The sequence below is a fragment of the Vicia villosa genome, linkage group LG6 (genome assembly GCF_029867415.1).
Source record: "Vicia villosa cultivar HV-30 ecotype Madison, WI linkage group LG6, Vvil1.0, whole genome shotgun sequence".
Taxonomy (NCBI): domain Eukaryota; kingdom Viridiplantae; phylum Streptophyta; class Magnoliopsida; order Fabales; family Fabaceae; genus Vicia; species Vicia villosa.
In genome coordinates, this window is record NC_081185.1 from 90,626,118 (window position 1) to 90,698,206 (window position 72,089).

Here is a 72,089-nt window from a genome sequence, read left to right on the forward strand (position 1 = left end):
TCCAAATTAGGGAAAGTTACCACATGTCTGGGTTTTACTGCCAGCTCATGCCTTTCAAAATCCTAAATGGGAGACTTGATTAAAATGAAATGTAATGTTTGTTTGTTTGAATGTGGTGAGATAGAAGAAATATCTCTCTATAGAGATAAGCTATGTCTATCTACTGTATAAAAGATTTTGATTTTTTTAACTGGCTTGTATGAGGCCCAAGCTTGAGGCTTTTTTGATTGATTGATTATTATTATGACTCTGGGAGAAAATTCCACTGGGGATTAATTACAAGGAATTTTTATGTTCTGTACAAAGCCCAGAATTGAGGCTGACTCTACTTAGGGAAAATCTATTTTGATGGGTTTTATTTGGTGTTCTGTACAAAGCCCAGAATTGAGGCTGACTCTAACTAGGGGAAATATTATTTTCTGCCTTGTATGAAGCCCAAGGTTGTGGCGGACTTTTAAATAAACTGAGTATGGATGACTCTATTGGAAAAGATCCTAGATGTTAGGAATCTTTGAACATGAAGTATGGTTTATCTGCCTTGTACAAAGCCCAAGGTTGTGGCTACTGAAAAATGAAGGACTCACTAGGGAAGACTCTATTATCTGCCTTGTACAATGCCCAAGGTTGAGGCTGACTATTAACAGGGGAGTTTTATTGTTTTGGTGCCTTGTATGAAGCCCAAGGTTGAGGCTAACTGTTTTTGTTGGATTTTTGACTTTACTGAAGGATTTATTTATTAAAAGACTGATTTTTTGGAAGCTAACCCTTTCCAGGGATTTTGACTCAGCTGGTAAAATTGTCCGTTAAAAGACTGATTTTTTGTCATGTTTTTGGAGGCTGACCCTTTCCAGGGGTTTTGACTCTTTTGGGGAAATTATCTCCTAAGAGAAATGAATCTTTGGTTTTTGAAGAAGTGATTTTGGAGGCTAACCCTTTCCAGGGGTTTTTGTTAAAATGAAAGAATGATTTTGGAGGCTAACCCTTTCCAGGGGTTTTTGTTAAAATGAAAGAATGATTTTGGAGGCTAACCCTTTCCAGGGGTTTTTGTTAAAATGATGGCAGAAAGATTATCTACTGAGACTTCTTGTTTAAAGCCCAAGATGAAGGCTGACACTGACTGAGGATAAACAAAACATGGATCCTAGACTCTGCTAAGGAAGATTAATGAAGATAAAGGTGACAGAGACTGTCCATGCCTCTCTTTCCAAAAGGTGTACTCAATGTAAAATTGAGACAAACTTAGCTTGTTTAAAGTCTGGTTTAAATTGTAAGAAACTCACCAGGGTATGTTAAAAGGTGACTAAAGACATGTTCCTATGTTTATAAGAAACCTGATGGGTCCTTGTATACAAGCTCAAGAGGAAGCTGGAAATGCTTTTAAGAAGCCTGTGGGTCCTTGTACAAAGCCCAAGAGGAGGCTAATCGAGGGTCATCGAGGGTCCTTGTTATAGCACAAGAGAAAGCTATGTGGTTTTGAACTTATTTTGGCTCTAATCAAATGGGTAAGAGGTTTCACCGGGAATAATTCCTCTTTGGGTGGATGTGTCCTATTTTTTTGGATTCTAAGGTTTTTGCCAAGATGTTTCACCGGGAATAATTCATCTTGGGGGTTTGAACTACAGATCTCTAATTAGGAAAGAGCCTTCACCGGGGAAGACATTCTCAATCCTAGGTCATATTCCTATAATATATATATAGTTTAACTGTCCTAGGGTTTATACTCAAACGTAGTTCTAAACTAATATATATGCACAGTTTATATTTGACAGTAAATTAAATAAAGACTGTAAATTGAAAGCTTGTAAAGCCTAACCTGGATGGAGTGGAGGCCATTGAAGAAGTATGTACAGAGCCTCAACAATAATTGGTGGATAACAGTTGAATATATATATGATAAACAGTTAATGTTTTTTTGAAAATAGAAGAAGTGAAGATGGACAAAGGTCACATAGGTATCTGAAGAGTTTCACCGGGAATAATGCCCTTCAAATACCAGAAGAATGTTTTGAAAACAGAAAGAAGATTTTGAAAATACAGTTTTGAAAACAAGCTAAGAAGAGAAGAAGGTGTTGGGACTTATACTCTATTAGAGGCCCAATTGAAAATGATTTACTGTTTATGAGAAACAGTTGAAAATGATTGAAATGATATAAGGTTTTGTTGTTTGAAAACCTTAATCGTCTGTTTAATCGGAGATTGAAAACAATTTTGCAAATTGACAAAAGTCAACTTAATTAAGGCAAAGATGAAATCTATACCTAATTAAGACCTAAATAAATAGGGTTTTATCATAAAATTATTCACAAAGTAATTAGGTTAAAACAAAATGAATATATATATTTTAAAGTATTTAAGAAAACATTTAAAACATACTATTTTAAACCTAATTAAAATACATGAAATAAATAATATTTTTATGATTTTTTTGGTTATTCATAAAATAGGTATATTAAATAACAAGTGTGTGAAAAATGAAGTGAAAATGAATTAATTTGATAAGTGAATTAATTGTGTGAAGTTTGTGAGAAAAATGAAAGAAAATGGGTGTTAAAAAAATAGTTTGGCCCTTGGAGGATTTGAACCCACGCCCTCTAGGTCACACACTCAAAACAAACACCACTGAGCCAACGCGCGTGTGGTGATAGCAAACTGGCTTTAATGCAATTCATATATTGCTCAAGTGTATAGGAGCAAAAAGAAAATAAAATCAAAAGGTCTGAGGCGAGGGGGATTCGAACCCCAGACCTTGGGCATGAGGAGACTAAGAGCGCATGTGAGGCCACTAGGGCAAACGATGAATTCGTTTGTAAAACACAAACCATTCAAAATAAAATAAACTTGGCCCTCAGATTTGAAATTTGCGCGCCACCACCATTGTCATCTTCTTCCTCAAGCTCCAACAATTTGAATTTCTGAACTCTCTCACTTCTCAACCATTTGCAACGATATAAAGACCAAACTTGCTCTAAATTCACTCACGATCCTAGATATGTAACTATTATAAATTTATATTAACTACATCTACTGATTTATCTAAAATACGTGAAGAACCCTAAAATTTGGAATTCAAATTAAATGACTATACTGAAGCATAAATGACTGATGATAGAGGGTTTTTAATCCTCTTATGATGCTGAATAGAATGGTGTTGAGTTTTAGCCAAAAGATACACGAATTAAAGAGGTGGAGTTGAGAAACTTACCTCTGAAAATGAAGGTCGTGAGGATGTTAGAGAGCACCTGGGCTTGTATGAATGATCCCAAAAGCTTCCTTGGGACTCAGTGATGCTAACTGAATGCCTATTGTAACTTCAATTCTCCTGAATTGCTCTATGGACCTCCCTCGATTTGAGCTTCAAGTGAACATGGGGGATGATGAATCTGCAGTTATAGATGAGCTGCGACCATTTGGATAGCTCCACTACCTCCTATGGAACGTGCCTGGATGCTTAACCTTGCTTGGAGCCTTCTGAATTGCTCTGTGGACCTCCAACTGCAACAGCTCCAAAGTGAGAGCAACAATGGCGTTCCCTCACTTACAGAAGTGATCCAGGTGCTTGGATCACCTCAAATGATCCCCCTAGAGATGTTAGAATGCTTACTTTCCAAAGATAAGCTATGGTTTGAAGAAAACGATTCTTCTTGCCAAAGAACTTTGAAAAACAATAAGCATGAGAAGAGAAAACGATTCTTCTTGCCAAAGAACTCTGAATTTGGAGAAGGTTGAACATAATTTGGAAATCCCTAAACATCTACTTCAAATCATTAGTTTGGAGTTTCTTCAGAATCCTTTGGCAAATTTGTGAAAAATGAGGCCAAAGTTGGAAGAAAACTAGGTTAAAACACTTAGAAAATTTTCTAAGTGTTTATGACCTAAAACTTCAAAATTTCCAAAACTCTTAAATGATTGATCTTTTGAAAAAAGTTCCATTGTAAGATGTTGTTTTATTTTGCAAGATTTAAACTTTCATGTTGGAAGTTTTTTGAGTTGTGTAGGTGAAATTTTGAGTTCCCACAATGCCCTCAAAAACCCTAATTCCCGACTTTTTGCTCCTTGAAGATTCTTCTTGAATTTCTTTGGTCAAATGACTTTAATATCCATATATTGATGATATTGATCCTTGAAAGTCATGGTTTGACCAAAAATCTTAAAAGTCAAAGGTGATCCCATACAGTTGACTTTTTCCAAATAAAGTGAGATTTGGACTTTTGTGTAGAATCAAGATCTTCTCCTCAAATGAGTGATGTAAATGGGTTATATTGAGGTGTTAAAAGTTCTTGAATCATGTCTTGAGTTTTGGATCCATGCCCTGATTAAAAGTCAACTATCCTGGTGATTTAGGTTAAAAAACCCTAATTGTCAACCAGATGAAAATGATGACTGTAGACTTTGAATTAGGGTGTAATGTCCAGTGGATCTTGTTATATGAGCTATTTGAAGATGGTTGATGTCTTTGAATGATCCCCTGGGGCTTTTTAGGGTTTCCCAAAGGTGATCCCTGATTTTAGTCCTTGATAGGCTTAAAAACCCTAGTCTGGTGACCTGAGTAAATCTGTATTCAGAGGACTGGGTGTCTAATCAATCATAGGTGAGAAAATGAAGCTCTTGAGTCCTATGATTATGTTAGAGACTAATCCTTCTACTGATTGATCCTTTGCCTGAGTTTTCTTGTCTTTGAACATCCTCGATTAAATGCCAGATGAAGAAGTGACTGCTCTGGGTACTTGCTTTGACCTGATGAAAATCCTGAAGATATGTCATCTCAGGGGGGTCAAAAATTAGGGTATGACACACGCCTTGGTATTCCTCGAAGTTACAGAACCCTTCTGTACAGGGGCTTCCTTGATTTGTCTCTTTCGAGTAACAATTGTGAACAAAATATAAATCAGTATTTCAATGAAAAAGGAAAAGTTAGTCAAAAGATTGTCTAAACCCCAACCTTCGGGTATTGGAGTCAAGACGCGAACGTGCTCAAGACCTATATGAAGATGTCCTTTGAAAGTATCCAAGGTATGCTTATTCGGGACCACTCGTTCAACGCGTTTTTTAGATTCTTCCTGAAGAATTTTTATGAGATTCCCACACACAAACCAGTCTGGAAAAGGAGGGATTAAGGCCACCCCAAAATCATCACTAGGAAGTGGAGGAAATTTTGGAGGATGAAGTTCGAAAGCCACTTTATAAAGTAGTTCAGGTCGAACAGACGTAGGCAATTTCAACTTATCCAGTTTAGCAGAAAACTTTTCACGTAAAGTGACTGCAGCTTCACGAACGGTCTGACTAAGGTCATCAGGCCTGTAGATAGTTTCAACGAACTTTTGGAATGCTTGGATTTCTTTAATATGAGTCGAAGTACCTTTATGGAAATTCTCCTGCACATCAGCAAAAGCTTCAGTTAGTTCCCGAGTAAGGCTTTCAGCATCGAAGATTTGCGTGGAATAATATTCTGTCCACCATTGATGAAAATCTATGGTAGAGTAAAAAGCAGGTTCGAAAGAAACGGGAGACAAAGTGGTGATGCCAACATATTTGGAGATTTTTTACTCATATTCATCTTCTGCCAGATGCGAAATGTGTAGACACATGTGATTCCTTTTGTCATACGAGCACTTTGGTTTGAGTTGAACCAACCCAAATTGTCTCAAAACCAGATTTGGTTGATAACAAAGGAGGCAGCAGTGACTTTTGGAAGATCGAAGTCGATGATATAACAACTTTGGTGTGAGGAAGGCTTCCTAGATAGCCATGGATTCAGCTTGTTGATCAGCAGAAGTTGCTGGAAATTCTCGAGTAAACCATTTGGGACCTACCTTACGTTGTACGAATGGAGCCATCGAGGGAGTGAATTGATAACGTTTGGAAAACATCATTATGTATGCCAGGAAGGTTTCACGAAGTTTGCCAGTTTCTTCCTTTGGAGTTAGGTAAGCTAATCTGGTTCCTTCTACGGCTCAATTCTTTATAGCTGCACTTTCTTCATCCACAACACCTTTATATGGGAGGTGAGCCTCAAAAGTGGCATTAAGCCATAGTTGCAACAACCAGAAAGGACCAGCAAAAAGAAGAGATCCTGTTTTGTAGTTCTTAACAAGGTCTATTGCTTCACCAAGATTCTCATAGAGAAATCCTAGAATTAACTGGCTTAGGTTTAACTTTTTCCCAGCATTTAGCTGGTTAGCCATGCAAAGGTATCTCTTTGCTACTTGTATGGACCTAGAGCAAAAGACGCATCTCGAAAGCCAGAGTGCTAGAAATGCTATATGTTCTTCATTTGAGACGTCTGGGTTCGTTTCGTTGTGGTATTGTTGAATGAAGGAAGTATAGGTGATTGTTGCTTCATTAAAATTGTTGGTGTCAGTATCCATGAAATTGGGGTTGAAGGTTTCCCCAGTTGGTCGAAGCCCTGTAATGGCAGCTACATCGAAGAGGGTAGGGGTAACCATTCCACATGGAAGGTGGAAAGTATTATGAGAAGCATCCCAGAAATAAACTGACGCTACTAACATGGTTTGGTTATATTCTAGGCCTGTTTTGGATAACTGTATTAGGTCATAAATCCCTAATTGTTTCTAGAAAGAAGCCTTTTGTTTTTCCACCTTCGCTAGCTAAGAGTAATACAGTTCAGGATCTTTTGCTAAAGGGATTGACCTAAAGACTTTCACAAAGTTGGTTACATAGTTTAACCTAATTTTCTCCAAAACCAAAGAAGTTTCAGTTGAGGTTTCTGTTGTGTTATCAGGATTAGCTAAGACTGGACGACCTTCTTCATCTATCTTAATTTTGCTAACTAAAGGTCTAGTCTTATAATAAGCAGGGAAGAATTTACTCAAAGTGGGGTTGTTTCCTCCTGGTAAAGGACCCATGAAAGCATGAGTTTTTGCAGAAAGTTCAAAAGGGATGATTACCTGAGAAGCGTAGATAGCGCGCGCCTCTACGTCATTTGGGTCTGGAATATGTGCTTGATTCTTTATCTGTGTAGGATTTTGAAGTTTCTGAATGGGTTGAAGAGCATTTGAAGAAGACGCCATGAGTGAATTTGATTTGAGGAATAGGTTAAACGAGGCCAAAGAGAATTTTTCTTTTCTGTGTTGAGGGTAAAGAAAATAAAAGTGGAAGTTATGCGAGGGTAGAAGTTCAGGTATTTAAAGGTTTAACGGAAACCCTTTCAAATCTTTTGGGTAAAAGTCAAAAGACACGCGGCAGGCGTTGATTTAATCCAACGGCGGTCGAATAATTATTAGCCTTATTCCTAGTATGTAGGGGTAATGATCATGAACTAATGCCAGAATGTGGGAATGTAAGTTCTGAGAAGACATCTTTGAAAATGACAAGACGTTTTGAAAGTGGAGTCAAAAATGATTATGACGTTAGTCAGTTATCTTGGAACTCTAAGAAGTGAGTAAAATGAAATCTCATCATGACAAGAAACGCCTATTTCTCTTGTTTTTGAAACAGGCATTTATTGGGGGCAATTTGTTAGCTGAAGATTTCGTTTAGAAAGAATATCCTTTGAAGAGTTACAATTTGAAGGAAGATGGTTACTGATGATCATTTCTGAGTTTAAAAAATGGCTACTGATGGCCATGTTTCGTGAATGTTTGTTTGAGTTTGAGTAAATATGGTTATACTTGGAGCTAATTCGAAGAAGATTATCTTTAAAGACTTAAACGTTTTTTGCGAAATACGTAATGTACTGAAGCTTAACGTGTTTTTGTGGCACTCTCAATTCTGATCACGTTGCCACGCGTCGAAAGAGGATTCAGGCGGGAGGATTTGAATTTCGAAGTAGTTTGTGTAACTGCACAAAGACAGATGGCATCCCAGGGATTCTTGTGGGCAACGTGGCATCAGATTAGTGTAGGACCGTTAGGATCGAATTTAGTATAAATAAGGGTCTTAATGTTAGGATTCCGTGTGTTCATTTTGTACAAATCACTCACAAACCACTCAATATCAAGTGTTTAGAGAACGAGTTCGCTGAGAAATGTATGTATGACACCAACACCAGTTTAATACATTTGTATTGTTCTTTATTCAAGCATCTCTTCATTATTACTGCTTTCGTTTACTTCCTGTTATTTACATTCCTGCACTTCTTTATTTCGTCTAACTTTCATTTCGAAGCACTATATGTTTTTGCATTTTAGATTCTTGCACGTTACATTCTTGCACTTTACATTTCTGCAGTTTATACGCTTTTATTTATATTTCTTTGTCGAAAGACATACTTATGTATATAACAAGTGTTGTTTTTAAGTAAACATTCACATGATCATATCATAAACAAGTTTTCTTGAAGCCAGAACAAACAAGCATGAATCAAATCATATCGAAAGACAATTGTTTGACTATGTCCTCGGATCAATCTAGTCGATCCTGCGAGTAACCAAAGTATACTTTATAGTTTGGAGGACTAGCGGTTGTTTACCGGAAATCACCGTAAACACCTCTTCGCCTTACTTTCCCGGATTTGTATGATTTATCTACCATGAAAAATTATTAGATGGCGGAGATTTTGATTTGGCTCGACGGAAGACATACGTGGGATGTTCAAGCTTTATTTTCCAGTGGAGACAGTCACGGTTCAGCTTTGGGGGCAGCAGCGGCTGCCTTGCCGAGTTGGCACCGTTTTCGTGAGTTCGTGGTTGAAAGCGATACCTTCGGATGGCTCTTCAATTCGGCAAAGGAATTTACGGTAGCGGGCATTTCTTGGATAGTCAACAACTCTAAATCCTTTGCTTGGGATCATCATGTGATTTTTTCATTGAAAGTCATGTGGAGCATTAGAATACCGCCTAAGATAAAGTTGTTTTCTTGGAGATTTTTCATTGATCGTCTTCCGTCTAAAGATCTTTTATTGAAAAGAGGAGTAGCCAATGTTTCAAATCCGGATTGTGAGTTTTGTGGTGTCCATGTAGAAACTTCTTTTCATCTCTTTTTCCATTGTCATAGGGCGAAAGAGATTTGGAATCATATTTTCGCTTGACTTGGCATTCCGGAGGTGACCAACATCGAGGAGTTTCTTGTTTTTGGGGCTTTACAAGACAAGGTGCTTAATCGCCAAAGAAAGGTTAAGATTAACGTTGCGTGGATAACTACGATTTGTTGTCTTTGGATTATGCGGAATGCAATTATTTTCGAGGGGAAAGAGTTTTGTTTTGATGTTGTTTGTTCTAATATTATTTTCCTTTCTTGGAGATGGTTATCTCGCGGATATCCTAAGTTTAGATCCAGTTACTACGATTGGTTTAAACTTCCTTTATCCGATTCAATCATTCTCTAGTGTCCTATGTTTGTAAGGGTTGCACCCCTAGTGCGAGCTTTATCAATCAATTGCCTATTAAAAAAATGATAAACAACAAACATATCTCATAATTTAATTTTATGGTTTCTATCAAAATCTCCATAGTTAGGGTTTCACAAAATCAACATATAAACACCAATTCACATGCTATTCTTTGACTTACTCATAGAATCATCAATACAAGTTAGAACGTATACATCATTCATGACATCCAAAACACATAACAACTCAAATCCTTCGCACATTCATGGATTGACCATTATGAAATCTATCCTTACCATACCCATCATCATTCTAACCCTTAGAGAGTAAGAACCCCACCCTTACCTTAGCAAAAGCTTCATCTTCTCCAATGGAGTTCTTCCCCTTTATGCCCTAGCTTTCCACTCTTCTTCTCTTCTTTCTCTTCTTACACCAAATGAGTTATGAGACTAAACCTCTAAAACCCTAACTCTTACCATCTCACTTCCCACTATTGAATTTAATCCATAATCCATCTATTGTGTCATATTTCTACCACTTAGGCTCAATACTACTGACTTCATTATATTATATCAAATAAATCACAAAACACACTATAAATAATCAAATAGTCACATTACATAAACAAATATTATTCTCAATAATATTCCACAACTTACAATCGATTCATAACTTAAATATACTAGCTCGCGATTGTATTACTCCAACTAATTAATTCGACCATAAACTTAACTGCTCATATCCATATTAATCCAATTGCGCCTTTAGAATAATACCGATAACTCCCGACTTCAACTAATTCCAACAAATAAATCTTTGATCAATTTAATTAAACAATTAATTAAATTCGGAGCGTTGTAGAATATTTATCCTCTGTTTTTTATTAGAAAAAGGAAGGGATAATATGCATTGCAAAGACTAGAGAAAACTAAAATATTACTCTAAACCTAAGGATGCATATTACCTAATCTTTACCCAATATTTTAAATGATTCATATGTTAAAAAATTAAAGTTATCAAGCAATTTTCAGGATACTGCATTGGTGTTAAGGAAAAGGTAATCTGTATTCCAAGGTTTAAATACAATGGATATATTGCTCTAAACCTTAGGATGCAGATTATCTTATCTCCACCCAATTATAACTACATAGTAATAAGCTAAAGAGAGTAGAAAAAGTGCATGGGCAAATAATCTATGGAAAGAATGTTTGTTATGGTTTGGAATTTAAGTGAGAGATATATAGGAGTGATAGTTATTTATACTATTCCTCAAATATATTCTATACAACTGATTTCGACAAACTAACAAATCATTTGTTATCATCTTTCCTTTTGGAAGTAGATAGTGATGTTTTGTTGACAGCTTTAGCATAAGTTTGAATAACGTTAACACTTGTTCTTGATCATTAAGTATGTCGATAATAGTGATATTTTATAAAATAAGAACATTTTTACGAGTTTTTTTCTGTTACAATCACATATTAAATTCCAGCATATGCAGAGCCTTGAGGACTACAATGCCTTGCATATAGCTTGCTAGAAACACTTCACTCCATATAGGACCATTAAGAGTGTTATTCTTTAAGTTTATTTGAATGGTATAGAATATATTTTTTAGGACACACCCATCATTGTTTTAGCATATAGAAGGGACCATGTTGTTCAGATTATTACTGGTCCACGACAAAATTATATATATTTTACTGTGTTGTTTAAATTAATTTTTAAAAATAAAATAACATTTAAAAAGTTAATATAAATTAGTTGTTAATGATTTGATGTTTGACTACATCATATCATTTCTTTGTATTTTTCACAATGTATTAATATAAATAACTTTTGAAACAAAAATCTGTAACAAATGCCATGTAATATATTTTCTCATGCTCAATATAGGATAGTTTAATCTTACGCTGATTTTTAGGATAGTTTAATCGAGATATATCTTAAAAGTTCACAAATATTTTCTCATGTAAAAATTCTATTATATTTAATTTCGGAAATACGTATTCAAATAAATCTTATTTTTAATGAAAAAATATTTTTTTAATATATATATATATATATATATATATATATATATATATATATATATATATATATATATATATATATATATATATATATATATATATATATATATATACATATATATATACATATACATATATATATATATACATATATATATATATATATATATATATATATATATATATATATCCTAAAAGTTTCTTCTTGTGTTTTTTTCTAAATTTAATATTGGAGTATCCAGATAGGTATACCAAGTAGTTATGCATCAGCAATTCAACAAATATGTAAATACCAATAATTTTTTTATTGAAGAAAACAATTGGAAAAAAATAAAACGATTAAAATAACTGAATTTAGAAATATTAATTGTTTGTGTTTTATTTATAAAATAATGGCATCAGTGTTTCAACTTAGAAATAATAGTTGCTTTTGTTATTGTGTCGGGTAATGGTTAATGTTGTTGTCGTTGTTATTCAAATTTAAGGTGGAAAAAATATATAGATTTTGTTGATGTTATTGTTGTTGAAGTTTTTATTTTTGTTGTAGTTATGTTGTTGTTCTTTTTCTTCTTCATCTTCTTGTTGCTCTTCTTGTTGAGTTGTTCTTGTTGTTGTTGGAATGACTCAACTCCTTATATTTGATGGTGATATAACACCGTCTTTAGGGTTTATTGTTCTTCCTTTTTATTCTCTTGTTGTTGTTGTTGTTGAGATGACTCAACTCTTTACATTTTGTGAGATATTGGGTTGAATTTTAGTATGATCGAAGGGTGGTTTCTTGATTCGACAATTCCATAGGATCTTAGCAAGTCGTCAAAGTCTGTTCACATGCTGTAGTCGAAGGCCTGCAATGTTGTAGTCGAAGTATGCTCAAGTATGTGGTAGTCAAAGTATGTTAGGCTTGTTAGCATGTCGAAGTAGGCACACTGTTTGTTAAGCCCAATTGATTAAGTTAGCTTGTGTAATGGGTTTGAGTGAAAAAACCCATTAGTTTAGTGTGTTAGTTTTCTTATAAATAGCATACTAGTCTCTCATCAGTGCATACTACAAATCCTAATTGGGGTAAGAGAGGTTATTTGTTATTATGTAACACTTGCAATCTTGTTTCAAAGAGAGTAAAGAATAATAGTTTATATACAATTTCATTGTGTTCTTCTTTCTTCCCTCTTCCCTACCCTTGTGGGTTTATTGACAAGAAAAGAAACCTATTATACTTTGTTCTTGGCATTGATTTCACAAATTTGATGATGATATAACATATCCTCGACAGGGAGAAAACTAATGTTCATATAAGATAATGGCATCAAGGGATGGTTTTGCGTCACAAAACACAGGGGATTGTTTTTTTCTCACGATCATTGAAATGAAAAAGTATAATGTTAAAATTGTGTATTCGTCATGTTAATGGTGACTTTTCAAATTTTGTATTTTCTCTCACTTTACTGTGTTCTTGATATTATTGACGGAATGAAATGAAATTCATTTTGAAGCATATGCATATGTTCATTTTATTAATTTATCTATTTAAAAAATAGTATAACCATTTATTTAAAAAATAAGAAATTGCATCATGTAGTGAGACAATTGCAACCTAAAAAAAATAGTGAAAGATAAGAAGTTGAAAATGAAGCAACATTATTATTTTGCTTCCTTTTCAAATTCTTACCATTTATCATTTTCTTATTTGGTTTCAATTCTTTTATAGATGATGCAATTTCTATTTTGTTGAAAAAATGATTATATTTTTTAAATACCTTTATTAATAAATAAAAAATACTTATACTTTAAAATATGTTTCATTCAGCCAACATGTAAAGAACACAATTAAATTGACATAAGATACCTTAGATTTCTCCTCAGTTAAAAAATCAAGTCGAGGATAAAAGTTATCCCCAAACATATACCCCTTCGATTAATTTAAAGTCTCAACCGAGGGCAAAATGGACACTATATTTTACCTTTTTTGTAACTCCCAACCGAGGGGAAAACATATATGCCATTTTGAAAATTTTATTGTTAGGAATCGAGTTCATGACCAAAGCCACTTCTTACTTTGGTTGTTAGTAACTCTTTCCCTCTCAATCGAGTTAACTGACTTATTGTAACCGAGGTAAAATCTCATATTCAAAATAGTGAATATTTATAATAAATCACTATAAAAAATGTTCTTACAACTATGGAAATCTTATTGAATCACACTACTACAAACGATTCGGACAATGTTTTAATAATTTTTTTTGAAAAATACCATCTATTATCTTGGTTGGTATAAATAACTGAGGGAAAAACTAATTAAGGGATACTCCTCAATTTTCAATAAATGCATATTTTGTTTTTATTTCTTTATAATAAGTGTAGCGGTGAAATTGGTGAGACTAAAGCCATTGAAAAGACTTAGCTCATTTATTTTAAACAGAGTCGCCACCGCGCTTTATTGTTTCCAAAAGGAATGGGAGAAAGAGTGAATAAAACTCAAAAAAGTTTTTAAAATCAAAACTAATAAGCTTCTCAGAGATTTGGGTAAGGGGGTTTGTTATACAAGGGGAAGGTTTTAAGCACCCCTCATATCCATGGTACTCCATAGGAACCTCTTTGAGAATAATATTATTGTCTTTGTTTGTACATACATTTTTTAAAATCATAAGTGAAACTTGTTTAAAAAGAGGGTGGGGATGAGAAAAGAAGTTTTTGAAAGTGAGCTCGATAAGACATCACATCTTAGGCCTACATACCCCTTTAGCAATAGGAAAGTCAGAGCTTTTGTAGTTCCTCTTAAAAGGAAAATAAAAGGGGGACCAAAGTGGCCAAAATATTTTTGGGTGTGAGCTTTAAAATACTCACAAATTTTTTCTTTTTTAAAAAAGGGTTAAGCTTTAAAATACTTAACAATTTTAAAAGGGTTAAGCTTTAACAATACTTAACAATTTTAAAATAAAAGGAACCAAGCTTTAAAATACAAGGTCAACGGGTTAGGATAAGTTTCACCGGGAATAATTCTTCTCTTAACACCAAGGTTTTAAAACAAAAGACCTAGCTTTAACAATACAAAGGTCAATGGACTCAGAGTAGTTTCACCGGGAATAATTCTTCTCATAGTACCAAGGTTTAAAAAACAAAAGGGTTTGGTTAAACTTTAACAATACTAAACCATTTTAAAAGACAAGGTAAAATCTTTAACAATACTTTTAAACACAAGATAAAAGAGATTGGAAATGGAGTTTGAGTACCTTGACAATTTTAGTCAATATCATTCTCATCCTTTTGGACAAAAACAACAAACTTAAGCAATCAACAATGGATACCTCAAGTGTGTGTGTGGGATATCATGTGACACAAGAACAAACAAGTGAGTGTGATAATCAACAAATAAGAGAGATGGATGTATCTAAACCCTTGGATTCAAACTCATGTATGAATGATGAATGTTGATATGATGAATAATCATAGGGTTAGATAAACAACACATAAGATAAATTAACAAGATAATGGTTAAAATAATAATTAAGTACAAAACAAGGGTTAAATTAACAAGTATGTATAAGATAACAAACTTAATTAATCAGGGAAAAACAAAGATCAACATGTTTCTTTTTTCTTTTTGAGTTAGGGTTTGAAACCTAAGGTTTTTGAATTAGGGTTTTTAAATTACGGTTTTCACATAAACACCTAAACCTAATTGATTTTAATTGTTAAATACTAATTTCTTTAAGAGAAATGGTCTAAGGTGTGAATACAAGATTACTCTCTAAGATGTTTTTGATTTATGGCAAACTCAAATGAGCGTCAAAACAAGAAGCAGGAATCGGAAAAGCAAAGCATTTAATCACTCATGAAAGCACAGGATGATCTACTATGCATAAAGGACGACTCAACACAAGCTGAACAAGAAAAATGCAGAAAATCAGCAGTTAGGTCGACCTACTGTCAACCCAGGTCGACCTAAAATGAAGAAAAAGCCATATACTGCTGCTAGGTCGACTCACAGACCATTTAGGTCGACGTAAAATGAAGAAATCTTCATATCAGTCTGCTAGGTCGACCTACATAACAACTAGGTCGACCTAATCTGAGAAAATGTTCCCAGAACGCATCAGAAGAGGATTCTGGTCGACCTACTCCTTCAACAGGTCGACCTAACTGGGAGCAAACTTCAGCAAGCACTGCTAGGTCGACCTAACCCCTACAAGAGGTCGACCTAACTGATCAAGAAAGTCCAAAATTCAGTTATTCTTGGCTCCAACTGTTATGCAATCATATATATTGTGCAAGGGTTAATTATTCAACAACACCAACGACTGAAAGATACACAAACGCTTCTCATCTTCGTTCTTCATCATCTCCAACACAATTACACATAATCATTCTTGCGTTGCGGGTTAGTGATGAGTTCGATAACGTCCATGGAACGGAATTGAAGATTCCTAGTGGGTGAAGGTCTGTGGGGTTTGTTGGTGAATAAAATCTGCGGGTTTTGTCCTCCACGACGGGTGGTTCTTGGGGGTTTTTATCAAGAGGCGTTCATTGAGGATTCGGCTGAGTGTAACGATTGAGGAACGGGGAGTTCAAGGAATCAAGACACTGCAGAAGGGAATCAAAGTGAAGCTCTTGGATAACCTTGATCTGACTCAAGATTAAGGGGGAAGAAGATTCAAAGGATCGACATAATTGGTTTATCGTTTATCGCTTTGTTATCTTCTTTGTATATACTACTTTCAACATTAATTAAAGATTACCCAATTTCAATTTGGAATTGGGGGCAGACGTAGTCGTAGCGAGGACGATCGACGAACTGCCTAAACAAATATCGTGTTCTTGTCGCTTTTACCTTTTCATTTACATTCTGTTCATATTTGGTTATAATAGCAAATTGATCAACGATTCGAGTGTTAAGATTGTGAATTAAGTACTTACATAAACATCACAATCCACCACACATTGAATTACCTTCAATTTGATCATTATCACCAAGTGTTTGTATATTTGTTTCTATCACTCTTACTGCATTGCAAACATTGTCCATCATACAAAAAGTTAATCTGATTTTCAATAAGAGAAACGCTTTGATTCTTCAACATATACTCTTATCATTCAACTCAAGTCTTTGACTGGTTTTTTAAACACATATATAATCGTTTCGATAGTGGTTCGGAATAGACGCGAGTCGATTCAGAATCACTTCCGCTGAAAAGTCGTTTAAATCCGTAAAACTGTGAACGATCTATTCACCCCCCCTCTAGATCCTAAGGCCAGCGTCTAACAAGTGGCATCAAGAGCTCTGGTTTATTCCGTGCTACGTGAAACACTTATTGGAAAAATGGCCTCCGGACCTAAAGGGGCTCATAATAGAGCTCCAGTTTTCAACGGCGAAAACTACGGCTATTGGAAGGATTGTATGTGTGTCCATATCAATGCAATTGATCGGAACATCTGGACAGCTATTGTCAATGGTCCATTTCAGATCACCATGACAAATGCAGCTGGTGCAGTTGTTCCAAAACCAGAAAATACTTGGGATGCCGAAGATGAAAAGAGATATGGATACGATTGGAAAGCGAGAAATATTCTAATCTCAGCTCTAGGAGTTGATGAATACTATCGCGTTTCCCATTGTAGAACAGCTAAAGCTATGTGGGACACATTGCAAGTTGCCCACGAGGGAACGGATGATGTCAAACTAGCTAGGATCAATACGTTAACTCAAGAGTTCGAACTCTTCCACATGGAAGATGGTGAATCCATCGAAAACATGCAGAAGAGATTCGTTCATCTGAAAAATCGGTTAAATTCTCTTGATAGACCTGTTTCCAATGCAGTTGCTACTAACAAAATCTTAAGATGTTTGAACAGGGAATGGCAACCCAAAGTTACAGCAATAAAGGAAGCAAATGATCTAAACACTTTAGACATCACAACTCTATTTGGTAAACTAGAGGAACATGAACAACACCTTAAATGCCTTGACATGCATGAGAAAAGGACAAAGAAAGAAAAGAACATGGAGAAAGAGGTAGAGAAGAAGTCAATAGCTCTAAAAGCTTCGAGCTCCAAGACCTCAAAACGAGAGCCAAAGGATAGTGACACAAGTGATGACGAAGACTCCGATAATGAGGAAATGGGACTGTTTGTGCGAAGATACAACAAATATCTAAAGAAAAATGGAGCAAAAAATTCCGACAAAGGCTTGATCAACTATAGAAAGCAATCAAACATGTTCAAACAAGATGACGACAACAAAGGAAAGATCAAAGGTCTTTGCTTCAACTGTGGCAAAGCCGGTCACTACAAACCGGATTGTCCATACCTTAAGAAAGAAAAGGAGAAGAACCAAAGCAAAGGTCATAACAAATCTAAAAGAGCCTACATAGCATGGGAAAGTGATTCATCTAGTGAAAGCTCATCAAGCGATGAAGAAGAATCAGCAAACCTATGTTTCATGGCTCATCAACACAAGAAAAAGAAAGCTGTAAGTTATCTTAAACCTGAACTCGTAGATAAGGTATCTCATTCTCAACTAAAACTTGCTTTTGAAGAATTACATAGAGATGCAATTAAAGCTTTCAAACTTTTGGCCTCAAATAAGAAAATATTTTCATATCTTGAATCAAAAGTTGAGAAAACCGAAAAGGATATGGAAGCTTTAAAACAATCTATGCTAGACATTCAAAAGGATAAAGTTGAAATAGATCCTACATCATGGTTTGGTTGTGAGACATGTCACATTTGGCAAAAAGAAGTAAGAGATCTAAAAGCCAAGTTAGACAAGGCTCTACAACCAAAAGTGACTTTTGCGGTTGATCCAAATAAGTTCAAAAGATCGTATACTCCTTTATATAGTAAATACACTTTTGTACCAAAAGTATCAACTAGCAAAACTCCATATTCTCATCATATTACCTGTCATTATTGTTGCAAAAAGGGACATACCATTGAAAAATGCAAATTTAGGAGAATTTTAGTTCCTAAAGGAGTATTTCAATGGTTGCCTAAGTGCAACAATGTCTGTGCTCACCATCCAGGACCCAATGAAGATTGGGGACCTTCCACTCTAAATTAATTTTGCAGGAAAAGTGTCTTGACATCGCCGAAAGGTGGTGGTTCCTTGACAGCTGGTGCTCAAGACACATAAAGGAAGACATACCACTATTGGTATGTCACCTATAAAGACAGACTGAAGAACCATACTTGGCAAAGGAGATGTAGGCGACCTGGCCATCACAAATGTATAGGATACATCACAAATACAAGTTAACCCGAAAAACACAAAAGACTCATTACTCGATGTGCAATTGGCAAATTGCATCACAAGAAGATTTAAACCTATTCTAAGCAGAATAATGTTTGGGACCTTGTCCCGCATCCGGGAGAACATCAAGTAATCGAGACTAGATGAGTTTTTCGCAAAATCAAGCAATCAGTTATGAAACATTCTATTAAGACAAAGCATCATCAAATCTAGGAGTGTGGCACAATGACAAGGGGATTCCACACAATGATGACAAAACACCTACATATTGAGAAAGCGGTAACATGCCTATTGTTCACTTCCAAAAATTCTATTGATACTATAATATGCTATCAATTAACATGCTTACAGTGACTTCATGTGTTCTTATCTACTCTTCTCAATTACATGTGTATATGTGTTCATCATTTTCATTCATAACATACAATGTTTGAGCATTCAAGCAAATGACAAAGCAAAAATACATCATATAGAAACATTTCTAAGGCATTTTCATCATTTAAGGGAACTTAGGTCGACCTACTCTGTATTTGGGTCGACCTACAGAAGAATCTTATTTTCAGAAACTAAAAAGGCCCAGTTGCGTCGACCTACTCATGATTTAGGTCGACCTAAATTGGTCGGTTTTCATGTTACTTCTGTTAGGTCGACCCAGCCACACTTTAGGTCGACCTACTGCGTTAAGTTTTCCAAATTTGGGTCTGTTAGGTCGACCCGACCCATTCTCACTCATTCAAAACATTCCATTCATTCATTCCCTCTCATTCTCATCACATTTGGTACGGCTAACCCTAATTTCTCAAACTCAAAGTCGTCCAAAAATCATCCCGCTCACACAAATCATCTCCAACCATGCCTCCAAAATCAAGAAAAGGAAAGGAAATTGCTTCTAGTTCATCATCTCAACCGGTAAGTGCTCTTGTTCATCCTGATTGTAGGGAAAATTTTGAGAAGTGGCAGATGAAGAGAAAAATTGTTAAGCAGTATACCTATGATCCAAATCTTGTCGAAAACATGCATATTCCTGATGTCGCTGCTTTGATTGAACATCAAAATATTCATCCCTTAGTGCAATGCGATACTCCGTACTGTGAAAATACCGTTAGGGCTTTCTATGCAGGATTTACAAAAGGGGATGGTTGTAATTTCTGTTTCAAAATGGGCTCTAGGTCACATGTTGTTGACAAACGGGTTTGGATTAGTATCTTTGGTCTGAAAATTGTAGGTGATGAATTCTGTATGATAGACGGGGATATACCGGGAAATTATGACCATGAGGCCTACATGAAGACTATCCTCAAAGACCCTTCCGTATTTGACAGACCTAATGAAACAATAACAGCCGGTCATCTGAAGCGAGATCCTAGGCTCTTAAATTGGGTAATCTCAAGAATCATTCGACCAAGGGCAGGAGGGTATTCAAGAATTGAAAGGAATGAAGTGGTGCTCATGTATCTGCTGCAAAATAGAACGCGTTTACATTGGCCTCACTTCCTAGCTGCTAAGTTTCATGAGGTCAAACAGAAAACTACAGCTCTGTGTTATGGATCAATCATTCAAACAATTGTCAATCACTTCGGTATGCGACTCGATCACTTACACTACACTCGCATACATCAATCTCAAGAATTCTCACAAACCACCTTGACTCTTATGGGATACCATTGGAATCCTGTTAGGAAAACCTATTATCTCATTCAAAAGGGAACAGGGAAGATTATCTATAACTATGATGATCCCACGGAGTTTGGAAACAATGTAGGAAATGAGGAAGAGGGAAATGATCAAGAAATACCAAATGATGAGGATCAAACCATGAAAGACATAGCTCATGACACGGATCCAAATTGGCAATATGTTCCGTCTCAAGAGGAAGAAATTCCTTGGGGATACACTGCTCCACCTCCTCCTGATCAATCCAACATAGTGTCTATGCTTGAAGCTATGCAACTTCAACAACAGCAGAACTTTGAAACACAGCAGCTTCAGTTCCAAACCATGCAGCAGCTTCAACAAGATAGGTATGATGAACAACAACGTCAATATCAATCGCTATATAGTTTGGTTCAAGACCACAAAAACGATTTTGAGACCTTTGCCTCCAACTCTACTCTAAGACAGAATCAGTTTGAGGAAACGGCATCGCATCGTCATGCAAACATAAGTCAAAGCTTCAATACTCTTAACATGTCTGTGCTGGATCTGTTGGAACAAGTTGAAGAAGACCGGCCTCACACATTTCAAAGAGGAAGAGGAAGAAGGGGCAGGCGTTAGGATGGATCCTTCATCATATCATCATTTCATTGCATTGCATTTTATTAAGCATTATGTTAAAATTCTATATGATGCAGTACCTTGTTGTGTTATTTTCTGTAATTCTCTTGGACTACTATGTATGCTGTGGTGTTTCTTTAAAACATGATTGGTTCTTAATTGATTCAATATTTACATATTATCTCTTTATATTTCTCTTGTTACTCTCTACTTTGTCTCTCTGTTTCTCTTTTTGATGTTGTCAAAGGGGGAGATATATGCAATAGATGCTGAGTGTACGGGGGAGCTTTGTGAAGAGATTGCTTGGTTAAGAAATAGATGCTGGATGTACGGGGGAGCCTTGTTGAGTCTGTGTCACGTACTACCAAAGCTTTTGACTGTTGGTTTGCCATCATCAAAAAGGGGGAGTATGTGAATACAAGAATACTCTCTAAGATGTTTTTGATTTATGGCAAACTCAAATGAGCGTCAAAACAAGAAGCAGGAATCGGAAAAGCAAAGCATTTAATCACTCATGAAAGCACATGATGATCTACTATGCATAAAGGACGACTCAACACAAGCTTAACAAGAAAAATGCAGAAAATCAGCAGTTAGGTCGACCTACTGTCAACCCAGGTCGACCTAAAATGAAGAAAAAGCCATATACTGCTGCTAGGTCGACTCACAGACCATTTAGGTCGACGTAAAATGAAGAAATCTTCATATCAGTCTGTTAGGTCGACCTACATAACAACTAGGTCGACCTAATCTGAGAAAATGTTCCCAGAACGCATCAGAAGAGGATTCTGGTCGACCTACTCCTTCAACAGGTCGACCTAACTGGGAGCAAACTTCAGCAAGCACTGCTAGGTCGACCTAACCCCTACAAGAGGTCGACCTAACTGATCAAGAAAGTCCAAAATTCAGTTATTCTTGGCTCCAACTGTTATGCAATCATATATATTGTGCAAGGGTTAATTATTCAACAACACCAACGACTGAAAGATACACAAACGCTTCTCATATTCGTTCTTCATCATCTCCAACACAATTACACATAATCATTCTTGCATTGCGGGTTAGTGATGAGTTCGATAACGTCCATGGAACGGAATTGAAGATTCCTAGTGGGTGAAGGTCTGTGGGGTTTGTTGGTGAATAAAATCTGCGGGTTTTGTCCTCCACGACGGGTGGTTCTTGGGGGTTTTTATCAAGAGGCGTTCATTGAGGATTCGGCTGAGTGTAACGATTGAGGAACGGGGAGTTCAAGGAATCAAGACACTGCAGAAGGGAATCAAAGTGAAGCTCTTGGATAACCTTGATCTGACTCAAGATTAAGGGGGAAGAAGATTCAAAGGATCGACATAATTGGTTTATCGTTTATCGCTTTGTTATCTTCTTTGTATATACTACTTTCAACATTAATGAAAGATTACCAAATTTCAATTTGGAATTGGGGGCAGACGTAGTCGTAGCGAGGACGATCGACGAACTGCCTAAACAAATATCGTGTTCTTGTCGCTTTTACCTTTTCATTTACATTCTGTTCATATTTGGTTATAATAGCAAATTGATCAACGATTCGAGTGTTAAGATTGTGAATTAAGTACTTACATAAACATCACAATCCACCACACATTGAATTACCTTCAATTTGATCAATATCACCAAGTGTTTGTATATTTGTTTCTATCACTCTTACGGCATTGCAAACATTGTCCATCATACAAAAAGTTAATCTGATTTTCAATAAGAGAAACGCTTTGATTCTGCAACATATACTCTTATCATTCAACTCAAGTCTTTGACTGGTTTTTTAAACACATATATAATCGTTTCGATAGTGGTTCGGAATAGACGCGAGTCGATTCAGAATCACTTCCGCTGAAAAGTCGTTTAAATCCGTAAAACTGTGAACGATCTATTCACCCCCCCTCTAGATCCTAAGGCCAGCGTCTAACATAAGGGTACATGAAGAAGTCAAAGACATCCTATTCTAACCCTAAACAAATATTTACAAACATTCATAAAGTTCTTATAAAAGAAATAATCAAAACAAAAGATTTTTTAGTTGATTTTTTAATATAAAAGACATGTTTTTGATTTAATTTTTTAATGATAATATATTAAATATTTTTGAGATTTTTTAACATGGCATAGAAATACACAAAGTAAATAAATCACACAAAAAAAATGGATTAAAAATATTAATTTTACTATTTTTAATGATTTTTTGAAGTTTAATAAAAACTAATAAAAATAAGTGATAAAAAAGAAAGGTTTTGTCTTTGGAAGGGTTTGAACCCATGCCCTTCACATCACCACTCAAAACCTTCGCCACTGGGCCAGGCGCGTGTACTGATCATAAGGCCCATCCCATTTCAATATATATTAAAACAAGTTGGAAATGTTAAAAATAAAAAAGGAACAAAAGGTCTGGGGCGAGGGGGATTCGAACCACAAACCTAGAGGTTACAAGCGCTTTAACACAAACACACAAACCAACTCTGCTAGAACGGTGTAGTCGTTTACAAAACAACTCCAACACAATATATTTTAAAAACGCGTGCTAAAATGGAATTCAAATTTCCCAGCAAACTTCATCTTCTTCGTGAAGAACACAACAAAACAACCATGGCCAAAAACTCAAATTCTTCAATTCTTAACCAATTTCAACAAAGTAAAGGTGCATTTTAATCAGTTTTCAACCATGAACTCAACCACATAATTATCAAAAATTAAAACAAACTCAAACTCATGAATTTCTTGATTTCACTCAAGAACCCTAAAATTTGAAATTAAAATTAAATGCTTGAATCAAACAATTAAGCCTCAAAAGTTTAGGGCTATTATTCCTTACATGTTTCTGAACAAAATGGTATCAAGATTTGCAAGGAACAATGCTTAAACAAGTATGCTCGATTTCAAGAAAAATACCTCTGAAAATGGACTTCTGATCCTATGTTAGAGGTGTTGCAGAGATGTTTTAAGGATCTGTAAAGCTTCGGGGACCTTCAAGGAAGCTTTTGAAATGCTCAGCAAGCTTTGATCACCACTTCTTCTTCAAACTCGATACCACCTACAAACACAAAAAGTTATGCTTAGAACTCAATGTTCTAGGTGTTACAGATCTGAAACTGGTGTTTGAATAGCTTCTATATGTGATATAGAAGGTATCTAACACAAAAAATCCAAGAACGCATGAGCCAATTTCAAAATTCAAACTTTGGTTCAAAGTGACACCCAAATTGCTTGAAATCAAAATGACCTATAAAATGCAAATATAGGAAAATGAGAATTTCAAGTGAGGTAGGGACTTGGAGAATTCTTGTGTAAGGGATGCAATGAGCAATGTCCTCTATTTATAGGCATAAATTAGGGTTTATGGAGGGAAAAATCACAGAAGTTTGAGTTCACATGTGAAGGATGTACCATCTTGCTTCTTTATGAAGTTATGTGAAAATTGGAGTTCCAATGGAAAAGTACATCTTCAAGCATGCTTGTGTGACTTTGTTCTGAACATTAGAAGCTTGCTTGTGGTGTTAGTAATGCTTTTGGTGCAGAAGAAACATTGTAGTGGCTCAAGGAGAGTGGACTTTATGATTAAAGTAGCTTTACAAGAATGGAAGTCATGGATTTTTGCTTGAAATGGAATGAAACTTTGGACAATGTTTAAAATACATGGATCATAGCTCAAAAGCAAGTGAAATCTTCTGAGTTTGGCCTCTTAAACAAGTTGGAGAGGCTGTCCTGTGAAGTTATTTCGGATTTGAAACAAATCTCAACTTGGTTCTTCATGTTCTTCACCATTTCCAAGTGTTCATGGTGCCTTCTTCACAAAATCATATCTCATTGATCAAGCCATGGATTTTCATGCTAGTGATCTCTTTGGAAAGCCCTTTCTACATACTTCAATTCACTTGTTAAAAGTTTCCTCAAACTCCTTTTGGATCATGGAGAAAAAAGGGCTTAAATTTAAGAAAAAACTACGTGAAAACACTTAGAATTTTTCTAAGTTTTTTAGACATAAACCTTCTTAATCCAAAATCTCTCAAAATAATCACTTTTAGCCAAAAGTTGCATTGTGATAAGTTGTTTGTTTTGTCAAGATCTACAACTTTCATGTTTGGAGATTTTTGAGTTTGTAGGCGAAATTTGAAGTTGCCAAAATTAGGTCAAAATTCACTTAAAACCTAAATTTTGACTTTTGTTGACATTTTGATTTATGATGAATTCTTTGAATTTTCTTTGATCAAATGTCTTCAATATCTATATGATGATGATTTGGATCCTTAAAAGTCCATGGTTGACCATTTTCCTTAAAAGTCAAAGGTTGACTTGCATAGTTGACTTTTTCCGAATGAATTGCAATTTTGTGATTTCCAAAGGAATCAAGGTCTCCTCTTCAAATGAATGATATGAATGGACTATAATGTTGATTTGGATTCCCTTGAATCATAGTTTAGGCCTTGGAGCCATGTCCTGATTAAAAGTCAACCCTCTATTGGAACTAGGTCAAAAACCCTAATTGGAGCCTCTGGTGAATTTGAAGTTGATTGGTCTTGCATTGAACCATCCTTGGGCTTTTATATTGATTAGAGAATCCTTTGAATCATAGATAAATTTTGAAATCCCTTGTGGGCCTAAAAACCCTAATTTGCTCAGCCTCCTCTTGATCAATCTCCTATCTTGAGGCATAAGCAACAAACAACAACTTTTTTTTGTATTTTTGTTAGCAAATGATAAACGCATGATGATAATGATGATCCTAATATTTAAGATATGGTGGGATATCAGTGGTAAAAAATTGGGGTACAACAATAAGTCATCTACTCCTTCGCTTAGGCTATCAACCGAGGGGGAAAATTATTCAATTTTATCTATAAAAGCATTTGTTCATTCATCTTTTCCTTTAACCTAACTCTTCTGTTACCACTCCAAAGTCACAAACATCATTCTCTAGGATGGATTGAAAGACAGAAAAAATCTTTCAATGACCCTTAATTAGTTATGAAATCTTTCAAGATTGTGTATTGTTGTTGTTGTTACATCAACGCATAGAAACTAATTTTACCAACCTTGAACAAAATATTTTTCCGAATGACATTGTTGTTGATTCCACCTCTTGCAATCCATTGTTATATATATATATATATATATATATATATATATATATATATATATATATATATATATCTTTGCAAATAATTTTTCAATATTGTCATTGAAGGAAAAAATTCAATGATTTATTGCTTTCCTTGACTGACAACATTGAGAAATTTATTCTTAATCATATTGAGAAGATATTTCAATGCAAAAAAGAAATGGTGATTGGTAAGAAGTTGCAAGTGAAATTCCTTACGATTTACCGTATTCATTTTGGGTCTGCAATAGAAGTCATTTATTATCTCGGGTGGGCTAACAACCGGAGGAAAATTCTACGTAACCTAGTTTTGTATACAAAAGTACTATGTTCATTAACTTTTCTTAAAACCTAACTCATCTCCAAGATATCGTTTGTCGGATCAAGTAATGTTGTTTTTGTTCATTCACTTTCCCCAAAACAAGATCTTGAAAATTTTAATTAATATTAACGTCAAGTTTCACTTTACCTAGTAAATGGATTTGCTTTTAATTTGACATTAATATTCAAAATCAAAATTTTCAAGATAGTTAAAAATTGAAAAGATATTACAATCCAAAAAGAAAATGGTGAAGCTTAAATGAAAAAACAAAAACAAAAAAAACAATGCATATAGGGAAACAACCCAAAAAGATACTGCTTTCTTTTCAATTTATTACTTCGGCTGGTTTATCCACATAGGAAAACAATCCTTATTGTATTTTATTTCTTATTTAAAAAATAAATAATCTATTACCCTCGGTGTTTATATAAATCTGAGGAAAAAGTAACTCAATTTTATCTATAGACAAAATTTTTCGTTCATTATAAAGTAACAAAACTCAAAACATCGCCAATAAAATAATCCATCAGAAACAACATTGATTTGCACCAGTCCTTATTTTAACTGAAATGCTATTCTTACACCAATCCATACACCTACACCGTATGTACGGACGTATTGTTCATGTACGAACGTCAGTGTTCATATATGGATGGCTACTATTCATGTAAGGGCGGAACTGTTCACGTTACTATTCATTAACAATACTTTACAGTACTCACCAAATTTGGTTAATGCAGTGTAAAAACTTGGTTAATGTAGTAACGAAGTTGGTTAATGCAACATCCAGGTATCAAAAATAATTTTTAGCAGTCACCAAACTTGGTTAATGCAGTCTAAAACTTGGTTAATGCAGTAATAAAGTTGGTTAATGCAACATCCAGTTATTAAATATAATTTTTAGCAGTCAACAAACTTGGTTAATGCAATGTAAAAACTTGGTTAATGCAGTAAAGAAGTTGGTTAATGCACGTTCAGGTATTAAAAATAAACGGCCGTACATGAATAGTATTCACCCGTACATGAATAGTATTTGTCCCTACATGTGCAGTGTCGTCCGTACATGAACAGTATCGTCGGTATATATGGTGTATGACTTGATGTAAGAATAGCATTTCTGTTATTTCAATTAGACACTCTATTGATTACTAAAAGGCCACAATAGTAAACTTAATAGTCACAACTAGTCTTCTTAAGATCACCTTCTCATCTTGTCTTTATTGAAAAAAATCTCATTGAGGTCCTAGATAATTTTAGAAATTAGTCTCTGCGATTATGCTCAACGAATATTTGATCTACACCTTAAAAAAAAATAATGAATTTATTCCTTTTGGTTGTGACTTAGAAATGACAGGAAAATGGTCCTCCTATATGCTAAGATAATCATGGGCTTGTTCTCTACAAATTGAAATATTCTAGACCATTCAAGTTAACTTCAAGAATGTAACTCTTAGTGGTCCTCATGTATTGGACATATGCAGAAAGTATAGGTGGTGCAGCTCTGTGGCTCGGAATTTCAGTATAAACCTATATTTTGAATGTGATCTTTTGCAAAGAACAAATGATCTAAATACTTTTCAAGAAAGCAGTCAAGTTAAGAATCTTAGAAAATATGATTGGAAAATCCAATCTTAATTATATTTCAAGGACATTATAAATTCCTATGACCATGATACAGATTACTCATTCCAACATAATTCAAGCTATTTTTCTCTTAAGAGTATTTGCACTTGCTCTTTCAACAACTCCCATTTGCTTAATACTATTTGCAATGGGAGTCTGTTTACTGGGTGAGTATATAGAGAGTAATCTGCACCTTGATGTTTAGAATTTAGAGCAATATTTGTATCTGGCCCTTGGAGTATATTGGGTGAGGATGTGATAATCTGCATCCTGAGGTTTAGAATATCGGTTGTGTAATTGTATCTAAGCCTTGGAATGTGGATTACCTCTTTTTTATCACCAATTCATAACTTTGAAGTCAACTTGATTGTTTTCATTTTCTACTCGTGGAATGTTGCTACATGGTGGAGTTGCTATAATTATTGGGTAAGGATTAGATAATCTGCATTCTGTTAGATGTGAGATAGAAATTTCTCATTAAATAGAAGAATGGTTTTTGAACAATTTATAAATGGGAAGACTAATATCTTAAGATTTTAAATAAAAATGTAGTGTTAAAATAACAAATGTTCCTAATTCACTTCATACACATATATGATTGCTTATCACATATATACTTACTATAATTTCTAGCGCCAATGAAGGACTATAACTTAACCCTATATTATTTTATTTTCTCATCTTAGATATGTTTTATTTGGATTTTTTCGAATAAAATGAATGATGAAAAGAACATACGATTGTCGTTGATGTAATATCTATGCGGGACAATGTAAGAAAATAGATTATAGATACTAATTTTGAAGAATTTGAATGGAACACTTTATACTTTATGCTATATTCTTATTTGCATTTTTTATTTATAAAAGAGATCAAAAATTAGAAGTGATAAAAGATGACATATCAATTAGATTACTACAAACACATCAGGTATCCCATACAACTCTTATCATTTATGTTAGGATGCTAGTTCAAGAACCCTAACAAAGCTACTAAAAATTCTAAAACTACAAGACAAATAAAACTAGGCTAAGAAAATAAAGATAAAACATAACTTTTGATTTCATTGATTGATTTTCTAATCTCTCAAAGAGTACATATATAATATTAGTGGATAGTACCTAAAGACCCAATAACTACTTAAAGCCCAAATTGTCCTAAGAATATTTTAGAAAACATCATAATATAAAATAACTCCTAATACATCAAAATACTAATAAAACTCATTTAATTAATAATAGATTATTCTATTAATCTCCCTATCATTGCCGCGGGGTTCACTTGAACCTTGTCCTCAAGGTTCTAAAATTACTCTCGAATCCTATTATGTAACTTATAACAATCTGCTCAAATATTTTTGAAGCACTCCATCTACTTGGTTTCTATATGCTCTTTCAATAGGATGGTAGCTATCCCAAAACACATATTCAGAAGCATTTGAACAAGTAGTATCGAAAGGCTTGCATGACACTGCAACTTCTAGTTTCCCTGTGCCATAACAACTTTGAACCCATATATTTGATAGTGGAGAATGATATCAAGTTAAGGGGTGTAAACATCAATGTAAATATAACTTTGCAGCATCATTATATTTCTCTGCACATTCTCTTACTATCCTTCCTCCAAGAGTTCTTTGTGATGGCACACATCCAATTAGTGGTGCATCTAGTATAGAAATTCTTCTAGCTCCAAGATTATATATTTCCTTAACAAAATTAGTGGCTGAAGTAAGATCAGTAAGCAGGAATGTCAAATTGTAATCTTGCATGAGCAAAAAAATTATCACAAATTTAGCAGGAATTCCACCATCCTCAAAACTATGTAATCCTTCTTTCACATTCTCTAAAGTTGCATTAGTATAGAAAACATCCTCGGCATTTTGAACAACTTGAGCTTCAACATTTTCCTCTGGAACCGAGTTATCATCCATTGGAATTTCTCTGCAAAAATCATCATTATCATCATTGTTCACATCATTCACTTGTTCACCAACTACAACATTACAGGGACTTTCCACCTTTTCATCCTCAGAATTTCTCACACCATCTACATCACTTTGTGACTGTTGACCTCCCAAACTATTCCCCAGGGAATCAAAACCTAATTTCAATTTCTTCACCGGTGACTCACCCAAATCAGAAATTACCCTTTCGGAACCCCTAAATTCATCTTCCGGGGCAAAATCAACATCAACTTCATTCTTCAACCGACTGTCCAAAAAACCTAATTCAGAATCCTTTCCAAAATCCAAATCTACAAACAACTGGGAGCCAGATTCAACATCAACGACCTGATTAACCGGACAGTGAGGAACATCAACGTCGGAAGAAGGAAGCGAATACTCCTCGGGTGGGGTGTGAAAAACGTCTTGGGGACCGTCTTGGGTATCGGGGGGAGAGAGAATGAGAAAGGGGGCGGAGGAGATTGGGATTTCGGGTTCAAACAGGGATGGCATATCTTGTGAGGTGCGAGTGTCTCCGATGAAGGGCGTGTGTTGTAAGAGGTGTTCCTGGGAAATGGAAACACGAGAGGTTTTTGAAATATTTTCCATTGTTGTCATCAGATTTGTTTGCGACACTTGTTTTGTGTACAAATATGATGCTTCTTCTACATCCTCCTCAACAGGTTCTGAAATTGGATCAGGTTCTGAAATTGGATCTATAGACTCCGTTGATTCCTGTATTGGTACCTCTTCTTCCTCATCTGTAGCCACACTCTGATCAAGTGGTTTTGGCGGCGATAGAGCTCGTGAAGATGAAATTGAAAATCTGTTCGGTGGTGAATGTGAGAATGTTAAAACTGTATCCGGTAAACATGGTGGTGGAGGCAAAATCGAAATCAGAGATGGTGTTTGTAACGGTGGTTTCCATGGAAGATCTGGCGGTTTTGAAGGAGGTCGCGACAAAGTTGTTGTTACTGAAAGCAACGGTGGAGTTACCAAAGGTTGATTAGGTATAGATGTTAGTGGTAATAGACTAGAAATCGATAACTTGAAAACCAGATCGATATCATTATTTCCCTTTCTTATTTGTTTGAAGATGCAAGAATCAAATGGCTTCAGAATTAGATCTGGAAAAATGATTTCTCCTAAAACATCTTTTTCACCTCTTTGTTCTTCAACAATAACTTGCTCTGGAAAAGGGAAGATCGACTGCTGCTTCAAATTTGGAGAAGGATTTGGAACCTTTTCACAAACAAAAGGAGTCTCTGGTTCGACAACACAATCTTCACGAAGGGAGGGTTTCACAATGAATTTCATCGACTCAAGATGTGGCTTTTCATCCTCAACAAACTTTGACAAATCTGCATCTTCTGTATCCCTTTTCTCCGTCAAGCATGACAACTCTTCATTCAGTTCCTCTTCCTCATTCTCCTCAACAGAATCATTGGTCGAATAAAAACACTCCGTTGATTCATATGGTGGTTCCTCTTCTTCATCATCCAGCGGTAAAATGGGTCTCCACTACGGCTTGAAACGCCATAATAGTGCTGTTGTAAATGTATCCCAACTATATCTACGATGAACACGAGACCACCATATCCACCATGTGAAAGAAGAGCCTCTTAATGCTCCAACAGCTTTTAAAACTTTCAATGATTTGGGTGTTTCATGCTCCTTGAAAAATTTCTCCAAACATAGAATCCACCAATATGCATCTTCTTCCCCATCAAACAATAATATTGTCATGACTTTAAGCGGAAGTGAGATCGAAAATGAAAGCACCAATTGTTAGGATGCTAGTTCAAGAACCCTAACAAAGCTACTAAAAACTCTAAAACTACAAGACAAATAAAACTAGGCTAAGAAAATAAAGATAAAACATAACTTTTGATTTCATTGATTGATTTTCTAATCTCTCAAAGAGTACATATATAATATTAGTGGATAGTACCTAAAGACCCAATAACTACTTAAAGCCCAAATTGTCCTAAGAATATTTTAGAAAACATCATAATATAAAATAACTCCTAATACATCAAAATACTAATAAAACTCATTTAATTAATAATAGATTATTCTATTAATCTCCCTATCAATTTATTAAAAGATAAAAATAAAAGGACAATTAGAGAAGACTAGTGATGATAAAAATCGTTATACTATATATTTATTACCTCAAATTGTTGTTAGCGAGTACCTTTATTATAAATGTTTTTTTATTTTATAGGTTTTAATAAAAAAATTCAAAGAGTAGTAGAAAAGACAAAATTATGTGAAAATCAATTTAACAAGATAAATTTCATAGTATTTTATTGTAAATGTTAAGACGGAGAAAAAAGAAGAGGAATGAAACACGAATAATTTAGAAAAATTATATATGACTACAAAGAGCATATAAATCATAATGCGCCTATGGCGTATGGCGGCAGAAATCAAAAGGACAATGGGGCGCATAGAAGGCGCGATGACGCGTTCTTAACTTTCTGCTAGGACATGAAAGCATTTTAAGTTATGAAGCTTAAGGGAACAATGTGACGTGATTTCATGATATGATACTTTAACTTTAATTATAAATCTATTTTTGTGTACTATCTATCATTCTATAAGATCCCAAAGGTGGTGATGGCGGAGATGATTAAGTTGCAACAAGAATTTTTGTGGGGAGGGGGAGTAAATAAGAGATGCATATCGTGGGTAAACTGGGAAGAAGTTTGTAGTGATAAAGCTGCAGGAGGTTTGGGGGTAAGAAACATAGAGATGTTTAATGAATCCTTGTTGAATAAATGGAGGTGGTGATTCCTCGTTGACAAAGAGGCGGTATGGAGACCGTTGCTTGTTTATAGATATGGTCCATTGGAGGCGGAAATTCTCAATGGGAAGGAGTATTCTAGGAGTTGTAAGAATTTGTTATGGTGGAAGGAAATTAGGATTTTATGTTGTCCGATGGAGGCGTCGGTGGATTGGTTTCTAAAAGGTATATCATGTAGGGTGGGGGCGGGAACGAGGGCGTTGTTATGGAAAAGTAAGTGGTGCGGACACGATATATTTCAGAATGTTTTTCCTAATCTGTTCAGTGCATCGTCTCAGCAAAATGCAACAGTATCAGAGATGGGTATGTACATGGGTGACTGGTGAAGGTGGAGTTTCCAACAGGAGTTTGATGGACAGAATAGACAGATTCAGGAGGAACTGTTAGAACTGTCAAATATTTTGATGCGGGTGCGTCAGGACTGTGCGGTGATCGATGATGGATTCAGATGGTTTACAAATGGTGAAGGGAAATACGTGGTTAGCGAGGGGTATAAGGCTATGGATAACACACGGGAAAGGGTGATACATAACAAAAATATGGTGAATGCCTTTTCAATTCTGTGGGAGACGCGAGTTCCTTTAAACAAGTTTTGGCAACGTACTAGAAATTGAACAAGTTTTGAACAAGTTTTGTATGTTGCTGCTAATAGTATTGTTGCCTTCTGGAATTCAATGTATGTTGCATAAGATGAGAATTTGGTGTTAAATCGAAACAAAAGTCAGGAAATTTATAAGTAGACCAAGTAGAAAATATAAGGAATTACAGTGGTAATATGAAGATCATATGCAGGTAGGAGAAGAAAGAGAATAGGAGACGACCGTCTCCAAAAATGGTGAGAAGAAGAAGCATTGAGACATCCATCTCAATTTGTTGTAGAAGAAAGGAGTGGGCCCCACCAAGCCAAGGAGGCGGGCGCCTCAAGCTTTGGGGGTGGGCGCCTCACCCAATTATCCTCTCTCTTCCTGTTTGTTGTGTGTGGCACGATGACTTTGACTTAGCACATTTTATTTTGCATTTTTATGGATCATGTGGTACATATGATCATGTAGTATATGGAATAGTCTAATAGTATATCTCATTTAATTATTTTTAGTTTCTAGATACTGGTAGCTATAAAATAGCAGAATTTGGAAAGTAGCGGCATCTTGGTATAGTGCTAGCAGAACTGATACTTAGCAACAATTGAGATTAATAGCAGATGATGAATTCAGTATGACAGAATAGTTGGATAGTAGGAATTAAAGTATATAATGAAATAACAGGCAGTAGTATTTTATACGGAATTCAAAGTATACCAGTGCAAGCAATTTTAGCAGAGATGAGGAACTTGATAATAAATTAGTTTTGGTAGCAGAAAATAAATAGTAATTACTAGAAATAACAGTTGGTAAAAATAGTATCAAAAGTAGCAATCAGCCGGATTAAGCGGTAAAATTAGTTGTCCGGAATTACTTGAAAATTGTCAGGGCCGGTCGTGTATATTTGTAGATATTATTGGTTCACTTGTTTGTTATAATTATGTCGAATAAGTTGATTTGCAGGTGCGGTTAAATTGTTCTGGATTATGGAATTATATTGTTGATGAGTTGTAGAACACGTTGTTTTGAATACTTGTTGCTGATTCCGTTGTTGCCAAATATGTTGTTGTTGTTGAACTTTTGTCGATTATAAGTTGTTGTTGATAAGTTGAATTGTCCTGATTTATGGACATGTTTGAGTTGTAGTTCTGATGATCAATGTTGATTTAAGTTGATGCAGTTGATGCATGTTTTAGTTGTTATTGTTTTTGTTTTTGTATGTTCATGCTGTTGTTGCATTGTTGTGTATTTGTTGTTGAAGTTAAAGTCGCATGGCCTACACTGCACGATTAAGTTGGCCTTGATTGCACCACACGTTGAAAATTGAAGCCTTATGCCTTGGCCTTGATGGCACCACGTTGAAGGCTTATGCCTTGTTGAAATATCTCGATAACCTGGCATATGTTTTAGTTGGGAGTTCTGCTCCAAATGGTACCATATGCATATGCATAGTTGAGTCGCATAACGCGTCGTATGTTGTTTTGTTGTTGCTACTAAGTTGTTGTTATTAAGTTGTTTCCATTGTATAAGTTGTTGTTGTTATTAAGTAGTTGCCGTTATAAAGTTATTGTTGTGATAAAGTTGCTGTTATAATGTTGTTGTTTGGTGATTACTTGTCATTGTCATAATAGTAGAAAAATTGTATGATTCTAATCTAATATATCAGTTATCATACTCCTGTTTCTATTATTGGATATCTCACCCCTTTTGCTGATGTTTCCCCTACCATGGGAAATGGACAGGTACTCGAGTATAGCTGTGGATGTTAAAGTATTTTTATGAAGTTGTTAAGTTGCCTTTTGATAAGTTGAGAGGGTCTTGCTCTGATAAGTAGCACTCGGGATGGGATTATGATTGTTCTATGTTGTTATTTTTAATTTAGTTGTTAAATAATTATAAAGTTGATGTTGTGAAGTTATTGTTGCTCTAAAGGTTGTTTTAGTTGAATATTAATAATTACAAGTTGTTTTTCAGTTGAATAAAGTATGATTTTATGATTCCGCTGCGTAGTATTAAGAGATGATTTAATTTGAAGAAAGTACATGTTGTATTCTAAGTTGAAATGTGACATCCCTTACGTTGTTTGTGAAATTTTTATACTCTGATTTTAATATAACTGTTTAGTAGATTTGGGGTGTTACACATAAGGCCTGGAATTACTCGCCACTGGTGGTGTAACCCTTGGAGTCGTAGGGAGACTCGATGCTATTGATGGGGGAATCATTATCCTTTCTTGCGCAATTGAAGGTATGGTCTTCATACTCACCATGGAGGCGTTTACTCCATCCTTTCTTCGAAGTACCAGGTGGTTGTTCTTCATTAGTATTGTTATTTTTCGGACGAACCATTCTAACGTATCCTCTAGTTATTTTGCTAAATAATTTTTTAGTTATCCTACCAGTTCTCAATCTCATACACACTTAAGACAATCAAAACTCTCATAAATGAGGAACTTACGTGCAGACAAATGTCTGATGAAAAAATAAAAAATTCCGCACGAGGCCCTATTCGACGTGCCAATTTGTTTGCTTGTAATTTCGATAAACAAAGACAAGTTTGATTTCAATAACTGATTGATCATATCTTTTCATACCTTGCTCCGACGAAGTGAGTCTAGTAGAAATGTAAAAACTAAAAGTTCTCCAAATTCTACCAAGTCCCAAAACCTGAGCATATCTTGTCTTCGACTCAATCTTTGTTGAACTTCATATTTCGACCATGATTTCAAGCATACCTCGACTAATCTTGGTTTTTCAAATAACCAGTTTCAACTTTATGGTCCTAAATGACAATTTTGACCAGAGCATAACCCAAAAAAATTTATCACATGATTGCAGGATTGTCTTTAATCCTCACATTTGTCTTGTGTCAAAAACATAAGGTAACACTCATCAAACTCTTTTCCGTCTTAGTGTGATGTCAAAACCTTTTCATAAACGAGATATGCTTTGTAAATTCCAAGACGATGCAAAAAAAGCTTTGTTCCTACCACATGAGAATAGTAAACGTTTTGCGCTCGAATGTGACCAGGACATAAATCTGTGAGAATCTATATTATATTATCCATTCTCGATGAAATGCAAATGTTCGATTCTCCATGTTTTAGGTAGCAAACAATTTTTTCTATTTGAAATGCAATTAAGTACCTCGCTAAAATTAACCACCAATAGATATTTGCTACCACGAACTACAAAGCTCTGACTTTCCCATTGCACATGAAAATATGTAGACACAAGATTTTGAAATCTTGGCGAGTGAAATAATAAAAAACTAAATAACATTTATTTCCTTTCTTCCAATAATAAGTAGAAGATTGCAAGTAAGCATCACGTTAACATTCTTTCGCAAGACTAACTAAATGGGTCTCGTTGAGTACAACGTATGTGAAAGATGCTAATACTTTCCCCTTGCATAACGGACTCCCGAATCATAATTTGCTTGCAATGAGCATATTGTCAATCTTTAAGGGTCTTATCGATATTTTCCCTTTCCTTTTGGAATAAATAAAGTTCGCTGACGACTCTGTTGTATTTCGAGCGTGTGATACGCTCGAGTATTTTTTGTGTCGAAACACAATGGTCAACCAATTAAACCAAAATATCGTTCTTATTTGTAAAGGATCAAGCGAATTGAGCAAGAATTAATTTTGTTTGAGTATACTAATTACTCTATTTGTCTCAACTAATAAGGAATACAGCATTTAGAAACTCAGTATATCTCAATTGATAAGAAATAGAGCAATTAAGAGGATATGAGATATTAGAAACAAATTTTGACAAATTATTCTTAAAATCATATAAACTATTGAAGGGTCTTTGAAACACAATCAATCTCTATGAAGACGATAAATATATACTCACCATTGAGCGAACAACACCTAGTAGAAAAATCTCTTCGAAAATGAGAAGTGAAACGTAGAAGAGTAAGAATAATAATGTAGTTGCTCGAACAGACATTATGGTTGAATTAAGGCAATAGAACTAAGAATGTTTAAGCTATTATAAAAGAAATTTTATGCTATTAGATTTAAAGATAACGTGTGAAAATTTGTTTTGTGACAAAAACCACGATTAGTATTGCTTGTAATCTTATTCAACATTATTGCTTAGAGTTGTAGAATATGTTTCCCTGGTTTTTTATTGGAAAATGGAATGGTTAATATGCATCATTGCAAAGACTAGAGAAAACTAAAATACAAATCTAAGCCTAAGCATGCAGACTACCTAATCTTTACCCAATATTTTAAACAAATCAAATGTTAAAAAAAAAATTATCAAGCAATTTTCAGGATTCTGCATTGGTGTTAAGGAAAAGGTAATCTGTATCCCAAGGTTTAAATACAATAGATATATTGCTCTAAACCTTAGGATGCAGATTATCTTATCTTCACCCAATTATAACTACATAGTATTGTATTAAGCAAAAGAGAGTAGAAAAAGTGCATGGGCAAATAATCTATGGAAATAATGTTTGTTATAGTTTGGAATTTAAGTGAGAGTTATATAGGAGTGATGGTTATTTATACTGTTCCTCAAATATATTCTATACAACTGATTTCGACAAACTAGCAAATCATATGTTATGATCTTTCCTTTTGGAAATAGATAGTGATGTTTTGTTGAATAACGTTAACACTTGTTCTTGATCATTGAGTATGTCGATAATAGTGATATTTTATAAAAAATGAACATTTTTACAAGTTTTTTCTTTTACAATCACATATTAGATTCCAACATATGCAGAGCCTTTAGGACTACAATGCCTTGCATATAGCTTCCTGGAAACACTTCACTCCATCTAGATAGATACCAATATGTGTTATGTATTCCTTCCTACGTATAAAATTTTTTTTAGGACCATTAAGAGTGTTATTCTTTAAATTTATTTGAATGGTATAGAATATATTTTTTAGGACACGCCTATAATTGTTTTAGCATATAGAAGGGACCGTGTTGTTCAGATTATATATATTTTCCTGTGTTGTTTAAATTAATTTTTTAAAATAAAATAACATTTAAAAAGTAAATATAAATTGGTTGTTAATGATTTGATGTTTGACTACATCATATCATTTCTTTGTATTTTTCACAATGTATTAATATAAATAACTTTTGAAACAAAAATCTGTAACAAATGCCATGTTATATATTTTCTCATGCTCAATATAGGATAGTTTAATCGAGATATATCTTAAAAGTTCACAAATATTTTCTCATGCAAAATTTCTATTATATTTAATTTCGGATATACATATTCAAATAAAGCTTATTTTTTATGAAAAAATATAATTTTTTAATATATATATATATATATATATATATATATATATATATATATATATATATATATATATATATATATATATATATATATATATATATATATATATATATATATCCTAACAATTTCCTCTTGTGTTTTTTTTAATTTAATATTGGAGTATCCAGACAGGTACACCTAGTAGTTATGCATCAGCAATTCAACAAATATGTAAATACAAATAATTTTCTTATTGAGGAAAACAATGGAAAAAAATAAAACGATTAAAATAACTGAACTTAGAAATATTAATTGTTTGTGTTTTATTTATAAAATAATGGCGCAGTGTTTTAACTTAGAAATAATAGTCGCTTTTGTTATTGTGTGGGGTAATGGTTAATGTTGTTGCCGTTGTTATTCAAATATAAGGTGGAAAAAATATATAGATTTTGTTGATGTTTTGTTGTTGTTGTTTTTATTTTTGTTGTAGTTATGTTGTTGTTCTTTTTCTTCTTCATCTTCTTGTTACTCTTCTTGTTGAGTTGTTCTTGTTGTTGTTGGAATGACTCAACTCCTTATATTTGATGGTGATATAACACCGTCTTTAGGGTTTATTGTTGTTCTTGTTTATTCTCTTGTTGTTGTGTTGTTGTTGTCGAGATGACTCAACTCTTTACATTTTGTGAGATATTGGGTTGAATTTTAGTATGATCGAAGGGTGGTTTCTTGGTTCGACAATTTCATAGGATCTTAGCAAGTCGTCAAAGTCTGTTCACATGCTGTAGTCGAAGGCCTGCAATGTTGTAGTCGAAGTATGCTGAAGTATGTGGTAGTCGAAGTATGTTAGGATTGTTAGCATGTCGAAGTAGGCGCACTGTTTGTTAAGCCCAATTGATTAAGTTAGTTTGTTTCCGAAGTTAGCTTATGTAATGGGTTTGAGTAAAAAAACCCATTAGTTTAGTGTGTTAGTTTTCTTATAAATAGCATACCACTCTCTCATCATTGCATAGTACAAATCCTAATTAGGGTGAGAGAGGTTATTTGTTATTGTGTAATACTTGCAATCTTGTTTCAAAGAGAGTAAAGAATAATAGTTTATATACAATTTCATTGTGTTCTTCTTGCTTCCCTCTTTCCTACCCTTGTGGGTTTATTGACAAGAAAAGAAATCTATTATACTTTTTTCTTGGCATTGATTTCACAAATTTGATGATGATATAACATATCCTCGACAGGGAAAAAACTAATGTTCATATAAGATAATGGCATCAGGGGATGGTTTTGCGTCACAAAACACCGGGGATTGTTTTTTTCTCACGATCATTGGAATGAAAAAGTATAATGTTAAAATTGTGTATTCGTCATGTTAATGGTGACTTTTCAAATTTTGTATTTTCTCTCACTTTACTGTGTTCTTGATATTATTGACGGAATGAAATGAAATTCATTTTGAAGCATATGCATATGTTCATTTTATTAATTTATCTATTTAAAAATAGTATTACCATTTATTAAGAAAATAAGAAATTGCATCATGTAGTGAGACAATTGCAACCCAAAAAAAAAATAGTGAATGATAAGAAGTTGAAAATGAAGCAACATTATTATTTTGCTTCCTTTTCAAATTCTTACCATTTACCATTTTCTTATTTGGTTTCAATTCTTTTATAGATGATGCAATTTCTATTTTGTTGATAAAATGGTTATATTTTTTAAATACCTATATTAATAAATAAAAAATACTTCTACTTTAAAATATGTTTCATTCATCCAACATGTAAAGAACACAATTAAATTGACATAAGATACCTTAGATTTCTCCTCTGTTAAAAAATCAAGTCGAGGATAAAAGTTATCCCCAAACATATACCCCTTCGATTAAAAGTCTCAACCGAGGGCAAAAGGGGCACTATATTTTACCTTTGTTGTAACTCCCAACCGAGGGGAAAAAATATATGCCATTTTGAAAATTTTATTCTTAGGAATTGAGTTCATGACCAAAGTCACTTTTTACTTTGGTTGTTAGTAACTCTTTCCCTCTCAATTGAGTTAACTGACTTTTTGTAACGGAGGTAAAATCTCATGTTCAAAATAGTGAATATTTATAATAAATCACTATAAAAAATATTCTTACAACTAAGGAAATCTTATTGAATCACACTATTACAAACGATTCGGACAATGTTTTAATAATTTTTTTGAAAAATACCATCTATTATCTTGGTTGGTATAAATAACTGAGGGAAAAACTAATTAAGGGATACTCCTCAATTTTCAATAAATGCATATTTCGCTTTTATTTCTTTATAATAAGTGTAACGGTGAAATTGGCGAGACTAAAGCCATTGAAAAGACTTAGCTCATTTATTTTAAACAGAGTCGCCACCGCGCTTTATTGTTTCCAAAAGGAGTGGGAGAAAGAGCGAATAAAACTCACAAAAGTTTTTAAAATCAAAACTAATAAACTTATCAGAGATTTGGGTAAGGGGGTTTGTTATACAAGGGGAAGGTTTTAAGCACCCCTCATATCCACGGTACTCCATAGGAACCTCTTTGAGAATGTTACTGTCTTTGTTTGTACATACATTTTTGAAAATCATATGTGAAACTTGTTTAAAAAGAGGGTGGGGATGGGAAAAGAAGTTTTTGAAAGTGAGCTCGATAAGACATCACATCTTAGGCCTACATAACCCTTTAACAATAGGGAAGTTAGAGCTTTTGTAGTTCCTCTTAAAAGGAAAATAAAAGGGGGACCAAAGTGGCCAAAATATTTTTGGGTGTGAGCTTTAAAATACTCACAAGTTTCTTCTTTTTTTAAAAAAATGGGTTAAGCTTTAAAATACTTAACAATTTTAAAAGGGTTAAGCTTTAACAATTCTTAACAATTTTAAAATAAAAGGAACCAAGCTTTAAAATACAAGGTCAACGGGTTAGGAGAAGTTTCACCGGGAATCATTCTTCTCTTAACACCAAGGTTTTAAAACAAAAGACCTAGCTTTAACAATGCAAATGTCAATGGACTCAGAGTAGTTTCACCGGGAATAATTCTCCTCATAGTACCAAGGTTTAAAAAACAAAAGGGTTTGGTTGAGCTTTAACAATACTAAATCATTTTAAAAGACAAGGTAAAAGCTTTAACAATACTTTTAAACACAAGATAAAAGAGATTGGAAATGGAGTTTGAGTACCTTGACAATTTTAGTCAATATCATTCCCATCCTTTTAGACAAAAACAACAAACTTAAGCAATCAACAATGGATACCTCAAGTGTTGTGTGGGATATCATGTGACACAAGAACAAACAAGTGAGTGTGATAATCAACAAATAAGAGAGATGGATGTATCTAAACCCTTGGATTCAAACTAATGTATGAGTGACGAATGATTGATATGATGAATAAACATAGGGTTAGATAAACAACACATAAGATAAATTAACAAGATAATGGTTAAAATAATAATTAAGCACAAAACAATGGTTAAATCAACAAGTATGTACAACATAACAAACTTAATAAATCAGGGATAAACAAATATCAACATGTTTCTTTTTTCTTTTTGAGTTAGGGTTTGAAACCTAATGTTTTTGAATTAGGGTTTTTAAATTAGGGTTTTCACATAAACACCTAAACCTATTTGATTTTAATTGTTAAATATTGATTTCTTTAAGAGAAATGGTCTAAGGGTACATGAAGAAGTCAAAGACATCCTATTCTAACCCTAAACAAATATTTACAAACATTCATAAAGTTCTTATAAAAGAAATAATCAAAACAAAAGATTTTTTAGTTGATTTTTTAATATAAAAGACATGTTTTGGATTTAATTTTTTAATGAGAAAATATTAAATATTTTTGGGATTTTTTAACATGGTATAAAAATACACAAAGTAAATAAATCACACAAAAAAGAAGGGATTAAAAAGATTAATTTTACCATTTTTAATGATTTTTTGAAGTTTAATAAAAACTAATAAAAATAAGTGATAAAAAAGAAAGGTTTTGTCTTTGGAAGGGTTTGAACCCATGCCCTTCACATCACCACTCATAACCTTAGCCTCTGGGCCAGGCGCGTGTACTGATCATAAGGCCCATCCCATTTCAATATATATTAAAACAAGTTGGAAATGTTAAAAATAAAAAAGGAACAAAAGGTCTGGGGCGAGGGGGATTCGAACCCCAAACCTAGAGGTTACAAGCGTTCTAACACAAACACACAAACCAACTCTGCTAGAATGATGTAGTCGTTTAGAAAACAACTCCAACACAATATATTTTAAAATCGCGCGCTAAAATGGAATTCAAATTTCCTAGCAAACTTCATCTTCTTCGTGAAGAACACAACAACAACAACCATGGCCAAAAACTCAAATTCTTCAATTCTTAACAAATTTCAACAAAGTAAAGGTGCATTTTGATCAGTTTTAAACCACGAATTCAACCACATAATTATCAATAATTAAAAAAAACTCAAACTCATGAATTTATGGATTTCACTCAAGAACCCTAAAATTTGAAATTAAAATTAAATGCTTGTATCAAACAACTAAGCCCCAAAAGTTTAGGGCTATTATTCCTTACATGTTTCTGAACAAAATGGTATCAAGATTTGCAAGGAACAATGCTTAAACACGTATGCTCGATTTCAAGAAAAATACCTCTGAAAATGGATTTCTGATCCTATGTTAGAGGTGTTGCAGAGATGTTTTAAGGATCTGGAAAGCTTCAGGGACCTTCAAGGAAGCTTTTGGAATGCTCAACAAGCATTGATCACCACTTCTTCTTCAAACTCGATACCACCTACAAACACAAAAGTTATGCCTAGAATTCAATGTTCTAGGTGTTACAGATCTGAAACTAGTGTTTGGATAGCTTCTATATGTGATATAGAAGGTATCTAACCCAAAAAATCCAAGAACGCATGAGCCAATTTCAAAATTCAAACTTTGGTTCAAAGTGACACTTTAAGGGAATTTTGAATGGTGATTTCTGGTTCAAGGCTTTTGGTAAGTGTTTAGAGGTTATGGATAGTTTCTATATGTGATATAAAAGCTATCTGGAAGGCTCTTTTGGTTGGTAAGTGTTTGGTTTGGATTTTGGTAAGTTATGAGCTTGAAAGAAGCTTTAATGGAGGTAAAAATGTGATTTTTGGTTAGGGGACCTTTGAGAGGTTGAGGAAGGTGTGGACAACTTCTAAATGATGTTTAGAAGTTGTCTAAACCTTTGGTTGACACCTAGAATTGCTTGAAATCAAAATGACCTATAAAATGCAAAGATAAGAAAATGAGAATTTCAAGTGAGGTAGTGTTTACCAGTAATTTCTGACAAACAACCTCTAGTCCTCCAAAGTGTTTAAACAATCTGGTTACTCGCAGGATCAACTAGATTGATCCTAGGATATTGTCGAATAGTGTTTTTGTGATTTGATTCATATTCAATAATCTCTATTGTTTGCAAAATATACAACTTGCTAATTTAAATTGCAATCTATAGACAACTTTAAAGAGAAATAAAGTAAATGTATAAACAAAGGATTTTTAAATATAACTTTGCATTGAACAAATAACATAAAGTATGAAAGTATGATGTTCTTCACACATACATTGTTTCAGCAAAGACTCTTTTCTCTCGCGTCGGTACTTCGAGTGTATTTTGTGAATTCTTGTATATTGATTTGAACATCCCAAACTAAACAATAGTACTCCTATTTATACTACTTCGGCCCTAACGGTCACTACATAGATGTCTGCCACGTTCGACGTTTTGAATGTTTATTATCCTTCAGATGCCTCCACGCATCTCCTGGACGAAAACGCTCCCTTTTGAAATTTAAATCTTCCCGCTCTGCCGTTTCGACCATACTAGCGCCTATGTCGAAGGATACTTGTCAAATTTCTAAACATTACTTTTTGGTCAAATAACATCTCTTTAAAGAAAAAAAAAAACCCTTAAATAGCTCCATGAGAACCAATTCTTCCTCATGATCAAAACCATTCAAGATATCACAAACCCTTAATCGAAATCTTCAGCTAACAAATTGGCCCCAATAAATGGCTATTTCGAATTCAAGAAGAGATGGACATTTCTTGAAATTCTGGATTTCGATCACTTCCTAATTCTACAGTAATAATTTTCAATTAATCGTGGTTTGCTTTCTTAAAACATATCATCGAGACGTGCGTGCAGTTATAGCTCATCATAACTTCCCACTCCTGAGGAATCTTCAATTGTAAAATTACAGTTGTCTTTAAAAACGATTGGCACGTAACCTAGCACTTCTGACATTTATAACCTACTCTTCATAAGCTAAACTCTATAAAAGCCCATTATTACCTCACAACTTTCTTTTCACGCTACTTCATCCTCAACCTTCTCTCTTCTTCACGATTTTCCACTTCTTTTCCAGAAACCCTTTTCAAAACACAAATCCTAAAAAATCACAATGCCTTCTGATAAACAAACCAAGAAAACAAAGCATCCTGAAGATATAGGTTCCTCCAAATGCTCCGATCTTCAACCCACTCCAACAAGCAGGATTGTGACTATTGGAAATCGGGAAAACATTTCACCCCCAAAACATACAAAACAACAGAGGATGATCATGGCTTCTCAGGTAATGATTCCATCTCTTCTTTCTGAAAGTACACTAGCGTTTTTAGGGCCGTTAGCCCTAGAAGGTCACTTGGAAAAATGCGTAAAGTTTTTCCCTTGTCACTTTAACACAAAACCTATTATGAACAAAACCAATTCATCTGAGAAAAAGGATTCAACTCAGCAATCTGCTGATTCTAACAAAGGGGTGAGAGAGCCTTTCCGACTGGACTATATAACAGACAATTTTAGGCCATTTTGCTCTTGCCCAACTTTGGATAAATCATATTTGTCTTGGTTAGATAGAGTTGAAACCCAGAAAGCTCCGCTATGGAAAGAACTAAGCATTTTTTACCTAATTCAAATGTCAAGGCTAGGGTTTAGTTACTGTCAACCCTTGTTGTTGTCTAGCTTGTACTTTTAGGACAGTACATATAACACTTTCCAGCTTCCATGCAGAATGATAACTCCCACACTTTTCGATATATAGCTGTTATCTCCGGACTCCCTCCAACAAGAGAAACCTTCGATACTTATCAGAATAGTGAAGACTTAATCGGATTTACTGTTAAGAATGCTGCTTTCAGTTCTTATATCAGTTTCTACCATTCCCAAGAAGAAGTTGTCTAAGATGTAGAACATATAGCATTCCTAGGCCTATGGTTATCCAAATTCGTCTGTTTGTTGTAAATATTTGCAAGTTGCACGTAGGTTCCTAACACTTGCTAACCAATTAAATGACGGTCGAAAAATATGCTTAAGTGAACTCCTCCTAGCAGGTTTATATGAGATTCTAGGATCCGCCAGTGAGAAATTAAAAAACTATAATCCTGGTACTAACTTGCTTTTGTCCAGCCCTTATTGGCTCCTTCAAGTTTGGCTTAATGCTACCTTCGAACCTTCCTTGTCAACGCATGGATCTGTTGATGAAAATAGTCCAGATATCAAAGATAGGAAGATCGAAGGCACCGGACTCCTTAGGTTGACTCCTGCTGATGAAGACACAAATTTTCAAGCTTCTCTTACCCACTTCACTCTAATGTTCTCATCATGTCACAATTTCACCCCTTCGATGGCTCCCTTCGCCAATCGAACTCATGGTCCAACTTGGTTTACTGCCTCCCTTGAAGACGCTGTGAAAGAAAACAAAAGAAGCACAAGGCAACAACCTCCTCTTATCAAGCCACGAACATTGCTAACGTCCAACTGAAAATCGTTCCTCATTCTCCCAAAGAAACTCAGCCTCAGGCCTCTGGAAACTTGGTTCTAGAATATATTGGCAGCAACGCTTCCTAACCTGATACCCAACCGGTAGTCATTTCTTATCGTTTTCTTTCCATCAACTAAAAGAATAAGTCTTTCCTTTATTCTAACACTCTTTCATTCAGGAAACAACTGTGATCCCTACTGCCGTGAATCAAGGTGAACCCTCATATGAAGGTAATCAGTCTCCACCCCAAAGTAATGGTGCCCAGATAAAAGGATCTTCATCTGGAGCGTCGCTACTTGAACGAATTGACGCCCAACAAGAACCAGATATATCTTCTCCTGTCTAAGACATGGAAACAAATATGGCACACGGTCAAGAGGCCAACTCAGGAGATGAGGACTCCGAAGAAACTCCTAACAATCTTCCTTCTCATGACAATTTTCCTAGAGATTATGATGACGATCAATCCACTAGGGACGCTGAACATAATTCCACCCAAAATGAAAGAATGATCGAGGAAGAAATGGCTCCTAGAGTGGAGAAGGATTCTCTTGTTAACAATGCTACTACCAATATTACACAAACCAATCCTACTCGAACCGTTGCAACTCAGAGTTCAACTTTTCCACTTTCTGAAGAGGAATTAACTACTCTGAAGCATAAAGATCCTCTTGAATACGTGAGACTGATGATAACTTAAAGGGAATCTTCTTCTGACAAGAGTATGTGTGGGGCTTCAACTCGTTCTGGCACTAGCACATCTGAAACATCCTATGATGATCTCTTGAAGCAAGTAAAAGAGTCTTTTTTTGGAGTGGACTTCTTTGAAAAACTGAGGACAGAAGTGAGTGCTGGTTCGAGCATCAAGAAAATGATAGGCAATATCAATATCACTGCTTGTCCCACTGATGTAGGTGAAACTCTCATCGATATTCAAAATCTGATTAATCAGGTCCAAGCAGAATGAAACAGAGAGGTGGACACTACTGCACAGATCAAGTCAATCGTATGCGCCAAATCTACTGAATTTAACGAAGCGCGTATGGCCTATGAAGCTTCCAAGAAATTGTTTGCTGATAAGTTGGCAAAACAAATCGTCGAACATATTGAAAGAGCTACTGCCATGGACGCACATGTTGCTCAACTGAGGGAAATCCAAGAGGCTGCTCAATACAAAATAGATTTGGCAAAGATCAAATATCAACGCATGAAGGCCTCGGTTTCCTTTTAGTCTCTTCAGCTTTTATTATTAGTATTTCTGCTTGTAATCTTTTCTTAAGACAAAACTTGTAATTTTGGCAACTTTGAATATCTCAATCTAATTATTATTTTAGTTGTAATAATTTCCTCTATATGATAAAAATTCATACCATTAAGTTCCCTATGGTCATTAAGCTTCGATTAGACTTTTGGGTGCCCTAAGCAAATAACCGTCAATCAATCATGACGCAGTTTCCCAAACGTCCATTCAGTTCTCAAGTGCGTTGAACGTGTGATGATTTAGTTTCAACTTCCAAGTCACAAACGCGGCGGACTATACAACTTCCCTCTAGGGATATAACACGTGGCCCACTACTATTGCGTTTACGTGATCACCTTAGCGTGGGTGACTTCTATAAAAACCTCTTAGTCTTTGTTATTTCTTCACATCTTTCCCATAACTCTTGCACCTACTCTTTCATCTTTTTTTTTACATCAACAATGTATCTTACTTTCAACAACATTATTGCTTCCATCCACAAAGAATTTAACCCTTCACCTGAAAAGTTTCACAAGTATGGCGTGGACCTTGATGGAATGTTTGCCACTCAACATTTGGGACACTATCTTACCATTTTAAATGGCCTAGTGTACCATAACATGCTTGCAGACTTTTGGATGCATGCGTCCACTCAAATGGATCGAGAAGGAAAGATTACCATCTGCTCTGAAGTCGCAGGTTCCCGTATTATCATCTCTGCGAAACTCATTTCTAGAGTCAAGAACTGCGAGAATGTTGGGGATCTTTGTGACGATCCTTTTAGCCAAACCCTTTTTGATGTTTTAAGGAGTATCTTCCCTGGCCCTAACCATGCTTTTTCTGCCTTTGTGGGCAGGATCTGGCACCAACTCCTTGTGGGGAATTTTCTCCCACGAAAGGAAAACCAGGAAGATATAATGATTTGGGATGTCCAGTTTATGTGTTACACTTTGCAAAAACGGAAGATCAACATCCCTCTCATGATCTTCAAACATCTTGCAGAAACTGTTACGACCTCTCGTTAAGGCAAAGCCTCCTGCCTCCCCTATGGACGTCTATTGTCCCATATGTTTGTTAAACTAGGGGTAGCTAGAAGGCTACGCGTAACAGGGTCTTTCGATGCTTTCGAGGCCGAAAGTTGCCCCTCGCTAATCCTGGAGGACTTGGATCTTAGGGTCAATTAAAAAGAGACCTTGAAGACTTTGTAGGTTTCTTATTTTGTTATATTTCAGGGTTATTTTGTTAATGTTGATGCATTTTAGGTGTTATGCATCACGTTTTGTATTTCTATGTAGTATGTAGCATATTTTGGCAAAATCAATATTTTGGAATGAAATATGTACTCCCCATCTTAGCTTGCAATGTTGATTTCTGATATCTACGTTATTGCAATCTTTAACTCATGCATAAATGTCTTATATCTCTTTAAATATTTCCCATTTACTTTTAGGATCCTTCGATCCTCTGCTAATCCTTCGATCCTCTGTCACTTTAAAAATGTTTGTGGTGGAATAGTAGAAATACCTCTCTGTAAAGATAATTTCATGTCTCTTTACTGTAAACAGGGATTTAATTCAAGCTTCAACATTGAGCTTTAAGCAAGGCACCAAAAATCATTAATTTCCCTAATTAGTTCTCCGAACTACAAAAAGCTCTGACTTCCATTAGGGATATGTAGGCATGAGGTTCACAAGGAATCTCAGCGAGCTAATAAAATACCAAAAATAGTCAGTTTATCTGTCTTCTTTTTAATTCGATTCAATTCCTTCTCCTAACACAAAGGAGAAACATTCCCAATCATTCAGCAACAAACACAATCACATAGACACAGAGAAGGTTCCCGTAGAGTACTACGGATATGTAGGTTGCTTAAACTCTTCCCTATGTATAACCGACCCCCCGGACTCCAGAATTTCTAGTCTAGATGAATCCCCACACTTAGCAAACTCCTAGGGTTTATTTGAGATATTTTTCCCCTCTCTTACTCGTAGGATAATTAAAAAGTTCGTGTGATATCGTAGGAAGAACTGAAATAAAATTCATCCCGCCCCGGGCGCATTCTACTTCCAAATTCCGCGTGAAGGGTCTATTGTGCCATCCTCCCAAGTGAAACGGGAAGGTAAAGAAAACGACACCACAGAAAAATGGCGACTCTGCTGGGGAAAGTAATAACCTTGGTTTTTCATCCGAACCAATGGTTGACCTGTGCTGGTCCAGCCCCCAATGAGGAATTAGGGATGCCAAATTCCCCCTCAAACAAGAGATGTCCTGCCTTACCTCTGTGTCATTTCATGTGATTGTTGTAGATATATTTGTTTATTTTGTTTATTCTGTATCGGGAAAGGGCTTGATTCCTCCTTGTGGTGAGAAATCCTATACCCGGATTTGAGTGCAACATAAGATAGGATGGAGGATGTCTTCTCGGTGAAGGCCCTCTAATCTTGGTTCCCAAATCTACTCTTGGGATTTGCCTGGCTGGTTGTGATTAACTGCGCCAATGCTTTCCGAGACTGATTTGTACCAGGAGGACCTAGAAACACATTAACCCCACTTAAAGCCTTTTTTAGGACGTAGAGCGGTGATTACGAAAGTAATTGTCACACAGACACTACACTCAGAGGAAACTCTCTTATAGATACCAGTCAACGTATCTTTAAGGTTGAGCAAAAACTTTGAGATGCCTAGAACCCGTTCTACAGGTACAAAAATCCTTATCCATAGTTTACCTTGGGGCGAGGTTTGTGTTGTGACTCCATGACCACTATACCCTTCTACCCCATGTTTGTTAAAAACTCTTGTGTGTGCATTCATGCATTCATGCATCATAATAATTAAAACCAAAGAGTCTTTTTCGAGTCGTTTTTCAAGGAAACTAAATAACGAACGTTTTGAACTTCATAGAAAGAGAGAAACGGAGAAAGGACTTAAGGATCTATACCATGGATTACGGAAGAAAGAGAGCTAGGAAATACACCTTCAAGATTTCTAAGGTCAAGGAATTGGAAAAGCTCGGAAAACTGGTGGTCAACCCCCAGGCTTTCAAGGAGAAGTACGGAAAATTTCTACCTATTCTCAGCACTAACATTGTGGATGGGATCCTTCCCACATTGGTACAGTTTTACTATCCAACATATCACTGCTTTGCCTTTCCAGATTATCATTTCATGCCTACGTTAGAGGAGTACTCTCGTCTGATTGGAATACCAGTGTACACGCAAGATCCGTACTCCGGTTTGGAAAAGAATCCTAACTACATCATCATTGCAGCAACTACTCCTTTGAACATAGTCGACATCAGAACTCATATGGTGAGTAGAGGAGGAATTCAAGGATTGCCCTCCAAGTTCTTATTGGATTAAGCTCGGTACTTCGTCAGCATCCAAGATATGAGCGCTTTTGAGGAAATCTTGGCTTTGCTTATCTACGGATTGTTTTTGTTCCCGAACATTAACAATTTCATTGACATCAACGCAATTAAGTTCTTCTTAATTGGAAATCCAGTTCCAACCTTGCTTGCGGATGCTTATCACTCTGTGCATTCAAGAAACCTGCAGCGAGGAGGATTAATCACATGCTGCGTACCGTTGTTATACGAATGGTTCGTCTCGCACCTACCAAAGTCTAGCACTTTCTGGAACATGAGGGATGGCCTTTAGTGGTCACAGAAAATCATGTCCCTCACTCATTCGGACATTGATTGGTGTAGTCCTGACAACAATGAAACCAAGATCATCTTCAGTTGTGGAAGTTATGCCAACGTATCTTTTATTGGAACTAAGGGAGGAATCAGCTATAATCCAGCTTTAGCCCGTCGTCAATACGGCTAACCCATGAAAAATATACCAAGTAGTATTTAATTGCAAGGTTTGTTCTTCAAGAACATTGACGATCATGGCAACATGCTGAAGAAGGAGATTGTCCAAGCCTGGCGTCTTGTTCACACAAAAGGGAGAAGATTGTTAGGCAAACATCTTTGTGTGAGGGCAAGGTGTAGTTTTCATGACGTCAAAACATTGTGAATCAACTACAACCCAAATGGAATCTAAGAAACCGAGCAAATGCAACTAAGACAAGTATCTTTGACCACAAGACATTAATAGGTCGACTCATGGATGCAATAGGTCGACCTATTTGCAAGCTGATTCTGAAAAATTCCAAGTAAGAAGTGAATGCGTCGACGCATTACATGCATAGGTCGACGCATGGAACTTTGAGCTTATCTCGGGTATGCGCACGCTGACCCTTCAGGTCGACTCATTCAGCTTTTGAAACCTCAGGTGAAAAAGGAAAATGCGTCGACGCATGGATGGAGTAGGTCAACGCATGGAACTTTGGGGAATCTCGGGTATGCGCATGCCGACCCTTTAGGTCGACGCAAGTGTCTCACATTCCTCATTTTCAGGTGCAACAAACTCAATAGGTCGACCTATGCAGAGAGCAGGTCGACCTGTCGCTCATTAAATTGGTTTTTCTGCTGTGTTCAAATTGGGTATGCATTAAGTGTGGTATAAATACTCAAGTGATCATTCTATGGCAAAAACAACAAGAAACGTGAAATATAGACTCAGCTTCTTCTCATCTTCAACCTTTCGCTTATTGATCGAGAATCACACATAATCATCTTTCTCGATCGAAGTAAGGAACGTGTGTTGATAAGGTTCGACGGTAGAGTTTGTCTTGTTCGAGATTCGACGGTAGACATTCATCTTGTTCGAGTGAAGAGTGTTGAGGGTGTTTCTTGTATAAAACCTTAGGGTTTTTCCTTCCTAATCAAAGATTTTGGGTTTGAAGGTTTTTGACGATCGATTTGCTTTGGTAACAATTCAGCCGTGCATAAGGGTTTGAGAGATTGAAGATCTACTCAACAAACTTGCTACAACCGGAGGATTGAGAAAGAAACGATCGGGGTCTTAATCGTGAAGATTAGACATCGACTTGATTCGACTCAAATCAAGGGAAGGATCGAAGCGTATTTCAATTTTACTGCATTGTTGTAGTTGGTGATTGGTACTTTCTTTCCTTGTTAAACATTTTGCAATTAAATAAAAACTTTCCTAATTTCAATTGAAATTAGGGGCAGACGTACTCCTGCGAGGACGATAGAGGAACTGCCTAAACAAATATCGTGTTCCTTATCGCTTTTACTTTATCGCATTTTCACTTGTTTTCGTTTATTTCCATTATTGAACAAAAACTAAGGTTAGGTAAAATATCGATTACCAAGTGTTCGATAAAATTACTCAATCACATTTTTGTTCATATTTTAGTGAAAACGTTCATTGTGAGTAATATACCATATTGTGTGTAATTGAGACAATCGAGATTTTCGTTAAAACGTAATTCATCACTTATCATTCTCATCCGTTTGGTTTATAGCACATATTCGGTCCCCGATAACATAATCATCTTAGACGATTAAGTGATTCAGGGAAGTCACGTTTCAAATAGCTAAAATTTTCTTAGGTCGAAAAAGGTGGTCTATTCACCCCCCTCTAGACCAGTCCTATCGTCTAACAAGTGGTATCACGAGCTCCGGTTCATTCTAGTGCTTGATATAACTTTTTAGAAAATGGAGAACGGTCAAAAAGGGGCGTATACTAAAGTGCCTGTTTTCACTGGAGAAAACTATAGTTATTGGAAAGACTGTATGTGCATTCATATCAACTCCGTTGATAGAAAAATTTGGGATGTCATCGTCAATGGTCCTATGGCTATCACCATAACCAACGATGCTGGCATCACAAGACCTAAACCTCAAGCACAATGGGATGAAAAAGATGAAAAGAATTACGGGTATGATTGGAAAGCTAGAAACATGATTATAGCTTCCTTAGGGGTTGATGAGTACTTTCGTGTGTCGCATTGCCAATCGGCTAAGGCAATGTGGGATGCATTACAAGTCGCACATGAAGGAACTAATGATGTTAAGCTAGCTAGAATCAATACCTTAACGCAAGAGTTTGATCTCTTTCATATGAAGCATGGTGAAACCATTGCGGATATGCAAAAGATATTTTATCACATTATAAATCGATTAGACACATTGGGACATATTACTCACAATGCCGTAGCTACTAACAAAGTTTTGAGATGTCTTAGTAGGGAATGGCAACCGAAGGTCACGGCAATTAAAGAAGCCAATGATCTCACTACATTGGATCTCACAGCCTTATTCGGAAAGTTTGAAGAACATGAGCAAGACCTGATGAACCTAAACAAGCACGAAAAGAAAGAAAAGAAAGAAAAGTCAAAGGACACGGAAAAGAAGTCCATCGCTTTAAAGGCTTCAAGTTCTAAGTCATCCACCAAAGATACATGTGATAGTGAGTCTAGTGATGAAGATGAAAGTCCGGATGAAGATATGGGATTATTCGTAAGAAGGTACAACAAGTATCTTCGAAAGAATGAAATTAAACACTCGGACAACAATCTAGTCGATTATAGACGTCAATCAAAGTCTAACAAGCAAGATGAGTACAAGAAGACCAAACTAGAGGATATTGTTACAACTGTGGAAAACCCGGTCATTACAAACCGGATTGTCCTTCACTAAAGAAAGATAAGACCAAAAGTAAACCTCAAAAGAAGGAATCAAAAGGAAGAAGATCCTACATCGCTTGGGAAAGTGATAGTGACTCATCTAGCAAAGAAAGCTCAAGCGATGAAGAGGAAACCGTCAAACTATGTCTCATGGCACATCAAAAGAAGAAAAAGATTGTAAGTCATGATAAATATAATAATGTTGATGCTATGTCTTATTTTGAATTGAAGCATGCCTTTGATACTTTGCATCATGAAGCTAAGGAAGCATTTCAACGCTTAGCTTCAAATAAAAGAATTTTTAAATACCTTGAGAAGAAAGTTTCCGATTCCGAAAAGGAATTAGAAACTCTCAAGGAATCTATGATCAAAAGTATCAAAGACACAAGCGTTGTTGACAAAGGTCCTTGGTTTAAGTGGGGAGGATGTGAAACTTGTCACATTTGGCAAAAAGAAGTTAAAACTATCAAAGCCAAATTAGACAAGGCCTCACAACCTAAAATCACATATGCTATTGATCGATCACATTTTAAAAACAGTATGATAAATCCGTATCAACGATACACTTATGTGATAAAAGATCAATCTAGTAAATGTGATGACTACTCAAACTCAAGATGTCTATATTGTTGCAAAAGGGGACATACCATTAAAAAATGTCGCTTCAGGAGGTTCTTGGTTCCCAAAGGCATTTTCAAATGGACTCCCAAGAGCAACCTTTATTTCACTCACACACAAGGACCCAATGAAAATTGGGTACCTACTTCCCTTGCTTAAATTTGTAGGTGGAATGTCTTGAGCCATCCGAAAGAAGATGGTTTCTAGATAGCGGATGCTCAAGACATATGACGGGTGACTTATCTTTATTCTATGACTTTGTGGCTAAGAAGAAAGGATTTGTGACCTATGGTGATAACAACAAGGGAGCAATACTCGGTAAAGGTAGTGTAGGTAATCCCTCTTCTACTACTATCTCTGACGTCCTTTTAGTTGAGGGCCTTAAACACAATCTTATTAGCATCAGTCAATTATGCGACAAAGGATACTCAGTATCATTTTCTAAAGAAAGCTGCATAATTCGAAATGATGACAAGAAAGATGATGTGTTCAAAGGCCTGAGGGTAAATAATGTATACATGCTTGATCTAAATGATGTATCCTCGATTGAAGCAAAATGTCTAGCAACTATGAGTGAAGACTCATGGCTTTGGCATAGACGTTTGGCTCACGTCAACTTTGATTTGCTTAATAAAATCATCTCAAAAGACTTAGTGTCCGGCCTACCTAAAATAAAGTTTTCCAAAGATCACTTATGTGATGCGTGCCAAATGGGGAATCAAACGAGGATTTCTTTTAAATCTAAAAACATTGTTTCAACTACAAGACCTCTTGAACTTCTCCATATGGACCTCTTTGGACCATCTAGAATAAAGAGTCTAGGCGGAAACCTTTATGGGTATGTCATAGTTGATGACTTCTCTAGATATTGTTGGACGATTTTCTTAGCAAATAAAAGTGACACCTTCTCCGCATTTGAGAAATTTGCCAAGTTAATTCAAAATGAATTAAACACTAACATAGTATCCATCCGAAATGATCATGGAGGTGAGTTTGAAAACCATCTCTTTGAAGAGGTTTGTGGCAATCATGGCATTAATCATAATTTCTCCGCACCACGAACTCCCCAGCAAAATGGAGTTGTGGAACGTAAAAATCGTGTGTTGGAAGAACTTGGGAGAACTATGATTAATGAACATGGACTTCCAAAATATTTCTGGGCCGATGCCATCAATACGGCTTGTTATGTTCTGAATAGGATCCTAATACGTCCTATTCTAAACAAAACACCGTATGAACTCTTAAAAGGGAGAAAACCGAACATTTCTCACCTTCATGTATTTGGATGTAAATGCTTTGTTCTAAACAATGGAAAAGAAAATCTTGGCAAGTTTGATGCAAAAGCGGATGAGGGTATCTTTCTAGGATATGCTCTATCTAGTAAAGCCTATAGAGTATACAACAAAAGGTTACATATTGTTGAAGAGTCCGTACATGTCTCTTTTGATGAGTCTTGTCCGAAAGTTGTCGGAAAAGGTAGTGTTCTTAATGGTGCAGGTGTCTCAACTGAGAGTATACTTAAGGATCCGGATGCCAAGCTTGAAAAAGATAAAGAATCCCTCTTACCCGAGAATAATGAAGAGGAAGTGGATCAAACACCTAAAGAAAAAGAAGAAGATCAACCAAGCGAGAAAAGTGATCTTTCTCTTGCATGGAAATCTTCTAAGGACCATCCTATGGAGAACATTCTAGGAGACATATCAAAAGGGGTGACAACACGGTCAAGGATAAGTAACTTTTGTTTTTATTATTCTTTCGTCTCTCAAATTGAACCTAAAAACTCAAAAGATGCATTAGTCGATGAGCATTGGTATTTAGCTATGCAAGAAGAGCTAAACCAATTTAAGAGAAATGAGGTTTGGGACCTTGTCCCCCCTCCGCGAGACCATCGAGTAATTGGCACTAAATGGGTGTTTAGGAATAAACTAGACGAAAACGGTATCATCACTCGCAACAAGGCTCGTCTTGTTGCTCAAGGGTATAGCCAAGAGGAAGGGATAGACTATGAGGAGACCTACGCTCCATTCGCCCGACTTGAGGAAATTCGTTTGTTAATTGCATTTGCATGTTCACAAAACTTTAAGCTTTATCAAATGGATGTTAAGAGTGCTTTCCTAAATGGGTTTATTAATGAAGAGGTTTATGTATCTCAACCTCCCGGATTTGAAAATGTTGATTATCCTGATTATGTTTATAAACTTAAGCGTGCCCTGTATGGTTTAAAGCAAGCTCCTAGAGCTTGGTACGAGCGGCTTAGTAACTTTCTAACTAATCAAGGTTTCTCAAGAGGGAAAGTTGATACTACCCTATTCATTAAGAGACATGAAAAGCACTCAATATTAGTTCAAGTGTACGTAGATGATATTATCTTTGGTTCTACTAACATGACTCTTGTAAAGGAATTTTCTAAGCTTATGCAGGGAGAATTTGAAATGAGCATGATGGGTGAACTAAACTACTTCCTTGGTCTTCAAATAAAACAACTAAAAGAAGGAACGTTTGTGAGTCAAACCAAGTATTGTCAAGAACTTATCAAATGGTTTGATATGGCTAAGTCCAAGGCCATTGACACTCCTATGCCTACCGCAGTAAATCTTGATCGGGATGAACATGGTAAGCCGGTTGATGTAAAAAGGTATAGAGGTATGATCGGTTCCCTACTTTACCTTACCGCTTCCCGTCCCTATATTATGTTTAGTGTATGCATGTGTGCAAGATATCAATCATGTCCCAAGGAGTCTCACTTAAAAGCCGTTAAGAGCATACTTAGGTATCTTGTAGGTACCACTAAGCATGGCTTATGGTTCTCCAAAGGTAGTGATTGTTCTTTGGTTGGATATTCTGATTCCGACTTTGCCGAATGCAAATTGGATAGGAAAAGCACTAGTGGAACATGTCATTTCTTTTCAAATTCCTTGGTTAGTTGGCATAGCAAGAAACAAGTGTCCGTTTCCTTGTCAAACGCCGAGGCGGAATATGTGGCGGCTGGTAATTGTTGTGCTCAAATACTTTGGCTCAAGCAACAATTACTTGACTTCAATGTCAAGCTTGATCATATTCCTATCTTCTGTGATAACACAAGTGCTATCAATCTAACCAAAAATCCGGTCTTGCACTCTCGCACTAAACACATAGAAATACGCCATCATTTCCTTAGGGATCATGTTGAGAAGGGTGATGTAGTGTTTGAGCATGTTGATAGCAAAAATCAACTTGCCGACATCTTTACAAAACCACTAGCTACCGAGCCCTTCTATCACATCCGTAGGGAACTCAGTGTCCTTGATATATCAGATAGGTTGCAACTATAAGTAGTTGCATATGCTTTATTTATCATCATTATCTATGCTCTCACAATGTTTGAAGTGTTCATCAAAAGATATGTGAGGGTTTGTTTCTCATCTCCCGTGTGTAAAGGTAATATCGTTTCAACCCTAAAACTTACTTCATGGTATGGTATGTGAGGGCTCGTATCACTATGGTAGAGTTGAAATATGTGTATTTTTGTGACTTAATTTTATCTTCCGCTAGACATAATTCTACCGTACTTTGTGTTTGTGTAAGGATTCAAACTAAGCTATGTGCTTTTTCTGGTTTAGCTATTTATGTATTTTGCCGTTTATTTTATCATTTAGTATTGTTTTATGTGAATGAATGCTTTATGATTATAATTGCAAAAGGGCTTAGAAATGATCAAAACTGAACTATGTTATTCCACCATATATGTATAATGCTTTCTATTTCTTTTTGATGTTGTCAAAGGAGGAGAAAACTGAGTGAATCAGCAAGCAATGGAAAACACATGCACCAAGATAGGGGGAGCATACAGAAAGGGGGAGCAAGAACCTCGGTTAAGCAATGCCTCGATACAAAGATTTCAATTTTTTTTGCAAAGATTCACAAGTTTTGCCATCATCAAAAAGGGGGAGTATGTGAGGGCAAGGTGTAGTTTTCATGACGTCAAAACATTGTGAATCAACTACAACCCAAATGGAATCTAAGAAACCGAGCAAATGCAACTAAGACAAGTATCTTTGACCACAAGACATTAATAGGTCGACTCATAGATGCAATAGGTTGACCTATTTGCAAGCTGATTCTGAAAAATTCCAAGTAAGAAGTGAATGCGTCGACGCATTACATGCGTAGGTCGACGCATGGAACTTTGAGCTTATCTCGGGTATGCGCATGCTGACCCTTCAGGTCGACTCACTCAGCTTTTGAAACCTCAGGTGAAAAAGGAAAATGCGTCGATGCATGGATGGAGTAGGTCGACGCATGGAACTTTGGGGAATCTCGGGTATGCGCACGCCGACCCTTTAGGTCGACGCAAGTGTCTCACATTCCTCATTTTCAGGTGCAACAAACTCAATAGGTCGACCTATGCAGAGAGCAGGTCGACTTGTCGCTCATTAAATTGGTTTTTCTGCTGTGTTCAAATTGGGTATGCATTAAGTGTGGTATAAATACTCAAGTGATCATTCTATGGAAAAAACAACAAGAAACGTGAAATATAGACTCAGCTTCTTCTCATCTTCAACCTTTCGCTTATTGATCGAGAATCACACATAATCATCTTTCTCGATCGAAGTAAGGAACGTGTGTTGATAAGGTTCGATGGTAGAGTTTGTCTTGTTCGAGATTCGACGGTAGACATTCATCTTGTTCGAGTGAAGAGTGTTGAGGGTGTTTCTTGTATAAAACCATAGGGTTTTTCCTTCCTCATCAAAGATTTTGGGTTTGAAGGTTTTTGATGATCGATTTGCTTTGGTAACAATTCAGCCGTGCATAAGGGTTTGAGAGATTGAAGATCTACTCAACAAACTTGCTACAACCGGAGGATTGAGAAAGAAACGATCGAGGTCTTAATCGTAAAGATTAGACATCGACTTGATTCGACTCGAATCAAGGGAAGGATCGAAGCGTATTTCAATTTTACTGCATTTTTGTAGTTGGTGATTGGTACTTTCTTTCCTTGTTAAACATTTTGCAATTAAATAAAAACTTTCCTAATTTCAATTGAAATTAGGGGCAGACGTACTCCTGCGAGGACGATAGAGGAACTGCCTAAACAAATATCGTGTTCCTTATCGCTTTTACTTTATCGCATTTTCCCTTGTTTTCGTTTATTTCCATTATTGAACAAAAACTAAGGTTAGGTAAAATATCGATCACCAAGTGTTCGATAAAATTACTCAATCACATTTTTGTTCATATTTTAGTGAAAACGTTCATTGTGAGTAATATACCATATTGTGTGTAATTGAGACAATCGAGATTTTCGTTAAAACGTAATTCATCACTTATCACTCTCATCCGTTTGGTTTATAGCACATATCTGGTCCCCGATAACATAATCATCTTAGACGATTAAGTGATTCAGGGAAGTCACGTTTCAAATAGCTAAAATTTTCTTAGGTCGAAAAAGGTGGTCTATTCACCCCCCTCTAGACCAGTCCTATCGTCTAACACTTTGCATCTCTCTGGATCCTTACCTTCAATGGGTACGCGTCAGGGAATTCAAGCTCAGGATGCCATATCAACATCAAGAACCTATTCCCCTAAGGGAACCAATTTTCCTTTTCTCCACCGATGTTGAAAAACTACAAGCGGCATTAAACAAGGTATGCCAAGAAAGGAATGCTTGGAGGAACAAGTATCGAATCGTCAACACGGAAAATGTTGAGATTCAAAACATCCTAAGAATGAAGGATGAGTTACTTGAAATACTCGATCGACAAGTGACACAATCGTCACTTTCTCATCATATCTCTCCTGCTTCCTTGATCATCGATCAACTCACGTCAGAGAATGCTCAGCTCAAGAAACAGAAGAAAATATTAGAACGTGAAGTCGGCACTTCGTCAATGTTTTAGAGTCCTTACTCTCTGTTTCTCTGTATTTCCCTTTTCAAAGTGTGTAAAAAACAGCGTTTTCGCTTAATTAATAAAAGTTTGATGTTTCATAACGTAATTATGGTGTTTCCTTGAAAAATATTAACTTAATTGCACATCATGCATCGCTTTAGTCGTACGCACTGACACGAGAATTGTCGCGGATCTAATCGTCACTTTCCTTTCTCCAGAAAGAGAGGAGGAGAAGGAGGTGAACAAAGAAATTCAAGCTGTCTCGTCCATACAACACTCGTTCAAGTCGCAAGAAAAGAATGGAAGACTTTGAACAAGAGAATGGAGAACTCAGAGAAGAGGTTACTACTCTCAAAGATGCTGTTGAAAGGCTCAATAGTATGGTAGAAGCCCTGGTAGTTGCACAGAATCGACCAACGCCAGAAGAACCACAAAGGACTGTGGTTTCCGAGATTGTTTCTATTCCTATTCCGCAGTATACCATGCCGCCCAACCGACCTTGGGGCATGCCGTATAACTTTATTCCAGACAGGTACATACCCCCAATTTCTGAAGTTCCAAGAGCTACAACAGAGATGCATCCACTAGAGGGTTACAGACCTCTGGAAATTGAAGTTCCAAGAGCAACGGCAATGGGTTATGCGCAACAGAATGCCGAGATTCCAAGATCTGCTGTCATGGCTTCTCCATAGCCGATTATGCATACTTTTCCTCCACCGGGCGGACAAGTATATCATCACGCTCCCAGTGAGGACACTGGCGTGTATGAAATATTGGACGAGTTCCAGGAACAGTTTCTGCAAATGCAGAAGGAACTCAAGACTCTCTGAGGACAAGATCTATTTGGAAAGAACGCTGCAGACCTCTGTCTGGTTCCAAATGTTAAGATTCCTCACAAATTCAAAGTACCAGAGTTCGAGAAGTACAAAGGGAATTCATGCCCACAAAGTCACCTCATGATGTACGCTCGAAGGATGTCGACTCAGACTGATAATCAACAATTGCTCATCCATTATTTTCAAGACAGCCTGACTGGTGCTGCACTCAAATGGTACATGAACTTGGACAGTTCAGAGATTCGTACTTTTCGAGACCTCGGAGAGGCCTTCGTCAAAAAGTATAAGTACAATCTGGATATGGCTCCCGACAGAGATCAACTCCGGGCCATGACTCAAAAGGATAGAGAAAGCTTCAAGGAATACGCTCAAAGATGGCGTGAAGTTGCTGCTCAAATCTGTCCACCACTTGAAGAGAAAGAAATGACAAAAATCTATCTCAAGACTTTGAGTCCATTTTACTACGGACGAATGGTTGCCAGCGCCCCTAGTGACTTTACTGAGATGGTAAACATGGGCGTACGTTTAGAAGAAGCAGTTCGAGAAGGACGCTTGAACAAAGAACCAGAATCTTCTATTGGTCCAAGGAAGTATGGAAGTCCTTTCAAGAAGAAAAAGGATCAAGATGTTAGCAATGTCTTGCACAAAGCTGAGAAGAAGTTTCCACCTCAAGTTGCTACAATAACTCCGGTTGTTAACTCAGCGCCAACTTATCAACCTCAGGTTTCTAAACAACCATTTCAACAAAGGTCGCAGCAACCTCAGCAGCAGGTTCGACCTCCAAATTTCAACAATAATCGGGCACAAAGGTATCCTCCTTTTGACCCCATACCAATGCGGTATGTGGATTTGTTTCCAACAATATTGGCAAAAGGACTCATTTAGATAAGGATTCCTCCAAATCCAACGTATGAATCATAACCTTGGTTCAAGGCTGACTAATCTTGTCCCTATCATCAGGGGGCACCAGGTCACAGCATTGAGAACTGCTTCAGTTTCAAGGCCGACGTTCAAAGATTAGTGAACAGTGGAATGCTATCCTTTAAAGACATTAATCCTAACGTTCAGGTAAATCCTTTGCCGCAGCATAAAGAAACTTCAGTGAATTTGATAGATCAACACCCCAACGTCATTCAAATCTACGACATTCGTCAGATAGGGGAAAATCTCGTCAAGATGCATGCTAGACAAGCTGCATACGGCCACGTACCACCTCACGACTACTTCACGTGTGAAATTTGTCCAAAGAATAACCAAGGATGCGCCGTAGTTCAAGCTACATTACAAGAACAAATGGACTTAGGATGGATTCAACATATCCGAGTCAAAACTGAATACAACATCAACATGGTTCAAGGATGTCCAGGAGAATATAAGATCTAAAAAGTTGAAGATCTCGAAGGATCGGTAGTCAGGTTCCATAAGACTTTAAATGGACTTGCCTACTTTGGAACAGATTTCCATCCTTACAGTAGATGCAGAATTTGTCGAAGAAATTCACGAGGATGTTTACGCGTTCGCAACGACATTCAGAAACTGATGGATTACAATACCATTACAGTTCTTGCCAACAGAGAAGATGACGAAGTCATTACCGTATCTCCTCAAATTAATCAAGATGAACCAGTGCAAGTCAAGTATGACAGCAGGAAGACAGCAATTGCTCCGTTAGTCATCTACTTACCGGGTCCTGTACCGTATGAGTCCAGCAAGGCTATACCATACAAGTACAACGCTACATTCATCGAAAATGGTAAGGAAATACCATTACCGTCTGTTGTCAACATTGCTGACGTTAGTCGAGTCACCAGAAATGGACGAGTCTTCAACAGAACAACAGAAAATGTGGAAAAGCCTTCTGAAGAAGCACCATATAGGCAAGACAATCATCCGACCAATGCTGTTCAAGCGAAAGAAAATGATAAGATCTTGAAATTAATCCAAAGGAGTGAATACAACATTGTAGAAAGCTGCTACATACTCCATCTAGGATCTCTGTTCTCTCCCTACTATTGAGTTCCGAAGCTCATAGGGAAGCTCTACAGAAAGTTTTGGAACAAGCTTTCGTAGAACCAAGTGTTACTGTAGGACAATTCAACAATATTATAGCCAACATCTCCGCAGGAACTAATCTGAGTCTCTGTGACGAAGATCTTCCTGAAGAAGGGGTGGACCATAATCTTCAACTTCACATATCAGTTAGCTGCATGGGTGATGTTCTCACAGAAGTCCTAATAGACAATGGATCCTCTCTCAACGTCATGCCGAAATCAACATTGTCAAGATTATCCTTCAAAAATTACCCGCTAAGGGACAGTCACTTCATCGTCAAAGCATTTGATGGATCAAGGAAGTCAGTTTTTGGAGAAGTGGATCTTCCCATAACTATTGGACCTCAGACGTTCAAAATCACTTTCCAAGTTATGGATATCCCAGCACAATACAGTTGTTTGCTAGGTCCCCCGTGGATTCATGAGGCTGGAGCAATTACTTCCACACTTCATCAGAAACTGAAGTTCATAAGAGATGAAAAATTGGTAACCGTATGTGGAGAACGAGCTTTGATCGTTAGCAACCTTTCATCATTCTCCAACATAGAACCAAAAGAAGTCGTTGGAACTAAATTCCAAGCACTTTCCTTGGATAAGGAAAAAGGAAAGGAGAAAGCAGCGTCTATTTCTTCTTACAAAGATGCAATCCAATTTGTAAAGGATGGCACTACCAGTGGTTGGGGGCACAATGGGGTTCGCCATTATTGGACAGCTGTTGAAGTTTCGACTGTTGTTCGCACTCCTAAGTAGGAACTTTCACCGTTATTTTGTCCTCTCACCATAGCTCATGGTGTAGAGATGTTTCATAGGGCTTTGCATTTTACTATTTCTTAGGAAAATGACCCTCTTTGCTTCGCCCAAAGCTATAGAGTTTTGTTTTATAGGGTCTTTGTTTCAAGAAATGACTGTCAATAAATAAAAATGTCATTTTGTTCCTTCGTTAGTTTTTCCCTTTTTATTTTTTTTGGAAATTGGTAATCCTAAAAAATACCCCTAAAAACATCAAAATATTCCATTAACTGCATACCCCGAGTCTTCCCTCGTTGTCTAAATAAAACTTATCACACACATGCAGATTAATCATAAAACACCCCGTTGAAATGTACGATCGCATGACTTCTCCAAGCTTTGAGTTTCCTGTATTCGAGGCAGAGGAAGAAGAAGACGAAGAAATATCAAAAGAAATTTCACGGTTACTTCAACAAAAGGAAGAGGCCATTCAGCCATACAATGAGCCTCTAGAGATCATTAACCTTGGTTCCAATGGAAACAGAGAAGAGGTTAAGATTGGAGCTTCGCTCAGTTCAGAGATCAGAGAGAGTTTGATACAACTGCTCAAATAATTCTCAGATGTCTTCACTTGGTCTTATCAGGATATGCCAGGGTTGGATACCAGTATAGTGGAGCATCACTTACCTTTAAAAGCAGAGTGCCCTCCGGTCAAGCAAAAATTGAGAAGAACTCATCTGGAGATGGCTATGAAAATCAAAGAGGAAGTTCAAAAGAAAATCAATGCTGGTTTCCTCGTCACTTCAGAATACCCTCAGTGGTTAGCTAACATTGTTCCTGTTCCTAAGAAAGACGGAAAAGTCCGCATGTGCGTCGACTACAGAGATCTGAACAAAGTTAGCCCTAAGGATGACTTTCCTTTACCACATATTGACATGTTGGTCGACAGTACAGCAAAATCCAAAGTTTTCTCATTCATGGACGGATTTTCGGGATACAACCAAATCAAGATGGCACCTGAAGACATGGAGAAAACAGCTTTCATCACCCCCTGGGGAACATTCTGCTACAGCGTTATGCCTTTTGGACTAAAGAACGCAGGGGCAACCTATCAAAGAGCCATGACTACACTTTTCCACGACATGATGCATAAGGAAGTGGAAGTCTATGTGGATGACATGATTGCCAAATCAGAAAATGAGGAAGATCACATACAGAATCTGACAAAGTTATTTCAACGCTTACGGAAGTTTCAGCTTCGTCTGAATCCCAATAAGTGTACCTTTGGTGTCTACTCAGGAAAACTCCTTGATTTCATCGTCAACAAACGAGGAATTGAAGTAGATCCAGATAAAGTCAAGGCAAATCAAGAAATGCCTTCGACCAGAATCGAGAAACAAGTTAGAGGATTTCTTGGACGTCTGAATTACATCTCGAGATTCATATATCTCATGATAGCAACTTGTGCTCCAATTTTCAAACTTCTACGGAAAAATCAAAGTTGCGTCTGGACAGACGATTGTCAGAAAGCATTCGACAACATTAAGGAATATCTGCTCGAACCACCCATTTTGTCTCCTCTAGTGGAAGGAAGACCTTTGAGAATGTACTTAACCGTCTTAGAAGATTCCATGGGTTGTGTCCTTGGACAGCAAGACGGGATGAAAAGAAAAGAGCATGCCATTTACTACCTGAGCAAGAAATTCACTGATTGTGAATCACGCTACTCCATGCTCGAGAAGACCTGTTGTGCTTTGGCCTGGGCTGCCGAGCGTCTCCGCCAGTACATGATTCGACATACTACTTGTTTGATCTCCCATATGGATCCAATCAAGTACATCTTTGAGAAGCCTGCCTTAACTGGGAGAATTGCCCGTTGGCAAATGTTGTTATCAGAATACGACATTGAGTATCACGCTCAGAAAGCCGTGAAAGGAAGTATCCTAGCTGAGCACCTGGCTCACCATCCACTCAATGGTCATGAATCAACCAATTTTGACTTTCCGGACGAGAACGTCATGTACCTCAAGATGAAAGATTACGACGAGCCACTACCAGACGAAGGACTTAAGATAGGATCCCAATGGGGCTTAATCTTTGACGGAGTTGTCAATGCTTATGGACGAGGAATTGGAGCAATGATTGCTACCCCTCGAGGTACCCATATTCAATTTACCGCCAGATTAACTTTCAAATGCACAAACAATGAGGCCGAATATGAAGCTTGCATCATGGGTCTCGAAGAAGCCGTGGATCTAAGAATCAAACACTTGGATGTATACGAACATTCTGCTTTGGTTATCAATCAAATGAAAGGAGAATGGGAAACACGCCAACCTGGGCTAATCCCTTACAAAGACTACGCGAGAAGATTGTTACCATTCTTCAACAGGGTGGATTTTCATCACATTCCTCGTGAAGAAAATAACTTGGCTGATGCATTAGCCACACTCTCTTCCATGATTAGGATAAATCATTGGAATGACATTCCTCGGATCGATGTCATGCGCCTGGATAGGCCTGCTCATGTTTTCACAGTAGAAGCAATCATCGATGATAATCCGTGGTATCACGACATCAAGAACTTTCTTCAAAGGCAAGAGTACCTTCTTGGGGCATCAAAGAAAGATAGAAAAACTTTGAGAAAGTTAGCTGGCAGATTCTTCCTGAATGAAGATGTTCTGTACAAAAGAAATTTCGACAAGGTCCTGCTCAGTTGCATTGACAGAAAAGAAGCAGAAATACTCATGAGAGAAATACATGAAGGTTCCTTTGGTACTCACACCAATGGACACACCATGACAAGGAAAATACTGAGAGCAGGATATTATTGGCTGACGATTGAGTTAGATTTCTACCAGTATGCAAAGAGGTGTCACAAATTCCAAATCTAGGCTGATAGAATACATGTGCCACCTACTCTTCTCAACATACTCTCTTCCTCTGGGCCTTTCTCCATGTGGGGAATCGACATGATCGGAATGATCGAGCTGAAAGCGTCCAACGGACATCGCGTCATCTTGGTAGCCATAGACTATTTCACCAAGTGGGTCGAAGCAGTATTCATATGCAAACGTCACAAGACAAGTTGTCGTCAGGTTTATCAAGAATCACATCATCTGTCGCTACGGCATTCCTAGCAGGATAATCACTGACAATGGGTCAAATTTGAATAACAAAATGATGAAGGAGCTTTGTGAAGAATTCAAGATTGAACATCACAACTCATCTCCTTACAGACCAAAGATGAATGGAGCTGTAGAAGCAGCTAATAAAAACATCAAGAAAATCATACATAAAATGGTCATCACTTACAAAGATTGGCATGATATGCTCCCGTTTGCTCTTCATGGTTACTGTACATCCGTACGTATTTCGTCTGTGGCAACTCCTTTCTCCCTTGTATATGGCATGGAGGCAGTCCTACCCATGGAGGTTGAGATCCCATCAATGAGAATCTTGATGGAGGCAAAATTAACAGAAGCCGAGTGGTGTCAAAGCAGATTCGATGAATTGAACTTAATCGACGAAAAACGCATGACAGCTTTATGCCACGGACAGCTATACCAACAAAGAATGAAGAAAGCTTTCGACAAAAAGGTTCGACCTCGCAAAATTAAAGAAGGCGACCTTGTGCTAAAAAAGATTCAATCATTTCTCACAGATTCGAGGGACAAATGGACTCCCAATTATGACGGCCCATACGTGGTCAAGAGAGCTTTCTCAGGAGGAGCCTTAATACTCACGACTATGGATGGAGAAGAATTCACCCGTCCTGTGAACGTCGACGCAGTCAAGAAATACTTCGCCTAAATAATTAAAAGAACAGCTCGCTAAGTTGAAAACTCGCAAAGAGCGGCTTAGGCAAAAAAGAGCGTCTTGGTGAATCGAAAACCCGAAAGGGCGATTCAGGCAAAAGTTAGAGACATAAAAAATATATATTCAATCCCGGTAGACTTAAAACCTGAAATGGGTAGTCTATGCAAAAGATAGGGATATATGGCAAGTAACTGTGTTCAGGACATACTTGATCATTCGAAGTCCATAGTGGAGTATTCATCATCAGTAGGTCATCTTCTACGAAGCACGAATACAGCGCAATTTGGAGTGGAAGGGAAAGATAATGGTCGTCACGTTTCATCGCAGCCCTTTTCCCGAAAATTACCAATTTCCAACTTTGTAAATACTCCATGGGATCAAGCATTTGGCTGATTACCATTCCATAAATAATAATTTGAGCCTTGTGCCTTTTCTTTGCAATCGAGTCTTATTTAGTTTCTTAAAATGCATTTTTTAAGTCTGATAGTCATTTTCTTGAAACAAAATGTTTTCATAAAATAAAATGATTTTACTTGTAAAATAAAGGTGAAATTTCTTTCTAAGGTTTACAAACCATAGGAAGAATGCAAACAGTTGCTCCGAAAACGGTTGAGACTCCGGGAACAAATTTCCCCATGAGATCGCTTTGCGAACATCTCCCGATGACGGATCTTCACTTCAATTCATATCACTCACTTCAAACAGCGGGCAACCGGTAACCAGTTATCCCCAACGGAGTGCAAACTGCAAGAAGAAGACATCTTCTGATCAACAAAGATTCAAGTCGTATCATAGGATTTCACATCCGCGACAATTCGATTCACATTCACTTTACATTTTATAATCATCATAATATTCATAAATACTTCACACATCATAAATGCATAGCTAGCATAGTCTAGTGAGGCTTTGATCATGTTAGTGCCCGAGTCACTTGGGCATGTACTCAAGCTTCCCCTGCAAAGTCGTGAAAGGGGTTTTCTTCTTAATAAAGAAGGTTCATACACCCGTATCTCCCCAAAAGGTTAACAAATGGTGGTCTTCCAGAGGAAGATAGTTTGTTTACTTTGAGAAATCCCTAGCAAGTCAATAAATGGTAATCTCCCTCAAAGAGATAGTTTGTTCACTCTCGAGCAGAATCGACAATAGATATCTTCTTCAAATAAGATAGTTTGTCCACTTTTGGACTTCCACAACAGAGCTTTAGTTGGCAATATTCTCCGAGAATACGGGTTTGTATGCTTTTGATTTCCCGAGCGGAGACAACGAATGGAAGTCTTCTTCACGAAGACAGTTCGTTTAAGGATTCCTATTTTAAAGTCAGCAAATGGCAGTCTCTTTCAGCAGAAGATAGGTTGCTCACTTTCTCCCAAGCGGAGATAACGGATGGCAGTCTTCTTCACGAAGACAGTTTGTTTAAGGATTCCTATTTTAAAGTCAGCAAATGGCAGTCTCTTTCAGCAGAAGACAGTTTGCTCACTTTCTCCCAAGCGGAGATAACGGATGGCAGTCTTCTTCACGAAGACAGTTCGTTTAAGGATTGCTATTTTAAAGTCAGCAAATGGCAGTCTCTTTCAGCATAAGACAGTTTGCTCACTTTCTCTCAATCGGAGATAACGGATGGCAGTCTTCTTCACGAAGACAGTTCGTTTCAGGATTCCTATTTCAAAAGTCAGCAAATGGCAGTCTCTTTCAGCAGAAGACAGTTTGCTCACTCTTTTTTCCTAAATAGAGTCAACGAATGGCAGCCTTCTTCTCGGAGACAGTTCGTTTCGTTTAGGAATTCCTCAACAAAGTTGACAAATGGCAGTCTTTCTTTTCAACAGAAGACAGTTTGTACACTTTTCAAGGTTCCTCAGCAAAGTCGAGAAATGGCAGTCTTTCTTTTCAACAGAACACAGTTTGTTCACTTTTCGTTCCCCTAGCAGTCGGCAAATGGCAGTCTTTCCCCAAGAAAGACAATTTGTCCGTTGTTTAGAAACCCAAGGAATAGATGAATGGCAGTTCCTTTTACGAGGAACAGTTTGTCTACTTATAGGATGTTAATCCTTGTCAGAGTTGACAAATGGCAGTCTTCCTTCTTGAAAACAGTTTATCAACTCTCCAGCATAAGTCGATGAATGGCAGTTTTCGTTCCAAAGACAGTTCACCCACTTTCAGTTAAAGTTATTAGCTCCTCAAAAGGACGCATGGTCATTTGGCTTCTCTTGAAGATATCCCATTAAAGGAAAGAATGAGGAAGTTTCTTGTCATCCATCAAATGGCATCTCTCTGACAGACATCGGCGCGAAGTTTGATGAGGAAACTTACCGTTGGAAATTTTCTCTTTATCTGAGATATTGTCCAAAATTACAGATAAGACCAGATTCGCAATCAAAGCATTCGAAACGAAGGGAGGAGTCCGACTCCCTATCCCCCTCCAAGTGTGACAACGGGATCAAGTCATGCAAGGATTTTATTATCACTACGACATCTTAGGAGCGGCCAAAATTCGGGCATTCTTTGGTATTTAAGTCTCTTTCACGCAGGAGAAATCGAGATATCAATCTCTCTCCCTCCGGATGAAAGAAACTTAAATAGGGGCATCTGTCATACCCTAATTTTGACCCCCCCCCTGAGATGTCATACTTTCAGGCTTTTCATCAGAATCAAAACAGATACTCAGAACAATCACTTGTTCATCTGGTGCTTAATCGAGGATGTTCAGAAACAAAAGAGCTCAGGCAAAGGATCAATCAATAAAAGTATTAGTCTCTAATACAATCATAGGACTCAAAAAGCTTCATTCTATTCACCTATGATTGATTAGACACCCAATCATCTGGACTCAGGTTTGCTTAGTTCACCAATCTAGGGTTTTGAGTCCATCAAGGACTGTAATCAGGGATCACATTTGGGAAACCCTAAAAAGCTCCAGGACATCTATCAAGTGGTTCAAATATCTTTAATTGGTTCATATGACATTATCCAAGATCTACAGTCATCAATTTCATCTGGTCAACAATTAGGGTTTTTAACCTAATTCACCTGGACAGTTGACTTTTAATCAGGACATGGATCCAAAACTCAAAACATGGTTCAAGAACTTCTATTACCTCAATATAATCCATCCACATCACTCATTTGAGGAGGAGAACTTGATTCATCACAAAAGTCCAAAATTTCACTTCATTTGAAAAAGTCAACTATACAGGATCACCTTTGACTTTTAGGGTTTTTAGTCAAACCATGACTTTTAAGGATCAATATCATCAATATATGATTATTAAAGTCATTTGACCAAAGAAATTCAAGAAAATTCATCAAGGATCAAAAAGTCAGGAATTAGGGTTTTTGAGGGCATTATGGGAACTCAACATTTCACCTACACAACTCAAAAAACTTCCAACATGAAAGTTGTAGATCTTGCAAAATAAAACAACATCTTACAATGCAACTTTTTTCAAGAAATCAATCATTTGAGAGATTTGGGATTTGGAAGTTATAGGCCTTAAAAACTTAGAAATTTTTCTAAGTGTTTTTGACCTAGTTTTCTTCCAACTTTGGGCTCATTTTTCACAATTTTCCCAAATGATTCTGAAGAAACCCCAAACTAATGAATTAAAGTATATGTTTAGGGCTTTCCAAATTGTGCTCAACCTCCTCCAAATTCATTTTGAGCTAGGAGTTATGCTTGTTCAAAGTTGGCTTCATGGAGTAAAATTATAGGTCATGTACAATTTGAAACTTTGCAATTTTGTGCAAATAGCTTCACTAAATGATGTTACACGACCCATAATACATCTGCAAGCATACCATACATCCATTTTCATCATTGCATAAGGATTGAAGAATATTCCCAAAAACAAAGGCATGTGATTATGTAATGATTACATTTGGGAATTTATGGCAAATGGATAAATCACCAAAGGAATCTCTTCCCAACCAATTGGAGCTCAATTCTGCATCAGAATTGTCCCCTAAGATCAAGCAAAATCGATGGCTAGGGAGAGGTATCAAAGAGCTCATCATTGCACTTGGAATATTCTTTGAATTCCTTCATGACCAAGAAACCAAACTTACTTCACTAAGCAAGCTTACTATATCCAATT